The sequence below is a fragment of the Chiloscyllium plagiosum genome, unplaced genomic scaffold, assembly GCF_037043375.1.
Source record: "Chiloscyllium plagiosum isolate Xiang-an unplaced genomic scaffold, Cpla_swu_hap1 HiC_scaffold_3, whole genome shotgun sequence".
Lineage (NCBI taxonomy): Eukaryota > Metazoa > Chordata > Chondrichthyes > Orectolobiformes > Hemiscylliidae > Chiloscyllium > Chiloscyllium plagiosum.
The window spans coordinates 81,140,324-81,212,412 of record NW_028270141.1 but is presented as its reverse complement, the minus strand read 5'-3'; the positions used below and the strand labels follow the sequence as shown (position 1 = coordinate 81,212,412).

General features: G+C 39.9%; 2 protein-coding genes across 3 annotated transcripts in view; one reads left to right on the top strand and one right to left on the bottom strand.

Annotated features, from left to right (window-relative positions):
• Positions 1–32,418, top strand: part of tube1 (tubulin, epsilon 1) — a 40,598-nt gene extending 8,180 nt beyond the window's left edge. For both annotated transcript variants that reach the window (XM_043684590.2, XM_087981115.1), the window contains exons 4-12: positions 239–299; positions 617–732; positions 7,461–7,582; positions 16,676–16,863; positions 20,398–20,570; positions 22,082–22,222; positions 25,097–25,237; positions 28,455–28,629; positions 30,029–32,418. In XM_043684590.2, the coding sequence (XP_043540525.1) occupies positions 239–299; positions 617–732; positions 7,461–7,582; positions 16,676–16,863; positions 20,398–20,570; positions 22,082–22,222; positions 25,097–25,237; positions 28,455–28,629; positions 30,029–30,187 (1,276 nt within the window). In that variant the 3' untranslated portion in view covers positions 30,188–32,418. The remainder of the gene's footprint in view (positions 1–238; positions 300–616; positions 733–7,460; positions 7,583–16,675; positions 16,864–20,397; positions 20,571–22,081; positions 22,223–25,096; positions 25,238–28,454; positions 28,630–30,028) is intronic.
• An 11,666-nt stretch (positions 32,419–44,084) lies between these two features.
• On the bottom strand, positions 44,085–70,446 carry LOC122539917 (cellular communication network factor 6-like). The gene is made up of 4 exons (XM_043675100.2): positions 69,655–70,446; positions 55,358–55,612; positions 49,249–49,442; positions 44,085–45,774 (listed from the first exon to the last, which is right to left on the bottom strand). Exons 1-4 carry the CDS (start codon positions 70,067–70,069, stop codon positions 45,499–45,501), a joined length of 1,140 nt encoding a protein of 379 aa, XP_043531035.2. The 5' UTR covers positions 70,070–70,446; the 3' UTR covers positions 44,085–45,498.
• Between the last annotated feature and the right edge of the window lie 1,643 nt (positions 70,447–72,089).

Sequence of the window (72,089 nt, the reverse complement as noted above, 5' to 3'; positions counted from 1 at the left end):
AATTGAAAATATTGTAAAGACCAGAACATTTTCCTTCCTTGAAAATTGACAATAAATTTGAAATGATGCTGACTGATGGCATAGTAAAAATGATAATTACAAATGTTGCAAATTAAAACTTTTTCAAGTAGTGGAAAGGAATAGATCGGCAGTAATATTTTTCTGATGTAATTTTCTTTGCTTAATTATTTCAAAAACAGTCCCAATTACCTGTTTTTATGAATTCATTATTTCGTAGATCTACTAATGGAGATGATACAAATCTTCATAAAGGAAAAATTCGATCTCTTAAAGCTCGGGTAAAGATCTTTACTTATCGTGTACAATTATAACTTGTCGTTGAAGTAGTAATTGTCTATTGACTGCAAGCATTTCTTGTTGGAAGATTCACTTTATGCAGGAAAATGATGGGATAAATAGACAAATGAACGTTCTGGCAATGATCTGGTTTACTTTTGTTTTATAATTTTAAACTTTACATCATCTATTTGTTATGGTTTCATGTGTTCTAAATTAATTTAATGTATGCAAATCATTGGTTCTGATATTAATGTTAATGATATAAATATTAATGTGAAAGTTGAACTTCTGGTAAGTACATATTTTCATCTTTTAGGCAGTACTTATTGACATGGAAGAAGGTGTCGTTAATGAATTACTTCAGGGTCCATTGAGGGACGTTTTTGACAGTAAACAACTTATAACTGACGTATCTGGTTCCGGTAATAATTGGTAAGAAAACCTAATGAATAGATAAATGATGGCTAAAGACGATTGGACCCTCCATATCCAGTCAATCTATTTTGTAAATCCACCAGCTTAGCATCTAACGACATTTGATACACTCCAAATGTTTTTATCTATATTATTTACATTGTAATTGTTTAAGTTAGTTTTTGTTTTTGGTCGATTGTCAATATTAAGTTTATTTCTTAATTAGCTGAACATATTTGTAGTCTTGGCCTTATCCACCATAAAACAATAATATTCTAGATCAGTATTTACCAAACCTTTTCCCACTGTGACTCCAGTTTGAGGCTTGAAAATTGTTGTATTGTTAACTGTGAGGTGGATGGGAGAGGTGCAAGTCTGTGAGATTGGAATAAGGAGTGTTCTGCGAGCCTGTAGGAATGATTGAACAGCTGCTCCAACTGGTCCTTACCACAACTATGGGAGAACTGTTCTAGTTAATTTTTGTATGTATTATTTAACATATTTAGAGTCATAAAATGTGCAGCACGGAAACAGACCCTTTGATCCAACTCATCTATGCCAACCAAATATCCTAACCTAATCTAGTCCCATTTGCCAGCACCTGGCCCATATCTCTCTCAATCCTTCCTATTCATATACCCATCCAGATGCCTTTTAAATGCTGCAATTGTACTAGCCTCCACCACTTCATCTGGCAGCTCATTCCATACATGTACCACTCTCTGCATGAGCAAGTTGCCCCTTAGGTCCCTTTTATATCTTTTCCCTCTCACCCTAAACCTATGTCCTCTAGTTCTGGACTCCCCAACCTCAGGGAAAAGACTTTGTCTATTTATCCTATTCATTTCTCCCATGATTTTATAAACCTCTAAAAGGTCACCCCTCAGCCTCCGGCGCTCCAGGGAAAACAGCCCCAGCCTATTCAGTCTCTCCCTTTGCTCAAATCCTCCAACCCTGGCAACATCCTTGTAAATCTTTTCAAAACCCTTTCAAGTTTCACAACATCCTTCCGATAGGAAGGAGACCAGAATTGAGTACAATATTCCAAAAGTGGCCTAATCAATATCCTGTACGACTGCACCATGACCTCCCAACTCCTAGACTCAATAATGTGACCAATAAAGGAAAGCATACCAAACACCTTCTTCACTATCTTATCTGCCTTAGACTCCACTTTCAAGGAACTATGAACCTGCACTCCAAGGTCTTTTTGTTCAGCGACACTCCCTAGGACCTTACCATTAAGTGTATAAGTCCTGCTCTGATTTGCTTTTCCAAAATGCAGCATTTATCTAAATTAAACTCCATCTGCCTTTTGGTTCATCTGATCAAGAACCCATTGTACTCTGAGGTAACCTTCTTCTCTGCTTATTATACTTTCAATTTTGATGTCATCTGCAAACTTACTAACTATACCTCCTATGTTCACATCCAAATCATTTATATAAATGATGAAAAGTAATGGACCCAGCACCAATCCTTGGGGCACTCCATTAGTCACAGGCCTCCAGTCTGAAAAGCAACCCCCCAACCACCACTCTGTGTCTTCTATCTTTGAGCCAGTTCGGTGTCCAAATGGCTAGTTCTCCCTGTATACCATGAGGTCTAACCTTACTAACCAGTCTCCCATGAGGAACCTTGTCAAACCCCTTACTGAAGTCCGTATAGATCACGTCCACTGCTCTGCCCTCATCAATCCTCTTTGTTACTTCTTCAAAAAACTCAATCAAGTTTGTAAGACATGATTTCCCATACATAAAGCCATGCTGACTATCCCTAATCAGTCCTTGCCTTTCCAAATACATGTAAATCCTGTCCCTCATGATTTCCTCCAACAATTTGCCCACTATCAGTGTCAGGCATTAGTCCCTTGTTTTTTCTTACCACCTTTCTTAAAATGTATGGTACCACGTTAACCAACCTCCAGTCTTCTGGCACCTCACCTGTGACTATCGATGATCCAAATATCTCAGCAAGGAGCCCAGCAATCACTTCCCTAGCTTCCCACAGAGTTCAAGGGTACACCTAATTAGGTGATTTATCCTCTTTGTGTTTCAAGACATCTAGCACCACCTCCCCTGTAATTTGGCATTTTTCAAGATGTCACCATCTATTTCCCCACATTCTATATCTTCCATGTCCTTGTCCACAGTAAACACTGATGCAAAATACTCGTTTAGTATCTCCCCCAACTCCTGCGGCTCTACCCTGAGGCTGCCTTGCTGATCTTTGAGGGACCCTATTCTCTCCCTAGTTCCCCTTTTACTTAACACAGTTCTCCAGACATTTCTGTCTTGACCAGGGTTGTCCAATGTTCTTGCATGGGGGTGTGCGGCAGGATGGACTGGGTGCACATTTTAGCCTTTATTTCCTCTGCCTTTCAGTGAGAAAATTTTGCAAAAAATGAAATTTGCTACAGCAGTAATCCTGAATCTCAGTGATAGAAAATGCAAAGAATGAGCTCATTAACTTAAACGACAAATGTAAAGCAGCAGAACTAACTCAGGAAAAACGTTATTTTGCATTTTTGGTTAAGTATAATTTGAAAGGCGACGGATTAGGCTGAAGATCTTGATAGCCAGGGAAGTGGAGAGGCCTCTGGTCCCTCACAAACCTTGCATGCTCACATGTTCTGTAGACCTCATGAAGTGTCATGGCATCTGCTCAAACATGAGCAAGGAAACCTGCTGATTACTGTATACTGCCCTTCCTTAGTTGGTGAATTAATATTCCTCTGTATTGAACAGCACTTGGAGGAAGAACTAAGGATGTCAAGGAATATACTCTGGGTGAAGGATTAATGTACTCTGTACAATGTAAAAGATGTACCCTGGATGGGGGATTACAACGTCCGACACGTGGCTTAGCCGCACCGGTACTGACTGAGCTGGTTGGGTCCTAAAGGACATTGCTAGACTAATTGGGTCTCTGGCAGGTGGTGAGGGAAAAACATGACCTTGTCCTCATCAATCTGCCTGTTACAGATGCTTTTATCCATGACAGTATTGGTAAGAGGGACCACCGCATTGTCCTTGCAGAGACAAAGTTCTGTCTTAACGTTGAAAATACATGTCAGTTTGTGTGGCACTATCACTCTGTTAAATGAACAAATTTAACTACTGAAGATTGGACATGGGCTATTAGCAATAAAATCCAATCCATCACAATCTACAACCTTGTGACCCACTGTATTCCCCATTCTACCAGTACCACCAAACCAGGGGATTAGCCTTAGATCAGTGAAACCAGCAGAAAGAAATGCCAAGAACAACATCAGGCATAGCCAAAAATAAGTTGTCAACCGGGTGAAGCTACAAAATAGGACTACTTGCATGCCAAACATCATTAGTAGCAAGTGAGAGACAGAGCTAAACAATTCCACAACTTTTAAGCTCTGCTGCCCTGCCACAACTTGTTGTGAATGATTTTAGACAATTAAATAACTCAGTGGAGGAGGAGGTTCCTTTAACATCCCCATTCTCAATAATAAGAGAGCACGTCAGTACAAAAGATAAAGCTGAAGCATTCACACCAGTCTTTAGTCAGAAGTGCTGAATGCATAATCTATCTGTTCCTCATCCACTGGTCACCAGCACCATACGTATATCTTCAGTCAATTTGATTTACTCCGTGATTTTATGAAATGTTTGGAGCCATTGGATGCTGCAAAGACTTTTGGCACTAACAACATTCTGACAATAGTACTGAAGACTTGAGCTCCAGAACATGCGGCACCCTTAGCCAAGCTCTTCCAATACCAGCTACAACACTCATCTCTATCTGACCATGTAAAAATTGACTATGTATGTTCCCTATACACAAAACATGACAAACCCAACCTAGCCAATTACTGCCCTATCAGTCTACTCTCAATCATCAGTAAAGTGATGGAAGGTGCTATCGATCAGTATCTGCTGAGCAATAACCCGCTCACTGATGCCCAGTTTGGGTTCTGCCATGGTCGCTCAGCTTCTGACCTCTTTACAGCCTTGGTTCAAATATGGACAGAAGAGATGAGGTGAAAGTGACTACGCTTGACATTGAGGCCAATTTGACTGAGTGTGGTATTAGCAAAACTGGAAACAATGTGAATAAGGGTAAAGCTTTCTGCCGATTTGAGTCAGACCTGACAGAAAGGAAGATTGTCGTGGTGATTGGAGGTCAATCATCTCAGCTCTAAGGCATCTCTGTATGTATTCCTTAGTGTACTATCCTTGTCCAAACATCTTCGGCTGCTTCATCACAGTGAGTCAGTCAGCATCCATGGAGAGAGCGAGCACAAGCTAATATTTCAGGTCTAGATGACTCTTCATCAGCGCTATCTATTGTCCTTTGACACCCAATGGTAGGACCATCACCACATCTCCCTACTACCATTGGTTGCCATTGGTGGTTACCATTGAGCAGAAACTGAACTGGATTCATCATATCAGTACTGTGGCTACAAGAACAGGTCAGGGGCTCAGACTCTTGCAGAATATAACTCGCCTCCTGACTGTCAATGTCTATATCTCACAAGGCAGGAACGTGATGAAATGCTCACCACTTGCCTGGATGAATGCAGCTTCAACAGCCCTCAAGAAGTTTGAACCCATCCAGAACAAAGCAATCTACTTGATGGCATCACATCCACAAATTACTATTTCCTCCACCACTGACTCTGTGCTGACAGCCTGTATAATCCACGAGAGGCACTGTGACAATTTACCAAAGATCCTCAGACATGACCACTTCCATCTGAAAGGAAAATGGCAGCAGTTTCATGGGAACACCACCATCTCCAAGTTTCCCTTAAAGTCATACACCATCCTGACTTGGAAATACATCACTCTTCCTTCGGTGTTATAAAGTCATGGAGATGTACAGTATGAAAACATACCCTTTGGTCCAACTCATCCATGCTGACCAGATATCCTAAATTAATCTAGTCCCATTTGCTAGCATTTGATCCATATCCCTCTAAACCCTTCCTGTTTATATACCCATCCAATGCCTTGTAAATGTTGTAATTGTACCAGCCTCCATCACCTCCTGTGCATGCATTACCCTCTGTGTGAAAATGTTGCCCCTTAGGACCCTTTTAACTCTTTCCTCTGAACCTTAAACCTTGGCTGCTAAGTTTTGGACTCTCATATCCTGGGGGGAAGATTTTGGCTATTCACCTTATCCACATCCCTCATGCCTTTATAAACTTAGATAAGGTTGCCCATCTGCCTCTAACATTGAAAAATGTGGTGCTGGAAAAACACAGCAGGCCAGGCAGCATCCGAGGAGCAGGAGAATTGACGTTTCGGGCATAAGCCCTTCTTCAGGAATCCTGAAGAAGGGCTTATGCCCGAAACATCAATTTCCCTGCTCCTCGGATGCTGCCTGGCCTGCTGTGTTTTTCCAGCACCACATTTTTCAACTCTGGTCTCCAGCATCTGCAGTCCTAACTTTTTCCCATCTGCCTCTGACGCTCCAGGGAAAATAGCCTCAGCCTATTCAGCCTCTCCCTATATCTCAAACCCTCCTTGTAAATCTTTTCTGAACCCTTTCAAATTTCAAAACATCTTTCCTAAAGCAGGGAGACCAGAATTGAATGCAATATTCCAAAAGAATGGGACAAAATCCTGGAATTCACTCCTTAAGGGCATTGTGGGTCAACCTACAGCACATGGACTACTGCAGTTCAAGAAGGCAGCTTACCAACACTTTCTCAAGGGCAACTAGAGATGGGGGATGAATGCTGTCTTAGCTAACAACATTCAGATCCCACAAATAAATAACAAAAGTGACTGAAATGCGAAAGGTAAGTGAGTATGCAAGGTGAGTGAGAGACAGTGGGTGAGTGTGCAAGGACAATAGAGTACAGAAAGGTAGTGAGCAATGGGTTGAGAAAGTGAGTGTGGGTCAGGGGGTGAGTGAGTGTGCAATATAAGTGAGAAACAGAGGACAGGTAAGTGTAAGGTGAGTGAATGTGCACAGGTCATGGGTGAGAGGCAGAAGACTCGAGTTTGCCAGGTGTGTGTGTGTATGTGGTGTGTGTGTGTGTGTGTGTTAATCATTCACGAATTGGATGTGGGCACCACACTGGCAACATCCTTGTAAATCTTTTCTGAACCCTTTCAAGTTTCACAACATCTTTCCAATAGGAAGGAGACCAGAATTGCATGCAACATTCCAACAGTGGCCTAACCAATGTCCTGTATAGCAGTAACGTGACCTCCCATCTCCTGTACTCAATACTATCACCAATAAAGGAAAGCATACCAAGTGCGTTCTTCACTATCATATCTACCTGCAACTCCACTTTCCAGGAGCTATGAACCTGCACTCCAAGGACTCTTTGTTCAGCAACACTCCCTAGGACCTTATCATTAAGTGTATAAGTCCTGCTAAGATTTGCTTTCCCAAAAGTTAAAACATTTTAAAAAAAGGTTTGGAATATGAAACTTTGAAGTTAATTATTTTAGTTAATACTTCTGAAAGAACTGGGTAGGAATGGAATCAATAGCTGTTAAGATTTCATTTCCAGTCTCAATAATTATTTGTGTGTTACATTGATTCCTTCATTGCCAGGAGCATGGAAACATCAGCCCTAAAAAGAGTTGGTAAATAATGTACACAGAGTAATGATGTTCATGGAACACTTTCTAAATTAATTTTTGAATTAAAATCTGACAGACTTGGAAAACAATTACGTTTTACTAGTGTATGCAGTTCTGTCACTTCATGTGTACTTTCTGATTAATTTTTTTCCTCAGGGCTGTTGGAAATAGACAATATGGTTGTCAGTACCGTGATCGTATTCTAGACGTAATCCGAAAAACAGCTGAACACTGTGATTGTTTACAGTGCTTTTTTTTAATTCACTCAATGGGTGGAGGTGAGTACTATCTCTGTGCAAAGCCTTCTCAAGACACTGCCAATTCCTATTTTGAATTTGTTAGAAATTAGAGGTAAATTATTAATTTTGAACTATCCAGTTTGCTTAATAAGTCAAGTGGTTAGAGGGAACATTTCCATGTTTGACTATATATAATGAAATAAGTGTTCTCAACCTACTCAACAAAGACAAGATGTTGGAACAAGAGTTGGGTGTTAATCCCTCCATGCTGTTCTACCATTCAGTTAGATCATGGCTGTTCTATACTAATAACTTCATTTAGTTGCCTTTGTTCTGTTTCACCTGATAATCTATACGAAAAAAATGCACATATCTACTTAAGGACGTATCAATTAATACAGCATCTTTGGCCTTTTGGAAGTGCAGATTTCAGGGGCAGGATTTGAAGAGTGAAATAAGCTTACTTAAAATCCAGTTGATCCTGATAATATACCAGAAAGTGTTTGTCATGGGCAGGCAGGTGGGAGTGGAAATCCTATTATTTCCCCTTTCAAAAAGGCATGAATGAAGAGAATATTATTTTTAGAAGGTTCCTTTGCCAATTGGAAGCTACATTGCAAGCCCTCCAATTCAAGAAGACATCACTCCTTCATTCCTACATGCATGTATTATAACCTCACTCCCTCACATCTTAAAATACCCAGACTTCCTTACCCCAGATTTCATTGGATTTCCTTAATGAACCTGCATGTAGTGATCACTGTAGAGCTTTGATGATGCTGGAGCTGCCAACCAATCAGATTAGCTGACAGCTCTAGATGTTTTCAAACAATAAGGCATAGAACTCCCACGCTTTATCACTGTAGCCCACCCACAATGCATTATGACCCAGAGGATAACTTTTCATTGGCTTGATAATTCACCACTGAACTTCCCTTGGGGGCAGGGGGCTGCATTTCACCAGAAATCAGTTTTTTTTTGAGTTTCTTCGAGGATTTCTCTCCATGAGCCCTAACGTGATTTCTCATGCTATTCTTTAAAACTCTTCTTGGTAGCTATGCACCGTGCCCTTATGGCACCTCGTTCATTTTATCTTCTGTCTTGCCAAAGGCAAATGTACTTGCCACTGCTGGGCCTCTTGAGATTCACAGGGCCAGGATAATCTCGAAAATGCAGATGTGCACCAGCTCAAGCACTGTTAGCCCAGAGCTGCCCTGCATGAGTGCTTTGTCATAAAAAATACCCAGAAATGACAGACAGAGGCAAGCTTGGTCTCCAATTTGCCAACAGGGACTTGGAGGTCTTGGTGAATGGATTGTTGCAGGTGAGGATCATCCTTTTCTTTTCGAACCAACTGATAAGATAATGGTTCCAGACCCTGGGAGCCTAATCCACACTTACCACCACAGTCAGTGAGGTGTCAGCAGTGCAGACTAACGTGTAACAATACTACAAAACGGTCAATGAACTTTCCTAGTCCATGAGGGTAAGTCCCACCTCTGCTACCTCTCACTCACTTTATCTCTGTCACTGCACCTACCACCCACTGAAGCTCATGGTCTACCATGGTGACAATAGCATGCAATATCATTGCTCACTCACTCTCTCACCAATCCCAGTCACACCAAGACTACTAACTCTGCATGGTTTTGAGCTGCTGATGCATGCACTCACTCAGGTCACCTCACCACTGTTTCTTTACATGTATCAGCGCTAACAGCAATGCCAGCCCCTTTTGTCTCACTCAATCCTCCCTTTGTCTCTTTTCAGGCCCTCAACAGGGCAGACTGGGCCATGTTGAGTGGTGAGATGCCCTATATTTGCCTCTCCATCTACAAAAAGAGAATCCTTGCACTGCCTGGCTCTGACTATGACAGTTCATGCGTGATGCTAAAGCCTCAATGTCCTGGCAGCCAAATAAGAACTATTATCCATTACAATGCTGCTATCCCACGAGATTACCATCACTGTCAATGTACTCTTAACATGCCCTAAGTTTTGCCACTTTTTTGCAATACCTGCAAATTTGCACAGTACCCACCTGCAAGAGGACAGCCCCACAGGTCATCTCCTCATCACCTCTGATGAAGAAACTACAAATCCTTCAGAGGATGCACCACCAAGCCTGCTGCTTGCACCCTCTACTGCCTCAAATATTTAACCTCTGGTGAATAGTTGAGCTAGGTTAGAGCTGGGAGCACATGCTGGTGAGCACATCACTGCCACATCTCAGCAGCTGATTGAGGAAGAAAAGTCCCAAATTGCTAACTCTCCTATGACTGCCAGATGTCAGACACCTCTTCAGCATTGGGCATAGGGAAGGCAATTAATGACGTTATACATGGGCACAAGCTGAGGCAGGAAAAGCAGATCCGTTTTTCAAAGTCACTAGGCAAACTGGCTCAGGTTCTAAGTCACTGAGACACCTCCGGTGTTGGTACCCTGCTGCCTTTTAGTATGCGAGCACCTTGGTGCTTTCATAGACCTGTTGGCATCTGCTGTGGAGAGCCAGGTACAGCACACTCCGTATCTACTGAATATAAACACAGATCTGCTCTCCATCACTCTAGCCATTGGCACCAACAGCAAGATGATGAGGTACTGTAACTTCACTCCAGATACTGCTTTCCCACAAAGAGACAGGGCGGTGTCTGTTGGCACTGAACTGGAGAAGGAGCACACAGGGCGCCATGGAGTCTCCTCTCAGGACTCTGTTCTTGGCTCTTGAGCTGCAACTATCCCTAGGATCACCTGCCCAAAACTACAAGTGTGACAGGCTCCGCTGTAAGGCAGACTCCATCCACCCAAGCTTCAGAGCTTGAGACTATACAGCGACATAATGGAAGGTAATGGAAGATGAATGTCTTCTCAGGGCATGCTGGTGAAATTTCATTGTAAATACATCCTCATATTTGTAAATCAGAGACAAAACAAAGACGCACTCAACCCAAAACGTTAACTGATTTCTCTCCACAGATACTGCCAGACCTGCTGAGCTTATCCTGCAATTTCTGTTTTTGTCTCTGATTTACAACATCCACAGTTCTTTTGATTTTTACTCACATTTGTAAATATGGATTGACTTTTCATGAGCTGCTTGAGCTCATGTTATTTTAGCTGTAACTACAAGAAAGAAAGCACAGTTTAGCTATCAGATGTTTCATGGTCCAAAGTGTGAAGTGAACGGGCTATGGGACTCTGGATGGTGATTAATATGTTGATAATTAAGGTGAATCTTTCCAGGTTTCAATACATTGCATGTGCATCCCAGCAATCCAGTGGGAGTGATTTATGATGTTGCAGGAATTAGTCAAGAGCTTGGAACCAGGATTTGTACTCCACACAGTAGATCAATGCCTAAGGTTCACACACAGTATTGTGTGAACACCAGCCTTTCACCTATACTATGTGGGCATCTATTTAATGCTATTGATCTTTGAAGGGTTTCACATCTCACAAAAGTGAAGATTGTTGCCTCACAAAATTAAATAATTACCCTGCCCACTCCAGACATGTTGGCAGGCACTTTCATGTCCATTGTACAATTGTTGTCCTATCGACATCCAGAATGCTGTCTTCAATCCCAACAATATAGTTCCCTGGTTTCCACGCCACGCAGTGGCATGTGATAACCCTCCCTTGTTTGACAGTTGCTCATGTCCTTAACTGAGTTGGATAGACAGTTCCAATTGATGACTTTCTGTGCAGCTTCCCTGACTGGTTACCATGGACCTACAGGGCTGACCGTAGCCCATTCGTCAGACTATAATGACACAGATCCCTCACCCTAACTGCCAGAAGCAATCAACTGACTGTTCAAGCCACTGGATTGATGGCAGACATGCCCTTGACTAATTGTTCTAGCATTTCCTGACTAAAGGTTGTCTCATTTGACTGAGGACTACTCCCCTCAAATTTTGAGACATGGTCATTTGGTTGAAGCTTACCAGTTTGTTTGCTGCATGTTTGGCAGACACTGGATGTTGCCATGAGATTGATGTAGCATGATAGTGCCGTATAGTAACATCTCCACCCCATTGATTAATGACTGCTGCCAGGCATGACAAGTTGTCTGCCTTTGTTTGTGCCAGCAAGCAAGGCAAAACATAAGTACTATGAGTTCTGATTGAGGGAGAAAGCGCAAGTAGGGAAGGCAAGGCAGAAATGCTGTAAGCGTGGAAGTCGACACAAAGTTAGCAGGTTCTGAGAGCAGAAAGCTATCGAATTATAGTCATACAGCATGGAAACAGACCCTTCAGTCCAACCAGTTCATGTTGACTATGTTCCCAAACTAAACTAGTCCCACTTGCCTGCAGATGGCCCATATCCCTCCAAATCTTTCCCATCCATGTACTTATCCAAATGTCTTTTAAATTTTAACTGTGCCCCTCATGACTTTATAAATCTCTATAAGGTCACCCCTCTACCTCCTATGTTCCAGTGAAAAAAGTCCCAGCCTATCCAGACTCTCCTTGTAACTCAAACCCTCCATTCCAGGCAACATCCTGGTAAATCTTTTCTGAATCCTCTTTTCTGAAGTTTAACAATATCCTTCCTCAAACAGGGTGACCAGAAATGTACATAGTACTCCAGAGGAGGCCTCACCAATGCCCTTTACGATGTCAACATAACCTCCCAACTCACATACTGAAAGATATGAGCAATGAAAACAAGCATGCTAAACACCTTCTTAAGTACCCTGTTTTAACCTGTGACTCAATTTTCAAAGAATTCTGGACCTGACTCCTAGGTCTCTGTTCTACAACACTAGCCAAGGCCCTACCACTAACTGTATTAGTCCTGCCCTTGTTTGTTTTAATAATATTCAATACCTCAAGTTTATCCAAATTTAACGTCATCTGCTATTCTTCAGCCCATCGACCCAATTGATGAGGATCTCTTCGTAATCTTGGATAACCATCTTCACTGTCCACTATACCACCAACTTTGGTGTCTTCTGCAAATGTACTAATCATGCTTCATATATTCTCTTCCAAATCATTTGTATAAATAACAATCAACAGTGTACCCAGTACCGATCCCTGTGGAACACCGCTGGTCCCAGGCCTCTAGTAAGAAAAAAAAACCTTCCACTCCCACCCTTTGTCCAGTGCCAGCAAGCCAATTTTGTATCCAATTGGCAAGCACACCCTGAATCCCATGTCATAGAGTCATAGAGATGCACAGCATGGAAACAGACCCTTCGGTCCATCTCATCTATGCAGACCAGATATCCCAACCTAATCTAGTCACATTTGCCAGAACTTGGCCCATATCCCTCTCAACCCTTCCTATTCATATACTCATCCAGATACCTTTTAAATGTTGCAATTGTACTGGCCTCCACCACTTCTTCTGACAGCTCATTCCATACACTTATCACTCTCTGGGTGAAAAAGTTGCCCCTTAGGTGTCTTTTATATCTTTCCCCTCTCACCCTAAACCTATGCCGTGTAGTTCTGGACTGCCCACTCCAGGGGAAAGACCTTGTCTATTTATCCTCTCCATGCCCCTCATGATTTTATAAACCTCCATGAGGTTACCCCACAGCCTTTGACACTCCAGGGAAAACAGCCCCAGCCAGTTCAGCCTGGTGTCTTGTGACTTCTAACCTGCTTCCTCAGTATTCAAGTGCCCAAACAAACCTTTCAGGTGAAGCTATGTTTCACCTACACTTCACACAATCTAGTCTATTGCATTTGCTACTCACAATGTGATCTCTTCTACATTGGGCAAATTAAGCATAAACTAGGTGACCACTTTGCTGAACACTTGCACTTCAACAGACCACCTTGTTTCATTGCCAACATCTATGTCTTAGGCTTGCTGCTGTCCTCCAGCAAAGCTCAGCATGAGCTGGAAGAACGGCACCTCATTTTCCACAGGGGGACCCTGTAGCCTTCCAGACCCCATACCGTGTTCAATGACTTTAAGGCTGGAGCTCTCCCATGTCCTTACCCCAGGCCTTGTTATTACATAGTCTGTTATTCCACACAACCCATTGTCAGCCACTAACAATTACCATTAATAGCTATTTGTGTGTTCGATTAGTCTACCAAGTGGAACCTGGCTTTACTAACACCCATTTAAACAACATCTACCAGCTCTACCATCATCAATTTTTTTTTTTAATTACTTGCTCAAAAAAACTCAATCAAGTTTGTGAGACACAACTTCCCTCGCACAAAACCATGCATACTATACCTAATCGATCCTTGCCTCTCCAAATGCATGTAAATCCTATCGTTCAGACTGACCTCCCACAACTTATCCATCACTGATATCGGACTTGTTGGTCTATAGTTCTCAGGCTTTTCTTTACAGCCTTCCTTAAATAAAGGTACAACATTAGCCACCCTCCATTCCTCTGGAATCTCACTCATGGCTGCAGTGATACAAATATCTATGCGAGGGTCCCTACTATTTTTGCCCCCAAATTCCCACGACGTCCTGGGATACACTTGATCAGGTTCTGGAGATTTTATCCACTATGGTGTTTTCTAACATCTCCAGCACTTTCTCTTATGTAATGTGAACTGTGTTCAACATATCAGTATTTATTTCCCCTGAGTTCTCTAGACTCCATTTCTTTCTCCACAGTAAAACTGACATGACATATTCATTTAATATCTCTCCAATTTCCTAACGTTCAAGACAAAGACAACCTCACTGATCTTTAAGGGGCTCTACACTCTCTCGTTGCTCTCGTGCTCTTAATGTACTTGTTAAATCTCTTTGGATTATCCTTAACCTTATCTACCAAGGATATCTTATCTCCTCTTTGCCTTCCTGATTTCATTCCTAAGAATGCCCCTACACTCTCTATACTGTTCAAGCAATTCATTTGATTTCAGCTGTCTATATGTAATATATGACTCATTTTTACTTTTGACTAGAACCTCTATGCTTATTCATCCATTGTTCCCTAATCTTACCAGCATAATCTTTCTAACAGGATCATAATGGCTCTGACCTTTCACACTTTTGAAAGCCTCCCACTTGTCAGTCATTCTTTTACCTTCTAACCCTCTACTCCAATCCACTTCTGCAAGTTCTTGTCTCATATCATTAAAATTTGCCTTACTGCAATTAGAACTTTAGTTTTTATGGAAGGCTTATCCTTTTCTGTTATTATTTTAAAACTAATAGAATTATAATCACTTGTCCCAAAGTGTTCACCTGCTAGCATTTCAATCACTTGCCCCTGCCTTATTTCCCAAGAGAACATCAAGTTTTGCACCTGTTCTACAAGGAACATTTATATATTGATAAAGAAAATTTTCTTGAATACATTTAACAAATTCCTCACCATCCAAACCTTTAACACTATGACACTCCCAGTTAAAGTTCAGAAAATTAAAAGCTCGTATTTATATTTATAAAATTATAACCCTATTATTCTTGCATTAATGAGATCTGTCTGTATATTTGCTCTTCAATTTTCCTCTAACTATTGTGGGGGCCGATAATACAATCCCATCAAGGTGATCATCCCTTACTTAATTCTAATATCATCCCATATATTTTCACTGGATGATCCATCAGTAATATCCTCTCTAATTACGGTAGTAATGTTTTATTTAAACAAAAAATTCACTCCCCCCTCCTCTCAATCCTTCCAGTAGCAGCTAAAACCTGGTTCGTTGAGCTGTCAGTCCTGTCCTTCCCCTGCCAAGTTTCTGTAACAGCTGTGGCATCCTAGTCCCATGTTTTGATACATGCCCTGACTTCATCAGCCTTACTTGTGAGACCCCTTGCATTGAAATAAATGCAGTTTATTTTTTCAGAGTAACCTCGTTCTCTGAATTCCTCTTCTCTGTCTTTTCTAATTAATTTGTGAATTTGAAAAGTCCTTAGGTACACTCTGGTTGAATCCAGATGTAGGATGCCTTCCTTTATATGCAAAGTGTCCTGACATCGCATTGCAATGGGAGATGCCGGTGCTCTCCAAAGTGAAGTACTGTATATTAACTGAGTTAGGGGTTGCTGTGAGGCTGGTTTGTGTCTGATGACTGTGTCTGTAGGTGTGCATTCACCGCTGATGGAGCATGCTCTGAGATGTTGGTAACTGCTGTTCAAAATAGAGCTCTGGGAGAGCAAGTGGCAAGCTGAAGTCACCAGGTTCCCACTTGTTGTTAGGAATGATTGTCAGCTAGTTTCTATTTGGCGGGTGGGATAGTGCATAGCAGCATATCAATTAGGTGAAATTGGGGAATAATTCATGGAAGTAATGCAAATAGGCCCATCACTGCTCATTAGCAACATTATCATCTTGCCATTCAAAGGTTTGTTGCAGAAGCTGACTTTTTTTCTCAGTGTTAAGAATCTAATTTCTGCTGAGCTTGCCTTATTGTCTCAACTGACTTACCAATGTCCTCGTCGTTCAGGGGCTGGAAAGATTCCGTCACAGTCTCGGAATAGGAAATAGGTCAATCAGTGACTCAGATGAAGAGTAACTTCTTTACTCAGATGGTGGTGAATCTTTGGAATTCTGGAGAGGACAGTGGAGGCTTAGTCATTGAGTATATTCAAGGCACAGATTGACAGAGATTTATCTATTAAAGACCATCAGGGAAAATGGCATTGAGGTTGATTGGTATGATCCAATTGAATGACAAAGGAGGCTAGAGGGGCCAAAAGCCTGCTCCTGCCCCTCCTTTCCCATCTTACTTCATAACTCTCAATTTCTCACCATTCGGAAAATATTTAGATTTGTTTTTTTCAGCTTCACAGTGGATGGCCTTTCAATTTCTCACATTGAACTGTAACTGCCTTTTTGGTTTTGCCTGTTCAATAGGGTTGTGTATATATTCTTGCTCCCTCCTGTACACAATTTGTGTGGCTGTTTAGTGTCACATGAAAAATTACATCTGTAACTCTCTTCCTTCATTAAAATTGATGACAGATGTGATGAAAATATGAAGCCCCAGCTTGGATTCCTGGGGAAAATCTCTCGTCACATCTAACCTTCCAGAAAATGTTCCTTTCAACACTATGCTCTGTCCTCTATCTCCCAACCTTTCTGCAAATGTAAATCAAAGTTTACCTAAATTAGATCTACGGATAAATTGTTTTCAGCATATTTTGTAAAATAGTATGAGTTGATGAAGTTTTAACAAAAATTCCTTTTAGGGACTGGTTCTGGTCTGGGTACCTTTTTGCTGAGCCTTCTAGAGGATGAGTTTCCAGAAGTCTACAGATTTGTTACGTCTGTCTACCCTTCTGCTGATGATGATGTGATCACTTCACCTTACAACAGTGTTCTTGCCATGAAAGAACTGACTGAGCATGCAGATTGTGTTTTACCCATTGAAAACCAGGTATGCATGAAAATATTCCAGGATATACCTTTTCAAGACAGAATGTAGTTACAAATAATTTAGATTTATATAGCATGCTTTTAAAAAGAACAACTCACAACAATGCTTCATGGGATTGTATTATAGATACAAATACCAGCGCTGAAGAGAATTCAGATAGAGAAGCAAAAGTATAGTCAAAAGTTTGAAGGAACATCTGAAAGGAGGAGAGTAGTGGACCGGTTTACTGAGAAATCCAAACTGAGGACTTAGCTGAAAGCATAGGCACCAATGGCAGACAAAAGAAATGAGATAAATGTGAAACTAACGTGGAAGAATTGTAGAGTTCGTGAAAATCCGTTGAGTACACAGTTAAGGAAGTTAGAGCTAAGGAGAAACATGGCCATGGAGACCTTGATGAAAAGTTGTTGTGGGCTGTCCAAACATTGGTGGTATAGCAATAACAAAAACTTAGTCTGGATTTTTACAAACTTGTGGAGTACCTCGGGACCTTCTAAAATGGGTTATGCCACTTGGATCCAGAGGTCTCGCCCCCAATAGACAGATTCTATTTTACTGGGGGGGAGATATGGAGGCAGAAACTGGAGTGAGGTGTGACTTCCACATTAGCGAATCACTCACCCAGTAGGGCCCTGAACTCCATGCTGAGTTTTCAGCTGGAACTTAAGTCACTCCCTTGACTGACAGTAAGGTCTGTGTAACTGTGAAATTATTCCAATGTTGTCTTTTTTATGTGGGTTTAAATATTTAATGTTAATGTAAATTAAATGTAGATTTAGTGAAATCTGTAATAGATGTTTGGAATTTTCACCACAATCCTCCAATTTGGAGTCTGTGTGATGGATGGACATGTTCAGATTGAGATGTGACAACTTGCTCTGCTCAGCATGGCTCCTGTGGCTTGTGGACACTGGATGAGTTAGCATCAAAGGTGTGAAAGCAAAGGGTTATGGGTTGATATTAATATGGCATGGGCAGTTGGTGACATGAAGGGCATTCAAAGCCATCGGGGTGTGCAGGGACTTGAATAGTGTGGATGGGATGATTGAGAGTTAAGAGGGCAGCATCTTCAAGAAACCAACTGGGATAAAATCCAAGAGAACCTAATGTTAATTTTAATTATCTTATTTTTGGGAAATGTATTTATTCAATTCTTAGTGATTTTAATTTTTGAGCATTGTGTTTGAAAGTTTTTAACTGTTCCAGAGGCACATTTATCCTGAAAGATGTGTACTTGTATAAACAGTGTTGCAAAATATCTGCTCTTCTTTATATTATTATCGTGGAAACCTTCAGTTATATTTCAGGATGCAAATAATGGAAAACTGACAGTGTTGTTGCAGTTTTTAAGTCAAAACAGCCAGATATAAATCCATATCTCTTGTAGCTATTTCAAAAACAAGATGAGCAACTGAGCTAATATGTCAGAACAAAAAATCGTGGAGAATGAAACAGAGGCAGCATTTCTGACATCAAGTTATCAATCTGCAATGGTAACTCTTTTCCTCTTAAGATGCTTCCTGACGTAGAGTATTTCCAGCATTTTGTGTTTCCAAATTTTCATTTGCACAGATTTTCCTTTTGCAGTAAGCTCACATCACAAAAGGTATAAAAGGAGTAAGTTAGGAATATGCAACCAATGAGTGACCAAGTAAGTGGAAGAGAGGGAGGTAAATAAAAGCACTTTTATATGAAATATTGCAAGGAAAAATAACTTCCTCTTTCATGGAATTCAATACTTTGTGGCTTAATCACATTTGATGTGAACTCTGCATAGCTCCCAAAATCAGACGTTCAACAGAAATGTTAATTCTGTTTCACTCTGCACAGATGCTGTCTGGCATGAATATTTCTAGCATTTCTATTTCTATAAGTAAGCTCAGTTTTTCACATCAGCTCTGAAATAGCTACTAGAGTGATTTAATTCCTGGGATTGTTTGAGCTCAGAAATTGTCACAACGTTGTCAGTTTGCCATTAATTGTGTCTTGAAACAACAGTTTTTAGATTTTTGTAAATAGAGATGGGAATGGTTTTTGAAACCAAATCAACCTATGAATAATATGTTTTGCAATAATCAATACAATTTATAGTCTGGCAGTCTACAGATCATTCAAGCTTTTTGTGAATTCAAGGCCACATAAGGAAGACTCTGTTTTGAAATGGGCCATTTTGGCAGGTAGTAGAATTGCTGATTAATTGAAGTCTCTTGGCAAGACTCCCTGCTGTGGCTCTGCTTCTACCAGCAAGACCAGATTGAATGGCTGTACCCTATACATCAGCTAATCTGTCTGCTCAGTGCAACTGTCTATCATCTGGCTGAAAACACTAGCATCATGGTTGTGTTATTGCACTAATAAATAAGAGGTTTGAACTAATAATCATGACAAGAGTTTAAATGAGCCAAGACCGTTGAAAATTTGAATTCCGTTTTAATAAAATTGAACAATTAGAGCTATTATCAGTGGTCTCGAGGGGGTAGGAGAGAAAGATGTCATAAAACTTTGAAGGAATCTTGTTTTGAAGGAATCCTATTTGTGTGTCTGGCTGTTGTGTGACTACGCACCCAATAGAGGTAGCTCTTAATTATCCATTGAAGAAACCAAAATGGCCACACACAGTTGAGACAAGTAGAGTTGGGCTGTCACTGCTAGTTTTGCCAGTGGAAGACAGATTTTGGATAAGTGGAGCAATTTCAGGCTGACAACCTCTAACTAGTGGAGTGCCACAGGAATTGAAGCTGGGGCCACAATTATTTTCAATATATATTAATTACTTGGATGAGGACAGTGTATCATAGCCAAGTTTACGGATGACACAAAATTAGGTGGGTGGCAGTTGGTGAGAATGACACAGTTGGCATTTGGATATAGACAGGTTAAATGAGTTGGCTAAAACTTGATAGGTGGAATATAATGTGAGGAATTGAAAGATTAGGCATTTTCACAGGAGGTATAGAAGAGCTGAACATTATTTAAACGGAGAAAGACTTTAGAAAGCAACAGAGTTCTTATCCATGAATCAATGGGGAAAAGGCAGGAAAGTGGAGTTGAGGATTATTAGATCAGCTATGATGATATTGAATGGTAGAGTGTACTCAATGGAGTGAATGGCCTAATTCTGATGTGTTTATAGTCACATGAACTCCAATGTCCTGAGAATTAATTAAACAAATAAAACCTTTTGATTTAGCTGATTTCCTCAATTTGTAGCTTCTATGTATCCCAACCTTGCCTCCATGCTCCCCCTTCCTGCTCAACAATAATATCAATCTGAATGGCTCCTAACCAAGAAACAAAAATTTTTTTAATGAATTCCTTCTATCAAACTCAGCAATCCTTTCAGAATACTTTTGTTTTGGCATTTCCTGGCTACTACAGTCCTGCCACGCGTTCTCTGTTTCCCCACAAAATATTAAGGCCTGTATTTGTCTCTAAAATATTTTGTATTATACTAATGTAATATTATGGTTTTATATAGCGCTAAATTTCAAAATGCATATTGCCTGAACTCTATCATTTTTTTTCTTAAAACAGTCCTTGATTGACATAGTGAACAAAATCAATCAGATGGCCAATTCTGGTAAATCAGCATCTGCAATAAAACTGCAAAGTACATTGATTTCTGGTCAGTCTAAAGTCAAACGACAGGAAAAACCATTTGATGCTATGAATAATATTGTAGCTAACTTGCTGCTGAATTTGACCAGGTGAGTGAATGTTTATATAAATAATTGTAGTATTCAACAAGTTGGGATAGCTGTGGGCTGGTTTTGATCATATACAGGGGTCAGAAAGAAATTCTGTAAATTTGTCTGCCACGATTGACCAGTGTTGTTGCAGACACCAGTGAGAAATTTAAAAAGTAGAGAAAGAAAATGAAAAAAGGGATTAGATGGACTAAGGGTGTGCACAGAAACTGAAAATCAAGACAAAGGGAAATAGTAAGGGTTTTGCTTAAAAAAAAAAGAAAATGGTCAAAGAAAGATGGAACCACTTGTAGGTAAGACCACCTTTTATTTCAGTGTGAAGCGATGAGAAAGGTACTTGAATGTTTTGGAATAGATAAGACGAAGTTAGGCAAAATAGAATTTGGGAGTATCCAAGGAGAATTGAGAGAAAGCCAGTATTGTAGTCAAGGGATCGGAGTTTTGCTACTGAGAGTTGGGAAATCTCTTGACTCTGCAGACCTGCCTCAATTTAAAAGCCCCGTTAGGCCTAAAGTTCTCTGAGTGTTAGTAGAGGTTTGAGTCAGCTCCGCAGGCCCAAGGGGGTGGATGCATACTGATGCAAGCTTGTTACGAGACTGGCCGTGGTTCTTTAGAAAGTTAGTCCAGTTGTTTTAGAAGCTGTTAAACCCTTGACCTCATTTGTTTCCCTGCCCATTTTTCATTAATATTATTTATGCATGTAATAAAATAGTCAAAGTTGCATAATTGCTCAAAAAATCTTAATGTCTTCTGTTCTATACTGTGAAATCAAATTGTATTGTTTTGGACTGTTGTCATTTCATTCAATTGCTTCTCAAATGGACATTTTATTGCAAATAACTTTGTATTTTGTAGAATGCTTTAAACCTCTACAGGGAAATTTGGCTCTTTACAGATAGATATTAAATAGTCCTCAAAAATCTTTTCTAAAAGATCTGGTCAGAAGCATTAATCAATTATTTTTGAAATTAAGAATTATGTTAATTGAACAATGCCATGTCCATTGATTTACAAAATCAATATATTTTGAATGTTTGTGGGTTTAAGCACTTTCTGTAAAAATAATTAGCTTCTTGCAAAATGGTACATTGTCATCAGGTATTATGCTAATCAAATACTTGAATTTATTTTTGATTTTTAATAGATTTATCTCTCAACTTTGTTTCGCACTGGTCAAAAATATTTTACTTTTGTTTTTAACAATATGTGTGTAATAGTTTTTAGAAAGCATTTATTTGGTTATACAATGAGCACTCACACAGTATTTACTTATTTGCAGACAAGATTTACTGTCTGCAATTTTAAGTAGTGACAGAGATGATTTTTTTTCCAGATATAACATGAACAGTACACTTGACTAATCAATAATTTGCCCTAGATTTTCTGTGTTGCAGTTTGTTTAATTCTGGAATCTTTTCTGATGAATAAGGTGTCATTAGAACAACATTTTACATAGCTCAAGATTGTGTAAAAGTGTTGATATTAGTTTACTTGTCTTATTTTTGTTGCAGCTCTGCTAGGTTTGAAGGATCTCTCAACATGGATCTTAATGAAATCACCATGAACCTGGTTCCATATCCACGGCTTCATTATCTTGTTTCTAGTCTAACTCCTTTATATTCCTTGGCGGATGTAAACATTCCGACAAGAAGGTAGGGCCTTTGCCAGTGTTTTTGGAAAGAAAGTCATATTGCTCAGTTACTGGTTCTTTGACATTACTACATCACCACTGTTTCTCCACCAACTGAGAGATTAGGATCATACATGTAAAACCTGGATACAAAATGGGGAAAAAAAAGCTGATGGATGAGATTGGGAGATAGGATAAACAGAAAAGAAAAGCATTGTGAAGATTCTTGATAATATGAAAAGAGGCAGTAAGTTAGAAAATATTCCAAAGAACAAGTATGTGGCAGCTGAAGAAACTGCAATCAATGCTGGAGTGTAGAGGACAGAGAACAAGAAACAATGCCTGAGAAATCAAGCTGCAAGAAGGGTCATAGATGACAGTTGAATGTAAAGAAAATGGTTTTGAAATTGATCCAAGGAAGGTGAAGAAGCCAGTGTGCTTGGTGAGGCAGAAGGGCTTAGAAGTGTGGAACCCTTGAGTGAGTGATAAAGTGGTAGAAATATTCTAAATGAATTGTGGCATCCTGGTGAAATTGTAAGACCGGGAGGAAGGGTTGGTGTTGTAAACCTGTAAGATCCACAGTCTGGCAGAAGGTTCCTGCCAAACTTTACATCCAGTCAGTTGGAGGATCACGCAATTGTGTACAAGGATAAGTGCGGGATGAATTGCATCTTAGCTACAATCAACTGGGGACAAGGAACAACCACATCAAATACAGGACAGACAGTTGCTCACCCAGGGAAAATGCCCATCAAGGACATGTGAAATCTGATCCTGCGGTTTTTGAGTATCACAAACCCAACTTGTATCAGCTAATTTAACACAAAATGAGTGTTCAAATCTGATTTATATCAGTTTAGTAAAGCATTTACATGATTAGTCATCAGAGAGGACATCATGGTTCCTTTTTCATTAGATTTTCAGATGGAGGGAATCTCTTAAAAAGAAGCGAAGATTTCTGGAAATACTCCCAGAAGTCTTCTGCAAGGTGTTGTTAAGGACAAATTAACTAATTTGCTTGTGTTGTTTAATAAGGAAAGAGTATTTCTGATGAGGATAATGCAGTTGAAATAGTGATATCAAAAGGCATTTAACATAGTGCTGCACAGCAAATGTGGATGCAAAGTTGGAGATCATGGGAAAAAGGAAGAGTAGCAACATAGAAACAAAAAGTGATTCATTGAAAGAAACAGCAATAGTGGATAGTTTTCAAAACGAAGGGCGGTTTAATGTGACATTTTGCAGGAATTGCTGTTAAGGCACCTGGCTGTTATTAAATAAATGACTTGGACATTGTGCATGTTTCAAACTTTGGGGATGAGGTAAAATTCAGAAGTATTACAGTGAAAGAGATGGGTTGTACCTCAGAAGGTTATGGTCAGATTGATGGAATCAACACAAAAGTGGTAGATGAAATTTAATGCAGAAAATGTGAAGTGACGAATCTTAGTAGATAGAATGGGATAGCAATAGAAACTAACTGATTTATTGCTACAGGTCCCTTTAGAATTCAGTGCATGAATCATTAAAGGCTGCATGACAGGTTGAGAATGTGGCTAATTAAGTATTTGTGATCCCGGGCTTTATGAATAGGGCATTGAATACAAAAGAAGGGCATCCTTTTAAATCTATATATTTAAAAAAAGGATTGGCCTCTGGATTTGGACTAGAGGGAGGTCTCACAGAGCTATTCCTGCCCCCACCTCCCAACTCATTGTACTCTCCCCATGATCCACATTCCATGAATCCCCTCATCCTGCATTTCTTTTCCATGGCCTGGGTCTATGATCTTGGCATTTTGGTGCTTGTCCTTACTGCAGCAGCCACAGTCTTCTCTATGTTACTGCTGAGGACAAGTTGTTGGCCTCTGCTTTGTTAGTAGCTCTTGGTTGGTAAGTCATCTACCAACCCCCACACACATACCCCCCCTCTCCACACACACACACACACACCAATCCACCAGCTGATTGGCAACGGTCCTGGTCTGTCAACCACCGTAGACTCTCCCAACAAGAGGCAGCACTGATCAGACCACTCTCCATAGGTCCAGCTGGCTGGCAAGTATCCTGACTCCTGAACAAGAGTCTGCTCAGTGACCGAGCTATGCTCAATTAGCTGAAACAAGGTGGGTTGGTGATATTCAAAACCACAGGATCAGATTTCACATTTATTCGTGGCATAAAGCTTCACCTTTCCACTGGGGTGTGCAACTGTCTGTCCTGTATTTGATTTTATCCCCAGTTAGAATATTAAATACACAGAATGTGGTGAAAGCAGATTCGATCAAGGCTTTCAAAAGAGAATTCAATCATTTTTAGAAATGTTAAAATTTGCAGAAGTGCAAGGGGGTAGCCACTTGGTGAATTGCTCGTGCAGAGAACCAGAATATATGTCTGCTATGCTATAATGTGGTTCTGGGTTGGTCTATAAAGCTCAACCATTGGCCAACAAAGGGTGCCATCAAGCAGTATGAGCATTTGGAGTTGGGAGGAGATTGCAAGAGAGATTTCTGAATACAAATTCTCAATAAAATGTTTTTAAAAAGAAAAGTCTGTATCTACTTTCTTGCTATTGCACATTAGCTCTATTGAATTAGTTATATTAAAGTTGTATTTTTTTATTCACTCATGGGACATGAGCATCACTGGCTAAGCCCATCCCTAGTTGCCCTTGAGAAGGTGGTGGTGAGCTGCTTTCCTGAACTGCTGCAGTCTATCTACTGTAATTAGACCCACAAAATTGTTGGGGATGAAATTATAGGATTTTGTTATGATTAAAACCTAGTCCTGCAAGTTTAACATTACGATTAATGTGAGGAGTTTGCTTTTATATTTTATATCTCCAACACATCGCAAACTATCCCAGCTGCACACTCTTTGATTCTTTACTCAAACAGGTTGGATCAGATGTTTACCGATGCTTTTAGTAAGGATCACCAATTGATGTATGCTGACCCAAAACGTAACCTGTACCTTGCCTGTGCATTGATGGTCCGAGGAAATGTTCAGATTTCTGATCTTCGAAGAAACATTGAGAGGTTTGAAGGAAGCATGTGCACACATGTGAAACCATTCTTTTTGTGTTATGTTAATTTAATGTAGCTGTTGTTCATTTAGAAGTTTCATACTTGGAAGAGGAAATCATTTTTCATCAAAGCACCTCCAGAATCATCGAATTATCGCACCAAGAATAGGTTATTCGGCCCATTGTACCTGGAACAGCTGTCCGCAGGAGCAATTCACCCTGTACCATTTCCCCACCTTCTCCCCACCACTCTTCACATTCGTCTTTTTCAGATAACTACCCTGTTCCCTTTTGAATGATCAAGCCCCTCTCCAGCACAGAGGAAAGTCTATTATCCAAACGACAAGGGCGGGAAGTATTTTGTTCGGATAATTGAATGTTCAGATTAGCAAATGCCAGATAACCGTTTATCCAAGCATTGGCAACTTGCGGTCTTGTTCGGATAACCCGAAATTCGGATATTCTAGGTTCCTCTGTGTGTGCTCAGACAATGCATTGTAAACTGTAACAATTCACTGTATGGAAAATGTCTGTGCTTTTTATGCCAATTCTTTAATTCTGTGCCTTCTCATTCTTGAATTTTTAATAAGTGAGAACAGTTCTGTCATATTTGCTCTGTTTGGACAATGTGAATACCATTATATAATTAATTAATACAATTTTTATTTTAAATAACTGACAATTATTACAATTTGAGCAGGATTTCCTGTTAGATGGGGAATTATTTTAGTAGAAAGTCAGTTTTTTTTCATATGTTCAAAGGCTGTGTTATATTTTAAATTAAATTCTTTATTTCTATGGAAGTTCATGAGTAGATATAGGTGATAAATAAATTGTACATGTTGTGGTTAGCAAAAATTTATAACTATATTTGTAACTTTTAAAAAAATTAATGCCAGTTTTTAACCATTTTCCAACAGCTTTGACTTGTCACTGGGTTCCATGGTGACTGCACATCCTTTGGTATTTTGCAAAACCTAACCATCATTTACTAAGGGAGGAAAAAGGGAGAGGCTATTGAAATACATTTTTAAAAAGGAAATTCTGTAATAATCAAAAATGCACTTTTTTTCTTGCAAAAGTGCTGAATGCTAGATTAGCATTTAATTCTAGCATTTATAGCCAGGTATAAAGACAAATGGCATAAGTGCTAGTCTTACATTATGTTTACTTTGAGTAAGCATTTCTGGAAAGTACACTAGTGATGAATTTCTCCTTCCCTGCCTTTGAAATTGGCTAATAGAAGATAGACCAGGAATCTAACTTTGTGTCTTCCTGAACTGATGGTTAATTTCTGATGAAAAAGCACATTTACCCAAATAAACATTTAGTTAGGTATTAATAATTTCTCTCAAGGTAGATTTTCATTACAACTGTTAATTTTCCATTCAAAGAATTGAAGCTGTAAATGGCTTTGTTAAAATCAAGCAAATGAAATTTTGTCCCTTGTCTGCTCTGGTTCTGAAGAAGCAGATTGACAGTCTGAAACTGGAGAGTGGTAACTCCCTGGGGAAATTAGTGGTAAGGAGGTCATTTAATCAAATAGGAGCATGGCAAGTGAGGGACCCCTGTGATTTCACACCTCCGCTCTGATTCCACGGTCAGGAGGCCTGTGGACAGCCTTGCCACCCACTGACAGTTTATGGCCCTTATGTAGGCAATTAATGTTGTCAGTAGTATTGATCCAGCTTTACAGGGAGAATTACAAGCCAGTTCACCAGGAATCCTGTGATATAACAGGATCTTTTGCCTCAGATGGGTGTTGTACCAGCAGGAGCCTCTGCGTGCCTGGTAGCAATATCATTTAATGTGCTGCTGGCCTCTAATTCTCTGTGAGAGACTTCCTGGGGAAGACCTGCTGCTCTCTAGTTAAGAGCCTGAACAATCATAGAGGTTTACAGCATGGAAACGGACCCTTTGGTCCAACTTGTCCATGCCGCCCAGTTTACCCAATTAATCCAGTCCCATTTGCCTGCATTTGGTCCATATCCCTCCAAATTTGTTCCATCTATGTACTGTCCAAATGTTACTTAAATGACAAAATTGTACTTACCTCCACTATTACCTCTAAAAGCCTGTTTGAGACGCTCACCACCCTCTATATGAATTGTCCCTCTGGTACCCTTTGTGTCTCTCCCCTTTCACCTTAAATCTGTGCTCTCTCGTTTTAAACTCCCCTACCATGGGAAAAGTTGTTGACTATATACCTTCTCTATGTCTCTCATGATTTTATAGACCTTGTAAGGTTACCCCTCACTCTCCTACACTCCAGGGGAAAAAAGTTCCAGCCTGTCCAGCTCTCCTTATTACTCAAACTTTCCAGTTCAGGTAGCATCCTAGTAAATCATTTCTGTACTCTTTCTAGTTTATAATACCCTTTCTCTTATAGGGCAACCAGAATTGCATGCAGTATTCCAAATGTAGTCTTACCAACGTCTTGTACAGCTGTCCCCAAGACGTGCCAACTCCTATTCTCCATGCTCTGACCGATAAAAGCAAGCATGCTGAAAGCCTTCTTGACCACCTTGTTTACCTGTGACTCCACTTTCAAGGAGTTATGAACTGATATCTGGATCTCTTTGTTCTGTAACACTCTCAGGTCCTACCATTGACTCTATAAGTCTTGCCCTGGATTGACCTATCAAAATGCAACACCTTGCATTTATCTCAACTAAACTGCATCTGCCAATCCTCAGCCCAATGGCCCAGTTCTTCAAGATTTTTGCTATATTCCCAGATAACCTTCTTCACTGTTCACTACACTGCCAATCTTAGTATCATCCACAAACTTACTAACCCATATCTCCTAAATTCTCATCTAAATCAGGTCACAGGCCTCCAATTTGAAAAACAACCCTGTACCCCCCCATCCTCTGTCTTCTACCTTCAAACCAGTTTTGTATTCAACTGGCCAGCTCTCCCTCGATCCCATGAGATTTAACCTTACTCAACAACCAACTATGTGGTATTTTGTCCAAGTCCTTGCAATGTAGACAGCATCTATCGCACTGCCCTCATCTACTTTCTTGGTCACCCATTCAAAACATTGACTTTTATCCCAGAAAATTGAACTTAATAATCAAAAGAAAAATTCTTAAAATTTCTTTCAAATTCACTGCAATGATTACTTAGCTGTTTCTTCATTAACTATTTTGCAGTATTATTCCATTTTAACATCTGTGAAAGCTGCAGTTATCATTCAACGTGATGTACCCTGTGTTTCTATACAGGTTGAAACCTTCTCTCCAGTTTATCCCGTGGAATCAGGAAGGTTGGAAAACAAGTCTCTGTTCAGTACCTCCAGTTGGTCATACTCACTCCTTATTGGCACTAGCTAATAATACTTGTGTTAAGTCTACCTTCACTGATCTAAAGGATCGATTTGTGAAACTTTACAAGAAAAAGGTAAATTCCGAATAATTCATATGTCTTGATGGTATCTAAGAACTTGGGTTAATGGCAGAAAAAAATTTAGCTATTAGTTAAAGGAGCATTAGTTGGATTGGGAAGGAGGGGCAGATGTATCTTGTTGTAGGGGGGTGCATTTATTTTTGTCTTAACAGGCTGCACCACCTTGCACTCATTGGACCAGTTGCACGGGCTTTGGTGAGGTGGTGGCTTGGGCATATTATTTATCATGTCAAGGTGGTGTGTTCCTGCAGAACCACTTATGGCCGCAATTGGCCTCAGGGTGGGAAAACTGTCCATTACCTTTCTTGGCACTGATAAGATTCAATGGTTTGGGAAGACAGCGGGCACATCACCTCTGCACCTTCCCTCACCATTTTAAAGCCCCCTGCTCACATGCCTAAGGGCTACAGAAAATTCCACCTAGGAATTCTGTTTATCAATGTAATTACTTCTATCTGTTTCTTTAAAAATGTAAAATTTAGAACTTGATATTACAAACATGCTTTTCAGTCCAGGTTGATGGCTAAATGACAGAGACAACTGGTGGTGACTTTAAACTTAGGGTCACCATGCCTCAGCAAGGGATAGGATCAAGAAAGTGGGATTTTCATGGTGACTTTAACTCGTGCGGGAATTCAACCCACACTCTTTGTACTGCCCTACAGTGCAAACCAGCTGTCCAGTGCACTGAGCTACCATTGCAATAGGCCCAGGACAAGAATATTAGCATGAGAGCCCGGTGGTTTATTGATAAGACACGTATTACAAAACAGAGGCAGAGAGCTCAATCAAATCAGCCTTCCGAGCTCTATATTCACAACACAATAAAATTAAAAACATCAAAGACCCTCAAAATTGACTCCAATGATTCCTAAACAGACATTTGAATAAACAATTCCAGTTTTTGTGAATAATAAATTTGGACACCAGGTTTGTAGCTTAATGAAAATAGAGCTATTTATTAATAATACAGTAGCTTTACTAGAGCAAAATTAAACAACAAAGTAATCTAATTAATTCTGTGATTTAAACCCAATAACCTTTGTTTTCAGACCCATTGAAACAAAAGACCAACAGACAAACAAGCACAGTTAAGGGATAAATAAAATTTTAAAAACAGCCAGATTAGTTGAGCGTTTCTCATGATTCATTGGTCTGCATTGTATCTAGTGTACAGACTTTTTAAAAAATAATAGATTAAGAGCTTGAGGGAGCTCTCGCTACCACTTAGCAAGCAAAATCAAAGATGTTCATTTATTCTTTCATTAACATTTCTTTTGTATTACTTACCTTTCTAATGCAGTTTGACCACATAATGATAGGATATTGCTAGCAATCACAAGGTTTCAGTGAGTTGTTTGAATAATGAATTGTACTAATTTTGCCATTTCAGGCTCACATTCATCATTACCTCCATGTGGATGGAATGGAACAAAGTTGTTTCACAGAAGCCAAAAATTCTTTGTCATCCCTAATCGAGGAGTACAATCAGTTGGATGCTACTAAAGGACTACCAGTCACCAATATGCCCCGTCTTTCCATTGCAACGTAAAATAGTATATGGTGAAAGGAAGGGTGTTAAACCCATATTACAATTCTAACCTCAGTAATAATTATTTTCAAAAAATTGAAATAATCAACTGCACAGTTATAAGCATTATATCATATACAAGTTGTTGCTCAAATCTAGAAAGGGATTTATACCTGACACTGGCCAAATTATACATAAAATGTGTCCTGGTGTAAGATTTTGAATGTGAATTCTCCTGATCTATTAATGTTTATCTGAATCCACTTACATTGGTGAGTTAGTTGGCCGACAAACTTAAGTACTGTAGATAGACCGACAAAGTTGCTGGAAACCTTGAAATACTGTTCTCACCAAGAAGATGGTTCAAGTATTGTATTCATCAGTAAATTAAGATTAGGAAAAAGTCAGCGTTCTTATTCCTGACAGTTTGGCAAAGATATTGTTGGGTCATTGGAAGTTTCACCCACCTATTGGAGCACCAGTAGTGAATCCCCATCAGTTACGTGAACTAGGCCTGATGCACTTAATTAGCCACCTTCAGGCCTTCCAAGTGGTTGAGTTTCCAAGCAGCAGTAATTCTGCCTTTCAAGAATTGCTGGCCAAATGAAAAGCACTGCATCTTGCCCTTTGTCATCTTCAGACCCCAGGTCACAGAAGGGCTGGTGGGAGGCAAGGATAGGAGTGGCTTTCAATGGCCACGCACTCTTTACTAACATGTTCCTTGATCAGGCAAAGAGTGACTGCCTGCCTCTAGCAAACCTGAGAGGTTCTCCTGAATAGCCTTCCAAGGGTATGAAATACTGTGCAACTTTCATTTAATCCCTGGATCATAAATGAGATTAATTGACATCTCTTCTCAGGCGGGCAGCAATGCTGCGTCAATCCCTTCTATCCTCCAAATTAATTAGGGAGTTTTCCATCTGCTGGGAAGCTGACGTTGTCACATGTACTGAAATACAGTGAAAAGTGTTATACCGGCAGATCTTACCATACGAAGTGCATCAGGGCAGCAGAAAAAATTCCAAATAAAGTGTTACAGCTGCAGAGAAGGTGCAGAGAGAAAGATTGGAATTAACATTTGAGCGGTCTATTCAAAAGTCTGATAACAGTGGGGAAGAAGCTATTCTTGAACCTGATCATACGTGTGTTCAAACTTTTATATCTTCTGTCCAATGGAAGAAGGTTGAAGAGGGTTATTACTGAGATGGGAGGGGTCTTTGATTATGTTGGTTGCTTTCCTGATGCAGCTGGAAGTATAGATGGAGTCCATGGATGGAAGGCTGGTTTGCATGATGGACTGGGCAATTTGGTAGGCTCGTGTTGATCTGAGCCAGGACTAACTTCTCAAAGCATTTCATAATTATTGAGGTCAGAGCCACTAGGCGGTAGTCATTGAGACGTTATGTACACTTACAATTGCACAATGTAAGTACATTTTTCTTTGGCACCAGGATGATGATGAACAGGTCTTCTTGAACAGGTGGGGACTTCAAATCAAAATAAGGATCTCTAGTAAGATCATAGTTAAAGATTTCTATGAATATTCCCACCAGCTGATCCACGAGAGATCAGATTGCACGGCCGGGAGTTCCATTCGGGCCAGTCACTTTCAGTGGGTTCACACTCAAGAAGGCCGATCTAACATTGGTGACTGTGCGTATTGCTGCAGCCATAGTTAAATGGCCCGAATCAGCATGGTTCTTACCGCAATGAGCTGCATAAAATCCAATTCTGTGATCCATGGGGGGAGTTAATAACCTTTTTGATAGAACATTTTGAAATAAATACTACCATAGAGTTATGGTTCACAGATATTTGTTCCATTATCAAAAGGTTAAGATTAGTGAACTGTAAAGCATTAAAATGACACTTCAAAATTTGTTGAATTGTTTGAAATCCCATAGTTAAAACACTTTTCTCAGTTCTGTGAAATTGCAACAGGCAAGAAAACTGTAAAAAATTCTTTTCTGGATTCTACAAGTAATCAATTTAGTTTGCATTCTTGCTTGCACCAGTGACCAAATTTTAATCATTCTTATAAATTATCCATACTAAAACTTTTCTGTAAGTGAAATACCAAAGGTAACCAATGGTTGCATGAGTATTAATATTTAAAAGATGGGTATACAGTATGTATTTTTGCATATGAACTAATGTGAATTTAGCATGCAAGTTCCATGCTATTTATATGCATTTATCGTTTAACGTTTGACTTTTCTCACTGATAATTCTATTAAAATTATTTTGATATATTTACTTCACCATTATTTGGCTCATATATAATATGCACTTACTACTTTGTGCATTTGGAAAAAGTGTGTTACTTGTACAGTGCAAATCCCACCATCCTGTTATGAAACACTATATAAGTAAGTTCAAAGTTTGTGAGAAGATTTGTAGCTCGGGTGTTCGTTGTTGTGGTTCTGTTCGCCGAGCTGGGAATTTGTGTTTCAGACGTTTCGTCCCCTGTCTAGGTGACATCCTCAGTGCTTGGGAGCCTCCTGTGAAGCGCTTCGGTGTTGTTTCTTCCGGCATTTATAGTGGTTTGTCTCTGTAGTAGTGTTGTCCCAGCATGAGCAAAACCAACGTAGTGTACAAAATCCCATGCAAGGACTGCACAAAACACTACATAGGACAAATAGGAAGACAGCTAACGAGCCGTATCCATGAAACCAACTAACCACGAAACGACACGACCAGCTATCCTTAGTAGCCACACACACAGATGACAAGAAACATGAGTTCGACTAGTAGTGGGAAGTTGCGTGTGGAGGCGGAAGAGATTGGGGAGACACTGAATGAATACTTTTCTTCAGTATTTACTCAGGAACAGGGCATTGTCGTCGATGTGAATACTGAGTCACAAATAAGTAGAATGGATGGCTTTGAGGTATGTAGAGAAGAGGTGTTGGAAATCCTGGAAAAGGTGAAAATAGATAAGTCCCCTGGGCCTGATGGCATTTATCCTAGGATTCTCTGGGAAGCAAGGGAGGAGATTGCAGAGCCATTGGCCTTGATTTTTATGTCCTCTTTGTCTACAGGAGTAGTGCCAGAAGACTGGAGGATAGCAAATGTGGTTCCCTTGTTCAAAAAGGGGAGTAGGGATAACCCTAGTAACTATAGGCCGGTGAGTCTCACTTCTGTTGTGGGCAAAGTCTTAGAGAGAATTGTAAGGGATAGGATTTATGCACATCTGGATAGGAATAATGTGATCAAGGATAGTCAGCATGGTTTTGTGAAGGGCAGGTCGTGCCTCACAAACCTTATTGAATTCTTTGAAAAGGTGACGAAGGAGGTTGATGAGGGGAAAGCGGTAGATGTGGTATATATGGATTTTAGTAAGGCGTTTGATAAGGTTCCCCATGGTAGGCTACTGCAGAAAATACGGAGATATGGCATTGAGGGTGAGTTGGAGGTTTGGATTAGGAATTGGCTGGATGGAAGAAGACAGAGGGTAGTAGTTGATGGCAAAGTTTCTTCATGGAGTGCCGTCACTAGCGGTGTTCCGCAAGGATCTGTTTTGGGACCATTGCTGTTTGTCATTTTTATAAATGACCTGGAAGAGGGGTTAGAAGGTTGGGTGAGCAAGTTTGCGGATGATACGAAAGTCGGAGGAGTTGTTGACAGTGAGGAAGGATGTGGCAGGTTACAGCAGGATATAGAGAAGCTGCAGAGCTGGGCAGAAAGGTGGCAAATGGAATTCAATGTAGCTAAGTGTGAGGTGATTCACTTTGGGAGGAATAACAAAAAGATGGGGTACTGGGCTAATGGTCGGATACTTGGTAGTGTGGATGAGCAGAGGGATCTTGGTGTCGATGTACACAGATCTCTGAAAGTTGCCACCCAGGTAAATAGTGCGGTGAGGAAGGCATATGGCGTACTGGCTTTTATTGGTAGAGGACTTGAGTTCCGGAGTCCTGAGGTCATGATGCAGTTGTATAAGACTCTGGTGCGGCCGCATCTGGAATATTGTGTGCAGTTTTGGTCGCCATACTATAGGAAGGATGTGGAGGCACTGGAACGGGTGCAGAGGAGGTTTACCAGGATGTTGCCTGGTATGGAAGGAAGATCGTATGAGGAAAGACTGAGACACTTGGGACTGTTTTCATTAGAGAAAAGAAGGTTTAGGGGTGACTTGATTGAGGTGTACAAGATGATTAGGGGGTTAGATAGGGTTGACAGTGTGAACCTTTTCCCGCGTATGGAGTCGGGTATTACAAGGGGGCATAGCTTTAAATTAAGGAGGGGTAGATATAGGACTGAAGTTAGGGGTAGGTTCTTCACTCAGCGAGTCGTAAGTTCATGGAATGCCCTGCCAGTAGCAGTGGTGGACTCTCCCTCTTTATGGGCATTTAAGCGGGCATTGGATAGGTATATGGAGGATAGTGGGTTAGTATAGGTTAGGTGGGCTTGGATCGGCGCAACATCGAGGGCCAAAGGGCCTGTACTGCGCTGTATTCTTCTATGTTCTATGACTGGGACAACACTACTAATATAGGACAAGCCAAACAGAGAACAGCCAGAGAATTCCTAGAGGCATGGCACTTATCCACAGATTCTATCAACAAACACATCGACCTGGACCCAATATACCGGCCACTGCAGCGGACAGCTGGAACGGACAGCCAGAAGCGGCAGAGACAAACCACTATAAATGCCGGAGGAAACAACATAGAAGCGCTTCACAGGAGGCTCCCAGGCACTGAGGATGTCACCTAGACAGGGGACGAAACGTCTGCAACACAAATTCCCAGCTTGGTGAAGAAAACCACAACAATATAAGTAAGTAGTCGTTAACACCACCAGTGAGTGGTTTTACAGAAAATTTAAAATTTTCATGCATTTTGCGGACATAACATCAAGCTATTGAGTACAAGTTCCAAGTGTATAAAATATCATTGTTTGTTTGATATTTTTCCAATCTGTTCTGAACTGAAATCTGCAACTTTTAGATTAGATTACTTACAGCGTGGCCCAACAAGTCCACACCGACCCTCTGAAGAGCAACCCACCCAGACCCATTCCACCTCTTCACCTAACACTATGGGCAATTTAGCATATCCAATTCACCTAACCTGCACATTTTTTATATGTGGGAGGAAACCAGAACATGGAGGAACTGGAGCACCCGGAGGAAACACACACAGACAAGGGGAGAATGTGCAAACTCCACACAGACATTTGCCTGAGACGGGAATTGAACCTGGGTCTCTGGCACTGTGAAGCAGCAGTGCTAACCACTATGCCACCCCCATTTTAATTCCATTCTCGCTCAACAATGTTGCAACTGAGACATGTAGAATGCACTGTTGCTCACGTTTCTCTACGCTATGGGTCACAACAGAAAATGAAAGTATTTAACCCAAATCCTGACATGGTGTACTGTTACTTTCTCCATAATCAATTTATAATGAAAAGATCTATCCAGGTTTCTTTTATAATAAAATTATAATTTTGTGTTTATTAAACAACACACCTTTCGATAAATAGATAGAATGGGTTAATACATAATTTGTAATATGATTATATCAATGTGTACTGTCCTAAATAGTCCAAAACAAACAAACATACACATCAGCTTAAGGGAAAGAATAGATTTTTCTTTAGGGATTCATGATGGTCAGAAAGTGTTTTTCTTTTTAATGGTGGTTATTCCTGAATGCAGAATCAAAAGATGCAGAATGCTTTGTAATCTATCATTTTGGTGTTTTTGCACATGTGGTTCAGTTACTAGTCATGTGCAATTGTCCAGAGTGCCTTGAAAGATACAGAATGCTCAGAAAATACAATATTGAAGAGTTCTTTCAGTCACTCTTCCAGAAGAACAATTGGGTTCCACCCTGACCTCAGAGCAAAAGTATTTTCGAAACTGGAGTCATAAGTTGAACATGTTGTTCTGTAGCAGGCTTTTCCCAACTGAAATATCAAAACACAACCTCCAAATCTACAAACGATGTTCAAGCAGAATAGCCATAATATTTAGTCTTAAAACAATCGGGTGTGTTCCCTGAATTGAGTGCAAGTAACTAATTCCTTGAATTATTTCCATTTGATTTCTAAGAAGTGGCTTAATTTAAAATAAAATGTTCCAAAGATCTTCACATTTACCTTTTTAGATGCCTAGATTTCTTTATGTCCACAAATGTTATTAAGTAGAAAGTGACTTCATAAATATCATTGTTTTGGCAAAGCTGCAGATCCAGACTCTAAATGGATTCATTAACTGTACACGATGGGGAGAATTGACTTTTATTTAGAAGTTGTGGATTGTTTTCTTTAGAATGTTGCAGATCGCTTTAGTTGCTGTGGTCAGCTTTTGTTATAGTTGTTAAGAATTTTTAGAGCAAGTTGTTGCCCAAGGATTGGCTCCTACATGAAATGAAAGCTTTCAATAAAAGGATATTTTTTTAAATCTCAAAACAGTAATGACAAGCAGTTAAGGAGGGTAAATTGCCTCCATATTTTCAATTATCTTGGTTGGTAGCAACAAAGACTTGTAGGGTGTTTTTTAAAGCATAAGACTACATCTTTGTCCAGTTAAAGCTAGTTAACAATGTTTTATTTTGGCAACAAGGAGCCAATCACATGATATCCTTGATTTTCTTTTGAAAAAGAGAATTTATCAACACTATTCCTGGGGGGATGTATGATAAAGATGTGATGTCAATCATCAGACCTTTTCCTCAACTCTTACATGCACTGACAAAATAAAAGGGAATAATTTCTAATGCAAGAGCATGATCAAGGAGTATATATTTTTTGAGCATTGGACATCTTTGAGATGTAAGGGTTTATAATGTCCTTTAGGGAAGGAAATCTGTTTACTTGGTCTGGCCTACATTTGACTCCAGACCCACTGCAATGGGGATGACTCTTAACTGCATTCTGGGGCAATTAGGAATAAGCAATAAATACTGGCCTGGCCAACGATGCCCATATCCCATGCATGAATATAAAAGAACCTAACACCACATTGATTTTTTGAACCATCTGTTTTAGATAATGTAGTTATCTTTTAAATTCATAGTTTCTTAATGCTCCTTTCCAATTCACTGGGTTATTCTTCCTCGGAGAGAGAGAGTAATCACCTGCCTGTTTCAGTTCTGCAGCCCCTCCCCCCACCCCCCCAAAAAAAGAAAGTGGATCTGAAGTTTTTAATTTTTTAAGGCTTGATCATTGCAAATTATGTTTCCATCTCCAGCGTGAGGATTTTCACAATGTTGCAAATCAGATTGGAGCTGAGAACCTTTTCATACCTTCTGTGGCTATTGATGTCATCTGGTTTCATTGTCTTGTGGGGAAAAAAAAACATAAATTTCAACTGAACTTATCTAATCCATGCCAGTTTCCTGAAACTTGACTAATCTGCATGGCAGGAGATGACTTTTTTAAAAAAAATTGGTGTTTGTGGGGGCCTTATTAAAACTATTTCAGTCTATCGAAGTCCCAGGTATTATAATGGGTGATGGAATTCAAGGTCAGAAGTCCATATTTTACGTAAGTGAGGCATTACAGAGTATCAATCAGGCAGGAATTTTTTTCAAGGAACCACTGCATATAACAAAAAGGAACAGGGGTAAAAACAGAGTGCAATCAATATGATCATAGCTGATCTCAACTCTACTTTCCTGCTTCCATACTATATCTCTTAATTCACTTAGACCAAAATCTGTCTATTCTAACCTTAGACTTATTTGCAATATAGCATTCACAATCTTCTAAAGATACACTATCTTTTGAGTTAACTAATTTATCCTCATCCGCATTCCAAATCATCAGCCCCTTATCCTGTGACTGTACCCTTGTGTTTTAGATTCCTTGACTAGCATAAACAATTTCTTAGCATCTATACTTCAGCCCCTTCAGAATCTTAAGTAAATTTTGGCGATTGTCTCTAATCCTTCTAAACTCCAAAGAATATGGATTCAGTTTGCAAATCCTCTCATCAAGGAGCAACCATCTAAATCAGGGACCAATCTAATGGACCTTCACTGTACTGCCTCCAATGCCATTATATACTTCCTTTAATGTGGAGACCAAAACTGAAAACAATATTCTAGTTTCAAGACCTACTTAACTGGGGTAAGACATTCTTCAATTCCATTTCCCTTGCAATAAAAGCAAATGTGTACCATGCCTGCTGTACTTGCATGTTCATGTTCTACGTGACACAAGTATGCTGTCAATCAATATTTACAAGTTCTACATGTTCAAAACATATTCTGCTTTTCTATTCATACAACAGATGTGAATAATCTCACACTTACCCATATTATATCTGTCATCTTGCCCATTCATTTAAACTATATTTCTCTCTGCAGTCTTTGTGACATCCACACAATTTACTATCCATTTAGATTGTAACATTAATAAGCTTCAATACATAGCATGAAATTTGCTGTAAAGAGTAATGTTGCTACAGCCTTTCATCATGCACTCTAACAATGCTAAATTTCAAACAATCACAACCATTTACAAGAAGGTGAAAATGGTGTTGTTTGATTGGCAATGGGCACTAAAGCCCCCAATCTTCCTGGGTCATTCAACAAGGCTGCAAGGCGTGAACATAGTTCTTTTCTTTGCAGAGAAAAGACAAGGTTTGCAGTGTAAATGGTCCACATTATTAGCTTGACCAATTGTCTTTATTTTGTTTATAATGAACAATTGATAGAACATGCTGTTTAATTCAATCAGCCTTACTACAAAAAAATTATGTACCAATACTAAAAGTCATACATTATGTTGTTCAATTGTTTGGTAGGTAGAATGTCATTTTGGACTGATGGCAAAATCCTATTAGTGGAAAATGACACTTATTTGATCACTGTCGGGACTGTGGCGCTGGAAATCATTACTGATGAAGAGCTTACACCTGAAACGTCAATTCTCCTGCTTCTCGGATGCTGCCTGACCTGCTGTGCTTTTCCAGCACCACACTCTTGACTCTGATCTCCAGGATCTGCAGTCCTCACTTTCTCCTAAGTTATTTGATCACTGCGTGGTAGCAGCAAAAATTGGCTTGATAGGAGGTTAGAGTTTCTCCAACCAAAATACATTTCTCATGGAAACTGACAAACATCTTAATGAGCATAGGACCTAGAGGGAATCCCACGGCCTAAATGTCCTGAATCTGGGAAATTTGGGGGTGAAGTTGTGCAGTTAGTCATTCTCAGAAAAAACAGTGGTCCTGACTGACTGACTGGCTTCGAATGAATTATTAGGAAGCCCTAATAACATAAATGTGGGATGTCTAACTCCTAAAACTGACTGGCTGGTGTAGTTTGTCCTGGAAAAAATAGGTCATCTGAATCTGGAGACACTACATCAGGGACGTGGGCAGGGAGCCATTGAGAACCCTCAAGAGGAGTGCAAGTGTCATGTGGGATTGGTATGTCAGGTGGGAAGATACAAAGGGAGAGTAATTGTAGGGCTGTGCTCCTAACACACAAATGGTACTCCCCCAAAAGAGGTAGACCCCTCCCTTTCTGCCCTTAAATCAATGCTGGTTTAAATAATGGTCTGGCTACTTTAGTCCATCTTTTGCCAATCAACATATTATGATTACAGAGGTGGATTAAAGTCCTTGGGAAGGAACATTAATTGTACACTTAAAGCCCTCAATAGCCTTACAGAGGGTTGGCCCATAGATGCTTTACACAACCTCTGTATTATAGTCAAGATGGCTCCCAGGTAGACATTCACACAGAGTGTGAAGGAGAAGGCCAGAAGCTTTTGGACCTCTGGAATGGGAGGTGCTGCCTTTTATCTCTTGCAAATAATTCCTAAAACCTGAGAAAAGCCCATTTATTTTCCCTCACTAATTGCAGTAAACTGTTGCTTTTAACCAATAAGCCAGAGACTTTATAAGTTGTGAACCAATTGCTCTGTGCCTCCTGCAAGCAAGTAAAAGTACCTGGTAAAGAGAGAGATCAATGAAAAGCAAGACCTGACATGCCAGCTTAGAGAACTTTGTCGACAGTAACCATTACACTACGTTCCTGGCTTTTCCTTCAGCTATAACACCAATGTTTTGTTTTGTGTCTACCTGTACGCATCTGTAGAGAACGTTTTATAGGAGGTTAGAGTTTTAACTAGTTGAGTTTTACAGTTCATAATTGTTTGCCTGCAGCTAAAATTATTTATTTATAATAAATAGTCATTCCTGTTAGGTATAAAAACCTGGCCCTTGCTTTCTGTAATCTGGATGTGAAAAAAAAACAGGTTAATTGGAAAATATTGCATCTCCAGAAATAGCAGGGCTTGACATTTACCCCAGTGAGACACACAGGAGTCTGTAAAGTTCAGCTCTAGTGTAATTAAAACCACCTCAATGGCACAAGTTGCTAAGTTCATGAGTTCAAACAATACAGATGTACAGTCTTTGCAAAAGTGAAAGCATCATTCACAATCTCTGCACAATCGCAATAAATTTCAGTTAACAACAAGGTGGTGGTCTGCACTTTACTGAGCATCCTCCTGATCTTTTGTGATTATATTATCAATTTAATTATGATTTTAAAGTCAGGTGGATGTGATATGTACTGATGGATGTGGTGAGCAATCTTTAAAAACACTTTTTTTTTCTTTTTATTGTGGTTGTGGGTATGTTTGCCGAGTTGGGAAGTTGGTTTGCAGATATTTCGTCCCCTGTCTAGGTAGGGGAGAAATCTTCAGTGCTTTGGAGCCTCCTGTGAAGCGCTGCTGTACTGTGTCTTCTGGAATTTATTTGGTTCCGTTCTTGCTGCTTCCAGTTGCTGGTTCTGGTTGTTTGTTGTCATGGCCAGTATATTGGGTCTAGGTCTATGTGCTAGTCGATAGAATCCATGGATGAGTGCCATGTTGCTAAGAATTCTCTGGTTGTCCTCTGTTTAGCTTGTCCTATGATTGTTGTGTTGTCCTGGTCAAATTTGTGGTCCCTATTATCTGTGTGTAGGGACAGCTGGTCGTGACATTTAGTGGCTAGTTGGTGTTTCTGGATGTGGATTGTTAGCTATCTGCTGTTGCCCTACATAGTGTTTGTGAAGTCTCTGCATGGAATTTTGTAAATTTTGTTAGTCATGATGGGTATTGGGTCTTTTACCTTGGTGAATTGTTGTCTGAGCATACCTGTCAGTTTATGGGCTGTCATGAATCCTAGTGGGCAGAGAAGTCTGGCTGTCAGTTCTGATACTTTTTTTATACAAGGTAGCATGGCTAGTCAGTTAGGTCGTGGTATGTCTGCGTCACATTGTTTGTTAGGTATCTGCGGATGAAGTTGCGGAGATATCTGTTCTTGGTGAAGCCTCTGTAAAGGTCTTCTTCTTCTTCCCTTCGTAGGCCGGAAATGCTGCCGTGTGTTGTAGCCCTTTTGAACAGGGTCCTAATGCAGCTTCTCTTACGTGTGTTTGGATGGTTGCTGTTGTAATTCAGAACCTGGTTGGTGTGTGTGGCTTTCCTGCATATTTTTGTGGTGCATTCACGTCTGTGTTCTTTGTATCATCACATCCAGGAATGGAAGTTGATTGTTGGCTTCCGCCTCTCTCAGAAATCTGATCCCTGTGTGTATGGTGTTGATGATCCATTGGGTGTTCTTGATTTCTGTTCTCTTAATGGTAACAAAAGTGTCATGTAAGTATCTGATCCAGAGTTTGGGTTGGATTTGTGGTAGGGCTGTTTGTTCCAACCTTTACATCACTGCTTCTGCTATGAGCCCAGAGATGGGTGAGCCCATAGGTATTCCATTGATCTGTTCATAAATTTTTGATTGTTGAATGTGAAGTGTATTGTCAAACAAAATTCTAGTTCCCCGTCGTGTTGGCTGTTCTACTTATCCACGAGGTTGGCTATTGTCTCTCTGGCTAGAGTTTTGTCAATTCAAGTGAACAGTGCCATTACATCAAAGGAGACCATTGCTTCATCCTTGTCTATGCTCATATTCTTGATGTTGACTAGGAATTCCTGTGATGATTGTATGGAGTGTTCAGATCTGCTGATAAATTTTTTTTAGATTAGATTAGATTCCCTACAGTATGGAAACAGGCATTTCTGCCCAACAAGTCCACACTGACCCTCCGAACAATAACCCACCCAGACCCATTCCCCTACCCTACATTTACCCCTGACTAATGCACCTAACACTATGGGCAGTTTAGCATGGCAAATTCACCTAACCTGCACATCTTTGGATCATGGGAAGAAACCAGAGCACCAGGAGGAAACCCATGCAGACACGGGAAGAATGTGAAAACTTCACACAGACAGTCACCCGAAGCAGCAGTGCTAACCACTGAGCCACCGTGCCACCCCATGTGGGTGGCACAGTGGTTAGCACTGCTGCCTCACAGCGCCAGAGACCCGGGTTCAATTCCCGCCTCAGGCGACTGACTGTGTGGAGTTTGCACGTTCTCCTGTGTCTGCGTGGGTTTCCTCCGAGTGCTCCGGTTTCTTCCCACAGTCCAAAAACATGCAGGTTAGGTGAATTGGCCATGCTAAATTGCCCATAGTGTTAGGTGAAGGGGTAAATGTAGGGGATTGGGTTTTGGGTGGGTTGCGCTTCGGTGGGTTTGGGTGTGGATTTGTTGGGCCGAAGGGCCTGTTTCCACACTGTAAGTAATCTAATCTAATATTTTTGTTCGATTTTGTTGGTGTTCTTTTGCCAGTTTATGCTATGGTGTTCCTGGCAGTGCCATAATTGATCTGAGTGGTATGTCTGGTTTGTGTACTTTGAACAATCCATAAAATCTTGGAGTGTCGTTGCTTTCTGGTTTCATCTTTGTAGGTCAATTCTGGTTATTGGTCCGTTTTTTTGAAGGTTCCATAGTGTGTTATTTATTCTATTGGTTAGTTGTGGCATGAGTCAAGCTTCCTCTGTGGGTAGATATCAGTATCTGCAAGTAGTTTATCTGCTTTCTGAATATGTTCAGAACAGACAACACAATGGGAAACGTATCATCAAGAAGATATTTACGAGAGAGGAGGAAACCAACAAACAACTCCCATTCCTGGAGGTGATGGTACAAAGAACACAGAAGTGAATGTATTACAAAAGTGTACAAGAAAGCCACACACACCAAACAGGTCCTGAATTACAACAGCAACCACCCAAACACACACAAGAAAAGCTGGATTAGGACCCTGTTCAAAAGGACTACAACAAACTGCAGTGCTGCCGATCTATGAAGGGAAGAAGAACACCTCTCGAGAGTCTTCACCAAGAGCGATATCCCTGCAGATGGCTAACAGACAAACAAGGACATGCAATGACCTAACTCACTAGTCATGCCACCTTGTATAAAAAACATCTCGGAACCGACAGCCAGACTTCTCCACCAACTGGGATTCATGACAGCCCATTAACTGATGTTTAAGGCACGCTCAAACAACAACTCACCAGGATTAAACACCCGATACCTATCATAATTTACAAGATTCCATGCAAAGACCACACAAAGCACAATATAGGGCAAACAGCAGATAACTAACAATTCGCAGCCACGAACACCAACTAGCTACTAAATGCCACAACCAGCCATACACACAGATGATGGACCACAAATTCGACTGGGACAACAAAATGATCACAGGACAAGGCAAACAGAGGACAGCAAGAGAATTTCTAGAAGTGTGCCACTCATCCACAGACTCTATCAACAAGCACATAGACCTGGATCCAATATACTGGCTACTACAATGAACAACTGGCAACCAGAAGCAGCAGGAACGGAACCAAATAAATTCTAGAAAACACAGCACAGCAGCGCTTCACAGGAGGATCCAAAGCTCTGAAGACATCACCTAGACAGGGGATGAAATGTTTGCAATCAACTTCCCAGCTCGGCGAGCAGACCCACAACCATGACAATCGACACCCGAGCTACAGATCGTTACACAAACCTTTTATTTTTATGAATGAGAACTTTAGGTTAGTGACATAAAATGTTTCATGGATAGTGGAATTGCACCAGTCTGTATAAGATATTAACATTTGGTTTGGTTAATACATTGCAAAATATAAAACTTTGAATTACGCAGTTAGACATTTCATCATTTACATTTTTAATATGTTAACAGATTAGAGTTTGAAAATAATGTTTGCAATTTCTGGTTATATAATAGCTGAATGTGTTAAGATATGGTCATGCATTCTAAAATGTTTATAATGAATGCAAAAGAAATGCATGCTTTTATATAGCATTTTTCCTCAGGACAAATGTCAATGAAGACTTTTTTTTTAAAGTACAGTTACTTATGGAATACGGGAAATCTTTCAGCCAATTTATACACAAAATGTTCTCACAAGTACCAATGACATAAATCACCAAATAACCTGATTTATATGTTGTTTGACAAATGAACAATATGTTGGAAGACTGCTTGTCTTCTAATAGTGTCATGTGATCTTTTACGTGCCATTGAGAAACCAGATGGATATTTTGTTGATGCAAAAGCCAATGTAGCACTACTCCATAATGGCATTAAAGTGTCAGGCTGCATTTTGTACTCAGTACACTAGAGTAGAATGTAAATCTATAACTTTTTAACTAAGGCAAGGGTACTACTACTGAGTCAATGTTCACAACTTTTAAATAACATCTATCATCACATTTTGACACTTGAACAATTGATCTATGATTTAGCATGTATAAAATAAATAGTTACTTCAACATAGTGTTCTTAAAAAAAATGTATTCATTCATGGGACGTGGGCATCGCCTGCCCGCTAAGCATTTATTGCCCATCCCTGGCTGCCCTTGAGAAAGTGGTAGTGAGCTGCCTACTTGAGTGATGTAGGTAGACTCACAATACCATTGGGGAGGGAGTTGCAGGATTCTGACTGAGCAAATTTGTAACTTAATTACAGGAATATATATTTTCCTTTCTATGCTGTAGCCATTACATTACTGTTTTGAAGCCTATTTATGAAGATGCTAATTATATGATATCATAAGCATTGACATTTATTGTTGTAACTTCCTTTACTTTTTTGGTATTCATTTTTATAGAAGAAAATTTGTGATGAGCTGCAAAAAGTTCAACAGAAATTAAATTTAAAGAAACTCATGCAAATAATCCAGTTATACAGATAGACAATACAAATGTATCCAATTTTACCAGAGAAAATAGGTCCTTGTGTATTGAAATGAACATTCAGTCTAGTGGAAGATATTGCACTTAGTGCCTATCTCCAGATATTCTGTTAATGTAGAACATTAAGATTTTTCCATATATAAGTTTAGTTACATAAGCAGAGAAATGGTATAAGTGAGTTCACATTCTTTGAAGGACAAGACATTTATATTGTTCCATAGTGACAGTCATGAACCAAACATTCAAGTGGTGAAATACATGATGCACTATAGTAGTCTCAAATCTGAGAAGATGTCCTCTGAGTCAATACAGACCTGTTGACATTTGCAAGATGTGACCCACATCATCTTCCACGTGATCATTTCTCCACCAGTGCAGTTAAATTCTACTTTCACAGTTTTCTCTTTGTTAGGAATACAGCAACGGGAATCTGAGCATGTACCGCAGAATATCGGCCTGTAAGTTCTTCTACTTGCGCAGCCAGAAAGAACAAACCTGTCAGCTTTGGAAGGCCTGAATGTCTGTAGACACTTCTTGCCTTTCTACAGAGAGAAAGAAAACCATGTTTGTGTTCATTAATCAAAATCCATTGAGTCAGTGAAAGATAGAAACCCTTCATCATGCTGTTTTGCAGCAATATCAGATTCACTATAAGGGGCTCATTTCATATTTGAACAATGAAATATGTGGGAGGAAACATATTAAAAGGATCAATAAACTTTTTGTGCTGCACCATTCTATAATTTCATGACAGGAAGAAAGTGGAGACTGCAGATGCTGGAGATCAGTGGAGAGTGTGGTGCTGGAAAAGCACAGCAGGTCAGGCATCCAAGGGTGCCTCATTCCTGGTGAAGGGCTTATGCCCAAAATGTCGATTCTCTTGCTCCTTGGATGCTGCCTGAACTGCTGTGCTTTTCTAGCACTATACTCTTGACTATAACTCCATGACACCTCATAAACATCGCATCCAAAAGGCAATATTTTCAACAGCACTTTGCTGAATTGCTAATCCATATGATGTTCTCAACTCTCTAGAGTGGAGCTTGAACATATATCCTTCTAAATGAGAGGGAAGAGTAAAACAACGTGTGAAGGCTGAAATATTACCACAAGAGATTCCTTTTGATTTATTCCTGTCAATTGAGCACACTGCTAAGCAACATGTGCTTGGAGATTTGATGGGGTGACCATCAGCTCTGCTTGATAAACAATATCTACGCAAGAGTTAAAATGACTTATGACAGCTATCTGGCTTGCTTATTTAGAAAGTTCAAAATATGAAGCTGTAAAATTGAATTGTTTCTGTGACAATTAGAAAGAGTTCAAATTGGAAAAGATCACACTTGGATTTCGAGGGATATTAGCTAATGAGACGCTAAGGAGCCAGAAGATTGAGTTTTTAACAGCCTCCTAGAGATGGATTAAGAGTTGGAAAAGGTCTCAGAATGGAAACACTGAACATCCAGAGGGAAATCCTCTGGCAGGCACCAGGTACAAAATGATAGTAGAACCACCACCAACCAACCAGAGGGAGGTGGATAATTAATCCAAATAAGGAGCAATTAATGGCTACTTGCTGCTTCTTCTGGCATTTCAGTCCTTTCAGGGTGGACCTCACTGTATGAGGAAATTGCTAGGTATGTCTGCACAACATGTGAATTGCTGCCCCATTATCTGGAGGGTCATCCTTTCTCCAAGCCTTCCTCATGGCCCCCTAAGGGATGGCTGGTCACAATGGCTGCCCTACAGCTTTGACACCAGTGGGCTTACTCCTCCAATCATTTTTGAGTTTTCCCTGAATTGGGAAGTACCCTCACCTTCTCACCGCATCCCTAACTGTCACCACCTCTATTAATGGGACTGCGGGGCTGCCTCTGATCGAGTCGGCAGCTATGAGAGGCTGGCAGTCATCAGTTAAATCCCACCAACCACCTACACAGGTTTAGTACTTGCTTTTGGTCTTGGTAGGAGAACTTCCTGCAGTCATGTAAAATTCTGGCCTGCATTTCTGTTAGCATGAACATTCCAATGGTAGCTTGAGTAAGGTAGAATGGCAGAAAAACGATGCAAACTGCAACCCACCGAGAGGGGAAATGATGTGAAGCTGAAGTGAAAAAGTAACTCAAAGTACAATTTTGAAGCTAATCAGAGAGCCAATGAGAATAGTATAATCTTAGCCAGAAACACTCATCTCGCTTTCTCCTGCCAGCCCACACGTGAACAACTCGACTAAGCAGTCATGCATAGCATTCCAAACAAAGTCAGAAACTGTCACTCAGGCAGATTACATCTAAATTCCCCTATTTGCAACAACTGAAGGCCCTCTCAATTATCCACCATAGCATTGATAGAAATTGCAACGAACAGTTTAAGTAATCTTTAATCAGGGAGAGGCTCTGTGTGATTTTACCTTAGGTTTTCTTAAACAGAGTCATTCAGAACACAAGGCACAGCTGGATTCTTGTCAGGCAACCTATGAGGCCATTTGTGGTCTTAAGATACAAAAAATTCCCAAATATAATGATCATTGTCGATTGAGACTCAATCTCTTTTCTCAAGTGGATATAGGAATTCCCATCATTATTTAAAGATAACAATGTGGATGTTGATGAGTTTCTCCTGATGTTGCTCAGTTGTACAAAGTGAGGCTGCAGGACATGGATTTTGCCTGATCTGGATGCCAATTGATGAATTTCCATAATTTAATGAACAGCACTGCTCATAGTCAAGGAGTACAGATCCTACAGAACTATTTGTTACTGGAATGTTTTGCTTATGCAAGTATCACTCAATCCATTAAATGTTTGTAGAGGGAATGATGTAGATATCAAAGAGAATTGATAAATAAGCAGCTCAGAGTCAAGGAGAGAAGAATAAGGCGCTTCAGGATTGACTATGGTGTGTCAGTGTAAGCATGAGGAAATTGCTCTGTATGTTAAGATTTCCAAGGTTTCTTACACCAGCAGAAAGTTGGTATTAGGGTGATTTCAAATGTATCAACTGATGAGTTGCTATGCAATTGTAGTTTCTTGAGTAGCTCAGTGTGTTGGATTAGAAAATTACCCTAATAATACCTGCATTTCTTTTGAAATCTTTAGATATTTTACACCAGCTATTTTAATTTCTGTGTTTCAGAACACTCCTGTGGCGGACTACAGCGTCCCTGTGTAAATGTGTCTACCTTTCCTGATATATTTGTTAAAAATAGATGGGTATTCTTTCTTAGACTACATCAACTGCTCAATGGTTCAGAATCCTCTACTTTTAAAAAAAGTAGAATAATTACAGTAGAAATATTACAGTATAATCTAATTTAATTACTCTCTAATTTAACTAACAATAAAGAGAAATAAGATTTTGATAGTAGCATTTCATATTTTCTAATTAATCAGATTAGGAAATAATAAGTGGTTTGTTATCCTGTAATATGTGTAAGAAATCACTGACTGTTTTCTTTTCATCAACTTCAAGAGTTTTGTTAATCCAAGTTAAAAACTTTGGAGGCCTTACTGAGTTAAGTATATAAGTACCAGAAAAGCAATACAGAGTGAATGTAATTACACTTCTTGGGGTTGATTTTCTTCATAACATTGGGATTAATGGACCTTGCACCAACCTCAAGGGACAATGCTCAGGAAAACAGGATAGCTTCAAGATTGATTGCACACATTTCTGAGATGCTGGATGGCGCAATCAGGAAGAAATTTGTATGGGATTATAAATGAGCATGTAGGTACTTCTACACATTTTGCACCTACCCACATCCTGAAAAATTCAAAATTTCTGCTATCTCCTAATCAGCAGATTTGGGCTTATTCTATTCCATCTGCTAATCACAGCGCTGACTATCGAATTGCTTCATTTTACTCCTGTTATTTTAAGATAGCTCTGTATCACAGTACATTAAGATATACTTCCATGCAATCAAGTTGATTTTTCTCTCTCCCTCTTCATCACCCACCCAGTGCCCCAAACAATTGTTGTCCATGTAACCAATAGATTCTGCTGTGATTTACCTTTAAATTTTTCGGAAGTCTTGTAATGCAAGGTCGAATAAAGCACAATCTATTTTCTCTTTCAAGTTCACATTTCCTGTTGTCATTTGTCACTCGGACTGAAATTCCTAGGCCACAAGATTTTGAACATGAGCTCCATGGAGTTGTTTGAAGAGGGCATTGTTTTCGCCATGTTATTGGCCTTGCCTTATAAGCTAATAATAAAAACAATTATAGTGTTGAGACACAGCAATTCAGGAATAATTTGTCTTCAAGTTCAAGTTTAAGGCATGTAGAGTTAAGGATGAGGAATGACATAGGAAGAGAGGGGGGCTGCTAAATGTTAAAAAGCAGAAAATGATCATGTGATTCTGATGACCTTTGTGCTTTGTAGTTGTAAAACCTGTAGTTTATTCCTGTGTGATATTCCCTTTAACGCCAAAGTGAAATTGGGGAATATACTGAAAGGGGAAATGAACTTCCTAACAGACAGCAAGAAATGCCCATGTGACCTTTTGCTACCATGAGCATGAAAAGCTATTAAAGTGTAAACGATAAAGTGATCATTGCAATGGCATTGGGTTGCAGTCAGTTTTTTTAATGACAGAGAGTTCAGAACACAGACAATTTATGGGTCAGTGGTGGCAAACAAGACTTGCTTCAAACCAGCTACGAGTTTTGAAGCAGGTTTCTGAGATTAGAGCACAGATTATAATATTATGGGTCTTATACAATTGGAAAGGATAGCAAGCTGAAAGAGGAAGAACAGGGAATTGTGGATTGGACAAGACATACTGTTGTTGTTTCAGTGCTACCAGAGCCATTTTAAGCTGAAAGAAACTGGCTATCTGGGGGTTTTGTGCCACCAGGATTCATATACTCACACACTTTTATTGTACAGATGGAGACCATTCAGCCCAATGTGTCCACACCAATCAACAAAGATCTGACTGTACTGATCCCAATTTCCAGTTTTCAACCCAGAGACCTGGAGGCTATGGCTATGCAGGTGAATATCTAGATACTACTTAAATGTCACAAGAGTTTCTGACTCAATCATCCTTTCAGGCAGTGAATTCCAGACTCCCACTTCTGAGTAAAACAAGTTCTCCTCAACTCTCCTCACAAACTTCTATCTCATGGCATACTTCTATCTCCACTAGATAGTGACCCTTCTACCTTTGTATCCATCCCACCTTGTTGTACTTGTCTAGCATGCAAGAAATTCAGCCCCATTATTTCTGGAGTCATACCACTTTAAAAACTAAGCAGAGTTCTCTAATTCACCTATTTTTGCAGACTCAGATTCATAGAAAGCATGGACCATGTTTCTGTACCAAAGAAGAATTACTATTTATTTAAATTAATTAGACTAGCTACAGTTAAATAGTTATAACCTGTTGGCATTAACAGTATAAGTAAGATTCTAATTCCCTGATAAACTGCCCCCGTATACACACACACAGAAACACACAGGGTAAAATAGGTTGTGGGCTGGGTGGAAGTTCTGAAAAGACAGTTCAGTAGTTTTAGATGATCCTTTGATTTTTCTGTTGACCAGTAGATTGCTTCAATCATCTTTCTCCAGATCCAGATTCTGTGGTTGGTAAGAGACACTTATAAAGTACATGGTTTATCACATCTTTCAACTACTGCAAGAAAGGTAAGCTGATTTTCTTCAGATTTATATCATGTGTTGAGAACACAGAGACTGTATCTGCATTGGGGAAGAACTGCCTACCTCCCCTAAACCCAGTCCCCTTCTCTCTTTCTCTCTCTCTTTCACTCATTCTGCATAACTTGTTCCTATCTTCAAACTGTTCAGTTATCTAAGAACCAATTTCATAGTTGTTGCCAAGCAAAAGGTTTCTATCACCAATAATTGGTCACACTTTATCACCCAATTTGTTTCTTGTTGCCAGCCAGGGTTCGATGTGGACACCCCACTCAGCTGCAAATCATCTGCAACTCAAACTTTGATTACTGTTTGTCCAAACGGATGTTTACATGACATCTGACATTGGTGTGTCAAAACGTACAGCTACCCTTTCAAACTATGAATTTTAAAACAGTTCTTTCTCATTTTAGTTAACAGTTTTTAAAGTCACAAAAATAAAAAGACACAATCTTTACGCCCTCAGAATCTTAAACAACTTTGTCGGGTTACCTTTCAACCTTCACTGCTCCAATGAAAACAACCCCAGTCTATCCAATCTTCCTCAGACCCTCCAGTCCAGGCAGCATCCTGATAAATATCCTCTAAAATGACTCAAGTGCAATAACAATCTTTCTGCAATGTGGGGCCCAGAACTACAGGCAGCATACCAGTTGTGGCACATTCAACATTTTATGTAGTTCGTGCATAACCTACTTGTTCTGGTATTCTCTGCCTTAGCTAATAAAGGCCAGTGTCTCATATGCCCGCTTACCCACCTGATCTAGCTACCCTGCTACCTTCAGGGATCTGTAGATATGCACACCAAAGTCATTTAAATTTTCCATGGTCCCACCATTCAGAGCATAATCCTTTGCCTTGCTAGTCCTCTCCAGCTGCATTACCTCACACTTTTCTATTTGCCACGGCTCTTCTCAGCTAACCAGAATGTTGATACCTTCCTGTAGTTTATAGCTATCCCCCTTGCTATTTACCACCCTACTAATTTTCAGGTTATCCATGAACTTTTTGATTGGCCTCCCTACATTTATATCCAAGTCATTAATGTAAACTGCAAACAGCAACAGCACCACCACCAAGCCCTGTGGAACCCCATGGGAAACAGATTTCCAGTCAGAGAAACACCCCACTACTTCATCCTCTTTGTCTGGCCTCTCAGCTGAAGTTGGATCCAAACTACCAATTTGCCTTGGATCTCAAGTTATGCCAGACCTTAACAAAAGGTTTTCTAAAGTCCATGTAGATCACAACAAACTCATTAGTCTCATCAACATTCCCAATACCTCCTCAAAAAACTTCAATTAAATTTGCCAAACATAGTGTCCCCTTAGCAAATCCATGCTGACTATCACATGAAAGCAAAATATATAGATGCTAAAAATCTGAAATTGAAACAGTAAGAAGAGTCACAGTGGACTCATATATTAGATTTTGAAATGTTAACTCTGTTTCACACTCCACAGATACTACCAGATCTGTTGAGTGTCTCCAGCACTTTCTGTTTATCATCTGTGCTGACTATCACTGATTAATCCAAGTCTCATATATTCTGTCCTTCAGAATTCTTTTTAATAACATCTCGACTACAGAGGTTAGATTCACTGGCCTGTAATTTCCTGGTCTGTCTACCCCCTCCTCTCTTTTAAGTAATGGGAAAATGTTAGCAATCCTCCTGTCTTCTGACACCTCACCTCTGACCAGAGAGGATTTGAAAATTACTGCCAGGGCCCCTGATGTTGCCTCCCTTGCCTCCTATAATGGCTAGGGATACATTTCATCTGGGCCCATAGGTTTATCCACTCATAAGGCTGCTAAACCCCCTAGTACTTCCTCTCTCTCTCTATGTTAATTTCTTCTAATATTTCACAGTTCTCCACGCCGGTGTCTATCCCACCATTGTCCTTTTCTATTGTGAAGACTGACACAAAGTATTCATTGAGGACTACACTGACCACAATCTGACTACTTAAAACCTTGTCATGATTTGCATGAGAAATAGCTATTTGATGTGTGCTTTATTGGTATTAACTGTGTCTGGGGATTAGAATACAACTGCTGGTGAATGTGAAACAAAGGCAGAAACATTTGAGTGAGAAGCAAATAATCCCACATAATACAGACTAAATTGGGAATACTGTGAGATTGTGCACTGTGTCACACTTATGCAAGTAGTAAAACAAATGCTTATCAGTGTATCTATATATTTTTGTCAGGTGTATCTTTTGGCATATTGATGGTTTAAAATGAAATGTAGCTTTTTATTCAAAATTTACCTATTAATCATGTTGGTTTTCAGTGGATTATTACAGTAAAGCTTTTAAAAAGAGAAATTGTGACCAACGGATAGCTTTCTGTTGGCTTCATGGAGATTCCTTTTTAAAAGCTTTTGGTCTCTAACACAATCACAATGGAATTTTGAAAATATCACTTGTAATTATGATTGTAACTTCCTGAACTCTATTTCATCAAAGTTTAAAGCAACAGCAAATTACAGAGAAAAGCAAAGAGTGAGGCAAAATGCAGAGGATTAGGTGATGTAGTGAAACTGATGCATCGGCAGAGAGGGTGTTACTGCAGTGAAATAGTTTGCAAAATAGAAAATAGGAAAGTGATCTAAACAGTAACATTCTGAATAGACAACTGGGACAGAAATTCAAGGATGGAGAAGAAAAGATCTTGAAAAGGAAGAGTATGAGAAAACTTTTAAGGGATTAATGTATTTTACTTAAGATAATTCAATATAGAGTCATTTTATTGTGGCAAACCTAAAATATGTTACAAACATTTTCATATCATTTGAAGGACTAAAAGCTTTGTGGCAATCAAGGATCACATGGATCTACCTCCAACCAAACAATTAAGAGAGCCAATGAGACTGTCCAACGTATCCCATATTATGACTTTTTAAAATCAACTATCATGATAAAAAAACATTGTATAAGAAAGCACATTCACGGAATTATTACATGTTCAGCTAAATTCAATATTTACATCTCCAAATGGAATCATTCCAAAGCCTGTTGAAACAAAGGTATCACCTTTTTGTTTTCAAATGGGGACTCATGATTTGAAAGGCAGACATGGAAGAAACAGCTGAGGGGCCTAGATTTTTTGAGGATGAGGGTTTGGAGGAGGTCAATAATCAGGTTTGAGTATTTTAACTTACAAGGCCTCCCTGCAGCCCCTCCATTAACCACTTCTCTGTTTTTGAACCACCACCAAACTGCCAACCTTAAAATTGAGGTGAGACGAAGTAGGCCTCATCCACACCTCATATCCCCAACTGGCCTAGGAGGGAAGGGTGCAGAGGACTTGGGGAGGGGGTGGTGGGGGTGTCCAGAAAACCATGACCATTTATTTGGAAGAAATTGCTGGTAAAGTAAATAAGATGCCCTTCTCATTTTCTATTTATGGGCAAAGTGCAATATTGAAATGTTTATACTGACACAAATATCACTGCTTGGTTCCTTGTAATTCCAAATGCATTTTCAAGTTATATCAGTGTTGCCCTTCTTATTGGTACATATTATAATTTTACTAAACAAAGAAACAGAAATGTGAGTATTGAACTGCTGAATTTTACCACAAAGAAGGAATCATTTGATTAAACATGTTTAGTCTTGCTGCTGCTTCAAATCTCCACAAAATCAAAACTATTCCCTGGACATGGCAAGTCATCCTGATTATGTCATCAAGTAATACTTAAACAAAGTTTTTCAAAGAAAATAAATCTTGGTTTTCTAATTCCAGATTTCCAAAATGTTCCTTGCCTTATAAAAATAATTTAACTTGTAAAAATAAGCTTTCTGTCATTTGACTGTTTAAAGGTCTTTCTTTTCCCCCAATGATGTACTAACTCTCATTTCATAAATAAATGGAAATGCTGAAATTTCACATTCCTTAAATGTTAGAATTAGCATTATAAAATAATTTTATGCCATGGTCTGTACTTCCTGCCAATTTTTATTTTTATTTATTTGGATTTTAATTCCCAGTTCGCCTGCTTGATACTTTTTTTTTCCTTTCATATCCACAGCTTTGCAGATTTCTTCAGTATCAATATAGCTCTGTGATTTTTTTTTCAAAACACAGCTGCCAAAAGGGGCATGCCAAAGATTACAGGCTGGTCTACCTTATGTAGAAACATATAAACATTCAAATAAGGAGCAAAAATAGGCCATTTGGCCCCTCAAGCTTGCTCTACATTTCAATAAGGTCATGACTGATTTGTTTGTATTTTAAATTCCATGATCCTATTTATTCCTAATTTTCTTTGACTCTATAGTTTGTTATCTAGCTCATAACTGATCAAATTAATCACAAGCTTGTCAACCAAACTGAAGTGTTAAATATTGGATTTGTTCACCGTCATCAGTTGTTATTGCTTTGCAACTGAAGCATATCTTATTTTCATCTGCAACCTCAAGATTGTGTGGATTTCTTTAAAGCACTTACCAGACATTACTCTATACATTGCAGCCTGGTGGCTGTTCTCTCCAGTCTTATCACAAATGGACCTTTCACAACAATATTCAGATCTCTTAATGGCCTTGGGATTTCTGCACTGGCCAGCTGCCAGCTTCTTTGTACAGGTGGGCGTACATCCAAACGCACCATTCACACACATGCATTTATAGTGACAGTCTGGTTGGAAGGACTGCCCATGTTTATAATAGTTTCCATTTGATTCACATCCGACTCCAATTGTATCTAGAGAAAGCAAAGAGTAATTTTGAGAAATTAATAAGTAAATACGCAAAATGGATATCAAAATGTCTATTCCAATTTTGAAAACCTGTAAACAGTCAAGCATCTCACTTCTGTTGCCATTTATTGGTTGTGTACAATTCTAAATAACTTATTTCTGATATCAATGATTTTGAAACATACAGTCTTTGGATAGTTTACTATCATGCTGAGAATGGGAAGGACAATATTCTAGATGTTGGCCACATTTCTGCCCATTTTCTACCAGAGAAGTAAATGTGTCAGAACAGGGTTTTGGGCATAACGTTCACTAGCCTGATATGTAAGACTGTGGGAAATAGTTTGTTACTCATCAAAATCCACTAAATAGTTGCAGCTAACTGGAGATTTGGAATTTCTTGTCACTTGTCTGCTGTACTTCAACAGAAGAACAGTGAAGACGAGGTCAATATAGCATAAACAAATACTGTCGTATTGGGTTTCCATCTTTCACCTAAGTGGTGAAAACGGGATGAAATTCAGCCACTTTCTTATTATAACTCTACAGGTTGAAATTTTTTGTGTTGGGTCTGTAACTTCTTGCAGAATTTCTTCCTTCAAATACAATGGAAAATTTGCCATAGATGCCCTTCCTGACAGTGATTTGGAAAACGATGACTTAAAGAGAACGCCACTGATTTGTGGTTTTTGCAATTGAATAGTTAACATCTGACTTAGTCAGTCACTGTAGAACTGTGGTCCTGTCTTTAAGAATTCAGCTATTATTAAGATTTCATGTTTGTAAATGTGACACATTCACAAATTTATATCAAATACAAAACAGTGTTACATGTTGCATCATGTGTATTGCCTCAGCGGCATTCTCTTGATCATTGACAAAGTATTGAAGGATAACATCAATAGTACTATCAAAGCCAACTTCCACAGTAATAAGGTGCTGACTAATGTCAGTTTGAGTTCTGCAAAGACCGCTTGTTTGCTGAATTGATTGCAATCTTAATTCAAAACTGGGTGGAAGAGATGGTGAGGGTACAGTCATTGCATTTGACATCAAGGTAGCATGAGTGTGATATCAGGGAGGCTGGCAAAATAAGTCAGTGGGAATCAATGGGAAAACTCCCCAGTGTTTTAAAGTACCTAACACAAGTGAAGATTGTTTTGTCTGTTTGAGACTCATTCTCTCAGTCCAAGGACATTCTTCAAAATTTCCTCAGGGTAGTGTCCTTGCCCCAATGATCCTTATATATCCTCGTGCCTTTTAACCATAAGACTGGATATGAGGATGTTTGTTCAGATGAGGGTATGACGGAATAATCTCCACTTGCCTCCAACAAAGCTCAAGAAGTTCAATATCACTAGTGCGGCAAAGGCAGATTGGGTGCATTAGTCAGGTGTAAAATGTAGGGGAATGGGTCTGGGTGGGTTACACTTGGAGGATCCGTTGGGCTAAAGGTGGACTTGTTGGGCCAAAGGGCCTGTTTCCATACTGTAGGGATTCTATTATTCTATGATTCAATGTTGATCATCCAAACCAAAGCAGTCCACTTGACCAGCACCCCACACAACAACTTTAACATTTATTTTCTACCACTGACATAGTGCAAAATAAAATAGGCACTGCTGTAACTCTACAAGACTCCTTCAACAGTATTTAACAAACTCATGATCTATATAATCTAGAAGAACAAGGACAATGGATCCATAGGAAAATCATGATGTGCCAGTTCCCCACCAAGCCACAAAAGTGTCCTGATTTAGAACTAATCACTGTTGCTGAGTTAGAATTATGGAACCCTTTTCCAGCAACACTTTGGATGTGCCTGCATCGATGGATTAAATGAACCATTACCGTCTCAAGGGCAATTACTGATGAGCAAAAAGTGCTGGTCCTGCCAGAAAGCTCATAACACATGAAAATATAAAACAAAATCATTAATTGTCCTTCATAAATTGGCTATGAGTAACCTTCTTGATTTGCTGCAGTCTGTGTGTTACGATGCAGGGACTCTCGAGATTTAGACCCAGCAATGTTAAAGGGATGGAGATAGATTTCTAAATCAGGACATTGTCTGACTCGGAGGAGATAATGTTCTCATGTTTCCACAGTTCGTACAAATAATCACATCAGGAGTGGGAGAAAGTCATTCTGTCCCTCGAGCCTGCCCCCCTATTTAATAATATCATGGCAAATCTGATTGCAACCTCGAATATACATTCTTGCATACCCCAATGCCTTTCAACCCCTTGCTAAGCAAAGATCTATCAATGTCTGCCTTAAAAATATGCAAGGACACGGCATTCACCACCTTGTCAAATAGAGAATTCGAAAGAATCTCACAGAAGTAAACAACTTGTCAAATCTCTGTTTCAAAATTGGTAATCCCTGATTTTTAACAAGTGAACCCAATTCTAGATTCTCCCATAAACATGCTTACCACATCAACCCTGTCAAGACCCTCAGATTTTATGCATTTTAAGTCAACTGCTGAACTCAGCTAAACCTAATTTACCCAACCTCAGCTCAAATGACAATCCCAACCATTCCAGGCATTTGTCTAGTAAACCTTCTCTGAATTGTCTCCACACATTTACATTCGTCTTTAAATAAATTGACCAATACCATGAGAAGGTCTCAGTATAATTTAAAGACGTGAAGCATAACCTCCCGACTTGTGTCGTAAATTCCCCGCGTGATAATTAATAACACTATGTTTCTAATTACTTACTGTCCCTCTATACTTACCTCTTGTAATTTATGCACTGTTAAAATAAAAAGATGGTCTGTGAGAGACAGTTTAAGATTGGGGGAGGGAAGACTTTATTTTAAAGAAAGACAGGCCAAAATAGACTGGGATTAGCTACTTCTGGGTTAATCTACAACAGAACCTGTGGGAAGCTTTCAAAGTGGAATTGGTGGAAGTACGGAGCCAATATGTTCCATTTAGAGTCATAGAGTCATACAGTCATAGAGTCATAGAGATGTACAGCATGGAAACAGACTCTTCGGTTCAACCCATCCACGCTGACCAGATGTCCCAACCAATCTACTCCCACCTGCCAGCACCCGGCCCATATCCCTCCAAACCCTTCCTATTCATATACCCATCCAAATGCCTCTTAAAGGTTGCAATTGTACCAGCCTCCACCACATCCTCTGGCAGCTCATTCCATACACGTACCAACCTCTGCATGAAAAAGTTGCTCCTTAGGTCTCTTTTATATCTTTCCCCTCTCACCCTAAACCTATGCCCTCTAGTTCTGGACTCCCCGACCTCAGGAAAAAGACTTTGTCTATTTATCCTATCCAAGCCCCTCATAATTTTGTAAAACCTCTATAAGGTCACCCCCTCAGCCTCTGACGCTCCAGGGAAAACAGCCCCAGCCTGTTCAGCCTCTCCCTGTAGCTGAGATCCTCAAACCCTGGCAACATCCTTGTAAATCTTTTCTGAACCCTTTCAAGTTTCACAACATCTTTCCAATAGGAAGGAGACCAGAATTGCACGCAATATTCCAACAGTGGCCTAACCAATGTCCTGTACAGCCGCAACATGACCTCCCAACTCCAATACTCAATACTCTGACCAATAAAGGAAAGCATACCAAACACCTTCTTCACTATCGTATCTATCTCTGACTCCACTTTCAAGGAGTTATGAACCTGCACTCCAATGTTTCTTTGTTCAGTAACACTCCCGAGGACCTTACCATTAAGTGTATAAGGCCTGCTAAGATTTGCTTTCCCAAATCTTATTTACCTGAATTAAACTCCAACTGCCACTTCTCAGCCCATTGGCCCATCTGGTCCAGATCCTGTTGTAATCTGAGGTAACCCTCTTCGCTGTCCACTACACCTCCAATTTTGGTGTCATCTGCAAACTTACTAACTGTACCTCTTATGCTCGCATCCAAATCATTTATGTAAAAGACAAAATGTAGAGGGCCCAGCACTGATCCTTGTGGCACTCCACTGGTCACAGGTCTCCAGTCTGAAAAACAACCCTCCACCACCACCCTCTGTCTTCTAGCTTTGAGCCAGTTCTGTATCCAAATGGCTAGTTCTCCCTGTATTCCATGAGATCTAACCTTGTTAATCAGTCTCCCATGGGGAACCTTGTCGAACGCCTTACTGAAGTCCATATAGATCATATCTACTGCTCTGCCCTCATCAACCTTCTTTGTCACTTCTTCAAAAAACTCAATCAAGTTTGTGAGACATGACTTCCCATGCACAAAGCCATGTTGACTATTCCGAATTAGTCCTTGCCTTTCCAAATACATGTGCATCCTGTCCCTCATGATTCCCTCCAACAACTTTCCCACCACCGAGGTCAGGCTCACTGGTCTATAGTTCCCTGACTTGTCTTTACTGCCCTTCTTAAACAGTGGAACCACGTTTGCCAACCTCCAGTCTTCCGGTACCTCACCTGTGACAATCGATGATACAAATATCTCAGCAAAAGGCCCAGCAATCACTTCTCGAGCTTCCCACAGAGTTCTCAGATACATCTGATCAGGTCCTGGGGATTTATCCATATTTAACCGTTTCAAGACATCCAGCACTTCCTCCTCTGTAATCTGGACATGTTGCAAGATGTCACCATCTATTTCCCTGCCGTCTATATCTTCCATATCCTTTTCCACAGTAAATACTGATGAAAAATATTCATTTAGTATCTCCCCCATTTTCTGTGGCTCCACACAAAGGCTGCCTTGCTGATCTTTGAGGGGCCCTTTCTCTCCCTAGTTACCCTTTTGTCCTTAATATATTTGTAAAAACCTTTTGGATTCTCCTTAATTCTATTTGTCAAAGTTATCTCATGTCCCTGTTTTGCCCTCCTGATTTCCCTCTTAAGTATACTCCTACTTTCTTTATACTCTTCTAAGGATTCACTCAATCTATCCTGTCTATACCTGACATATGCTTCCTTCTTTTTCTTAACCAAACCCTCAATTTCTTTAGTCATCCAGCATTCCCTATACCTACCAGCCTTCCCTTTCACCCTGACAGGAATATACTTTCTCTGGATTCTTGTTATCTCATTTCTGAAGGCTTCCCATTTTCCAGCTGTCCCTTTACCTGCGAACATCTGCCTCCAATCAGCTTTCGAAAGTTCTTGCCTAATACCTCAAAATTGGCCTTTCTCCAATATAGAACTTCAACTTTTAGATCTGGTCTATCCTTTTCCATCACTATTCTAAAATGAATAGAATTATGGTCGCTGGCCCCAAAGTGCTCCCCCACTGACACCTCAGTCATCTGCCCTGCCTTATTTCCCAAGAGTAGGTCAAGATTTGCACCTTCTCTGCTAGGTACATCCACATACTGAATCAAAAAATTGTCTTGTACACACTTAAGAAATTCCTCTCCATCTGAACCTTTAACACTATGGCAGTCCCAGTCTATGTTTGGAAAGTTAAAATCCCCTACCATAACTACCCTATTATTCTTACAGATAGCTGAGATCTCCTTCCAAGTTTGTTTCTAAATTTCTCCTGACTATTGGGGGGTCTATAATACAATCCCAATAAGGTGATCATCCCTTTCTTATTTCTCAGTTCCACCCAAATAACTTCCCTGGATGTATTTCTGGGAATATCCTCCCTCAGCACAGCTGTAATGCTAACCTTTATTAAAAATGCCACTCCCCCTCCTCTCTTGCCTCCCTTTCTATCCTTCTTGTAGCATTTGTATCCTGGAACATTAAGCTGCCAGTCCTGCCCATCCCTGAGCCATGTTTCTGTAATTGCTATGATATCCCAGTCCCATGATACTAACCATGCCCTAAGTTCATCTGCCTTCCCTGTTAGGCCCCTTGCATTGAAATAAATGCAGTTTAATTTATTAGTCCTATCTTGTCCCTGCCTGCCCTGACTGACTCACTTCTGTTCTCAGCTGTACACGGAAAGAGATCGATCTCTTTCCTCACTATCTCCCTGGGTCCCACCCACCCCCACTTTACTAATTTAAATCCTCCCAAGCAGTTCTAGCAAATTTCCCTGCCAGTATATTAGTCCCCTTCCAATTTAGGTGCAATCGGTCCTTCTTATGCACGTCACTTCTACCCCAAAAGAGATTCCAATGATCCAAAAATGTGAATCCTTCTCCCATACACCAGCTCCTCAACCATGCATTCATCTGCTCTATCCTCCTATTCCTGCCCTCAATAGCTCGTAGCACTGGGAGTAATCCAAATATTACTACCCTTGAGGACCTCCTTTTTAAATTTCTACCTAACTCTCTGTAATCTCCCTTCAGAATCTCAATCTTTCCCTTCCAATGAATTTGGTTCCAATGTGGACAATGATCTCCTGCTGGCCCCTCTCCCCCGTGAGAACATTCTGCACCCTCTCTGAGACATCCTTGATCCTGGCACCAGGGAAACAACACACCATTCTGCTTTTTCTCTGCTGGCCACAGAAATGTCTGTCTGTACCTCTGACTACAGAATCGCTAACACAATTGATCTCTTGGAAACCGATGTACCCCTTGTTGCATTAGAGCCAGTCTCAATACCAGAAACTTGGCTGTTTGTGCTACATTCCCCTGAGAATCCATCACCCCCTCCATTTTCCAAAACAGCATACCTGTTTGAAATGGGTATATCCACAAAAGACTCCTGCACTAGCTGCCTAACTCTCTTACCCTTCCTGGAGTTAACCCATCTATGTGACTGTATCTGAGACTTTCCCCCCTTCCTATAACTGCCATTCATCACATACTGTTGCTGTTGCAAATTCCTCATCGCTTCTATCTGTCTCTCCAACAGATCCACTCGATCTGATAAGGTTCACATCCAACAGCATTTATGGCAGATATAATCTGCAGTAACCCTTAAACTCTCTTTAAACTCTCACATCTGACAAGAAGTACATATCACTGCAAAGTCCATTTTTGCTCCTTACAATCTACAGACCCAGAAAATAACACTGTCTTATTCCTCTACAAAACATTGCACCAGGTTAAATTAATAGTTATGGCTTATAATTTAAGTCTAATCAAGAGACTTATCTCCAAAAGAACATATGATCAAGAAAGAATCCACTATACTCACTACTGCAGCCTTTCTCTTGGACAGACTTAAAATAACAATTAACTTATCTGATTCAGTGCTGTGAACTTCGCCCAACAGTTCCTCCAAGATTAGTTGTGAATTTCACTGTTTATTAATTTTCCCAGATGCACTCCGAGTCCAGCGATACACGAATTCAAACAGCAAAGGCAGTAACTGTGCAGGTTTCTCTCTCTCTCTCTCTCTCCTGCACTGTCCTCACCATGTGCTTCCTTTGTCTGCTCTTCTCCCTTTTAAACTGCTGTTGTTTTGACTTTTTTTTTCCCAAAGTTCCAAAACAATGCAACAGCATATAAAACAGTAATTGCTGCTCCTGGAATTCGAGGAAATCACCTCCAACACCTAAAATACCTTAAAAAAAGGAGCAGCTCTTACAGCCAGAAATTTTTCCCATCCTCCATCTTGAATTACCCAGATTAGGGTGAAATGTAGGAGCAACAACTTCTGAGAACCCTGGATGTGTAGGAATATTCAGGACTTGATAAGAAGGAAAAGGGAGGCTTTTGATAGATACAAAAATACAACTCAACGGGATCCTGAGTAAACTACAGACAGGAGCTTATGACAGCAATTACAGCAAAGTGGGGGGGGGGGGTGAAAATAATGTGGTAGATTTATTAGGAAGAATTCAAAGATGTTCTATAAGTATGTCCAGTGGAAAAGGATAACCAGGGAAATAGGCCCATATGTGTGTGGAGCAGAGGACAATAGTAAGGTGTCAAATGTGTGTTTCATACCTGTATTTAGTTGGGAGAACATCAGTGCAAAACTCAGGAAGAAAGACTATCAGGTTCTTCAGTAGATTGACATCTATTATGAGGGGATAATGGAGATTTTGGCAGGTTTATAAATAAGTTATGTTGGAGCTGTACAGAACTTTGGTTAGGCCACAGCTGGAGTACTGTGTACAGTTCTGGTCACTGCACTATAGGAGGGGTGTGATTGCACTGGCGAGGGTACAAAAGAGATTGTCTGGGATGGAATACTTTAGCTATAAAGAGAGGCTAGATAAGCTCAAGTTCTTTTATTTAGAGCAGAGAAGGCTGAAAGTGGACTGAGGTGTTTTTGAATATGAGGTGCTTAGATAGGATAGAAAACAGACGTTTCCCTTAGTTGAAGGGTCAATAACACAGGAGGCATAATTTTAAGGTGAAGGTTTAAAGGAAGGAGGTTGTAAGAGGATTTGGGACAATTCTTTTCACCCAAAGATTGGTGGGAATCTTAGGTGGAATAAATCCAAGTACTCTCATTAAACAAATGAAAGTAACTATAGGCAGGATTTGTTAGACATGATAGAAAACAGATGTTTCCCAGAAGGGTCAATAACACAGGGGCATAATTTTAAGATAAAAGGCAGGAGGTTTAATGACCATTTGGGAAAAAAGTTTTTCACCCAAAGGCTGAGTTGAGGCAGGAAACCTCACAATCTTTAAAGAGTAGTTGGATGAGCACTTGAAATGTCATAGCATTCAAGGTGATGGGCCAATTGCTGGAAAGTGGGAATGGTGTAGAGTCACAGTAGTGTTTTGTCAGTGTACACTCAATGAACTGGAGAGTCTCTACTGTATTGTATGATTCTATGATACTTAGAGCCCTCTGCTGTCACATGAGTGGAATGCATAAGTATTCTTGAGGACACAGTGTGTTTAGTATGTCTCAGCTATCTCATAAGGTTAATAACTAAGGATTACAGATGCATTCCAAATTGGAATAAACCCAAGTACTGTCAATAAATGAATGAATGTATCTATAAGCAGGGTTTGTTAGGACTAATTTCACTGAAGTTTAGAAGAATGAGACGGGTTCTCATAGAAATAGGAAAAATTCTAAGAGGACTAAACAAGGTAAATGCAGGAAGGAAGACTGGGGAGTCAAGAACCAAAGGTCATGGTTGAAGGATACAGGGTAGGCCAATTTGGACCATGACATGGAGAAATCTCTTCACCAAGAGAGTAGTGAACCTGTGGACCTCTCTACCACAGAAAGCTGTTGATGCCAAAATATTGAATCCTTTCAAGAGGTGTTAGATTATAGTGTTTAAGACTAAAAGGGATCAAAGGGGGAAAGCGAGTATAGTGTACTGAGTTAAATGATCAGCTATATCCATATTGAATGGTGGAGCATGCTGAAAGGACTGAATGGCCTACTCCTGGTCCTATGCTCTATGTTTTTACAGATGCATTTGTCCATTTCTTGTTCTGATGGTCATGAAATATCTTTCTCTTAAAATGTCTAGAGCTAGAACTAATATTGGTCGCCGTAGAGAATGACTGCTTAACACTCCTCCGTTTACTTTTGGCTGCTGCTAAATGCATTTATTTTAAGTAGGTTAATGTCTCTGATAGAAAATATTTAATGTAATTGCTTTGACTACCATAATTTTCAAAGTAAATCCTTCCTTTAGCCATGCAAGCTTCAGTTCTTATCTGTGATAGCAGTATATACAGTACTAATAGGTCAATGTTTTTGCCACCAATAATTTTTAACAATTCAAGTTTCAAGGGATAGACCTAGGAATCTAATCAGAAGAGTCAGGCAAAAGATGTTTGATTTGTCTAATAAAAAATTGAAACAAGCTATATCTATTCCACATTTTTCACCAGTGCATTTCATGTTGGCATTATTTTCTCCGCACAGTTTCACATAATTGTTCCAATACAGAAGGAGGTCCTTTGGCTCATTGCACTGGCTGTCCAAATTCCCTTAGTGCCAATCTCTATCCTTCTCTCCATAACCCGACAACCGACAACAGCCTCTGTCGAACCTGCCTGTACTATACTCTTGGGAAGTGCATTCTGGAACTTAATAAGTTGCTGCATGAACAATTCTTTTCCTCTAAGTTGCCTTTCCTCTTGTTGCTAGTTATTTTAAATCAGTGTGCTGTCATTCTTGGTCCTTTCACAAGTGGGAACAGGTTCTCCCTATTTACTGGGCGGCACGGTGACTCAGTGGTTAGCACTGCTGCCTCACAGCGCCAGGGACCCGGGTTCAATTGCCACCTCGGGCAACTGTCTGTGTGGAGTTTGCATATTCTCCCCGTGTCTGCGTGGGTTTCCTCCGGGTGCGCCAGTTTCCTCCCACAGTCCAAAGATGTGCAAGTCAGGCAAATTGACCATGCTAAATTGCCCGTTGTGTTAGGTGGATTAGTCAGGGGTAAATATAGGGGGGTGGGTTTCTCTATGGAGGGTCGGTGTGGACTTGTTGGACTGAAGGGCCTGTTTCCACACTGTGGGTAACCTAATCTACTCTGACCAGACCCCTCACAATTTTCAATAACTATCAAATCTCCTCTCAGCTTACTCTTCTCGAAAGAAAGCAACTCCAGCTTCTCCAGTATTCCTTCATAACCAAGCTCGTCTTCCCTGGCATCATTCTTGTGTATTGTTTCTGTACTGTCTCCAACATCTTCACATCCATCCCAAACTGCAGTCCCCAGAATGGACTCAATACTTAACAGAGGCTGAACTTCTGTCTTTTATAAGTTCCACATAACCTCCTTGTTCTTGTACACTATGTCCTCCATAACAAAGCGTAAAATGTTGTATGTGAAATAATTTCACACAGGCCGATATTCTGTCACCAAGTCACCCTTTATTTACATGTGGACAGTCCTTGACACTGATCCAGCTCCCTCAGAGCCAGTTCTCAGACTGAGCAAGATGTGTAATTGTTCAGTTCTTATCAGTCAGCCCGGACTCCCCAATTGGACCTGATTAACAGCCCCAATCAGGGAACTCATATTCAATGAGGTTCATCAGGTTGACCTCGTGATAATCGCTTTATTAATTTGCAACAAACATATAATTTGATATCATAGATTTTCAGGGAATAAATATGCTCAGTGAAGATTCTGCTTTAAAAATCTATACGTTTGAAATTATTTTTTGGATAAAGTATCTTCAAGATGCAGACCACTGGAGACCTTATCTGTTACAGCGGAATGTTTCAAAATCTATAGAAATGTGTCTCAGTCTTGAGTCACCAAGGTGAGACATTTTGAATCTACGCATTACTGCACAACAAAATGGGTCCTTCTAAGATGCTAAGCAGTGTTTTTTTCCCTCAACAGACATGAAACTGAGAGCTGCTTGAGTTGATTATTATGGCATTTGAAAAGCCAATTTCCTCAGCTCAAAGACAATACAATGGTCTAGATCCAAGCTGTGGACTAATAATTCTTAACATAGTTGGAAAGGACATGCAACATGTAAGAATGGAAACTATATAATATCTGCACAGAATCTGAGGATGTAGAACAGGAAGAAGCAGGCATTGGAGCAAACTCTCTCAGGAAAGACTTTTGATCAAGTAGAGAATAGAGGGAAAAGGTAAGCAAAGTGAGGCAAAATAAACTGAAGCTGGAGCACTTCAGATGAAGAAGGAACTTCTCTCACCATCCTAGAAGGTGCTGTTAATGAGGAGCTACATGGAAAGAAAATAGCATCTATTCAATATCAATGCCATCAGAGCTGCTGTGTCTGACTTCGTGTTGACTTCTTTGTTGCAGCAACAAGGAACTCTAGCAATGATATACCATCGATATGTGAACTACAAACGGAAACGGTTACTGCTTTAAACCAACGAGTCTATGGAAGAAAAGTCTGCAGTTTTAAAACAAGTTACTGAACTTACAGTGAGTTGTAGTTCCATTGTTGCTTGATTCAATTAGTGCGAGAGGATTGCTTGGCTCACCAGCATCATAGAGTTATAGGGATGTACTGCTTCGGTCCAACTTGTCCATGCCGACCAGATATCCGAACCTAATTTAGTCCCATTTGCCAGCACTTGGCCCATATCCGTCTAAACCCTTCCTATTCATATATCCATTCGGATGCCTTTTAAATGTTGTAATTGTACCAGCCTCCACCACCTCCTCTGGCAGCTCATTCGACACATGCACTACCCTCTGCAAGAAGGTCCTTTGGTCCCTTTTAGACTTTTCCCCTCTCACCATAAACCTATGCCCTCTAGTTCTGTGCTCCCCGATTCCAGGGAAAAGACCTAGTCTACTTACCCTATCCATGCCCCTCATGATTTTATAAACCTCAATAAGGTCACTCTTCAGCCTCCAACACTCCAGGGAAAACAGCCCCAGCCTATTCAGCCTTTTCCAGTAGCACAAACCCTCCTACCCTGGCAACATCCTTGTACATCTTTTCTGAACACTTTCAAGTTTCACAACATCATTCTGATAGGAAGGAGACCAGAACTGCGCGCAATATTCCAATAGTAGCCTAACCAATGTCCTGGGCAACCGCAACATGACCTCCCAACTCCTGTACTCAATACTCTGACCAATAAATGAAAGCATACCAAACACACTGTCCTATCTACCTGCAAATCCACTTTCAAGGAAATATGAGCCTGCATTCCAAGGTCTCTTTGTTCAACAACGCTTCCCAAGACTTTACCATTAAGTGTATAAGTCCTACTATGATTTGCTTTTCCAAAATGCGGCACTTTGTATTTATCTAAATTAAACTTCATCTGCCATTCCTCAGCCCATTGGCCCATCTGATCAAGATCCAATTTTACTCTCAGGTAACCTTCTTTGCTGTCCACTATACCTCCAATTTTGTTGTTATCTACAAACTTACTAACTATACCTCCTATATTCACGTCCAAATCATTTATCTAAATGACAAAAAGCAATGGACCCAGCACCGATCCTTGTGGAACACCACTGCTCACAGGCCTCCAGTCTGAAATGCAACCCTCCACCACCACCTTCAAGTCAGTTCTGTATCCAAATGGCTAGTTCTCCCTGTATTCCATGAGATCTAACCTTGCCAACCAGTCTACCATGAGAAACCTTATCGAACGCTTTACTGAAGTCCATATAGATCATGTCCACTGATCTGCCCTCATCAATCGCCTTCGTTATTTCTTCACAAGACTCAATCAAGTTTGTGAGACATGATTTCCCATGCACAAAGCCATGTTGACTATCCCTAGTGAGTCCTTGCCTTTCCAAATGCATATAAATCCTATCACTCAGGATTCCCTCCAACAACTTGCCAACCATTGATGTCAGGGTCACTGGTCTATAGTTCCCTGGCTTTTCCTTACCACCTTTCTTAAATAGTGTCACCACCTTAGCCAACTTCCAGTCTTCTGTCACCTCATCTGTAACTATCGATGATATAAATACCTCAGTAAGGGGACCAGCAATCACTTCTCTAGCTTCCCACAGAGCTCTAGTGTACATCTGATCAGGTCCTGGGGATTTATCCAGTTGTATGCATTTTAAGACATCCAGCACCTCCTCCTCTGTAATATGGACATTATTCAAGATATCACCATATATTTCCCCACATTCTTTATCGTCCATGTCCTTCTCCATAGTAAACTCTGATGTAAAAATTTGCATTCTAGGCAGTTACTCAGAGATAGGCTGTTGGCTGTTTTTTTAAAAATCAGGACTAGTTGGCTGCCTTCTAGGGTGCACAGGCAGAGCAGATTAAGTCATCACCCTCTCTTTATTCTTACATTGGCTAATATCAGCTGCTCATATATGTAGAACTCTTAGATTTTGTAATAGTTCAGGCATTAGAAGAATCATGCTTCCAAGATCATCAAGTATATGATTGCAAATTTCACATATGACATTTTCTTTCAACATTTACTACTTTTGTTGTGAACAGTAGTTTTCTATACCGTGTAGGTAAGCTCGAACATGTGAGACAAGAAGCTTCTAATTTCAAATGTGGACAGTAAAAATTTTGTATTTTTGCAGGACATGTTAATACTACAATGTAAACACTTAAATAAGTGTGGCACATTTGAAATAGAAATATGCCATTCTTAATAGTCTAAGTGTGTCTTAAGTCCCCAAGCTTCTTTTTTTCTTTTTACAACAGTGATAACATTGACATAACCATTGCAGTGAATTATAATCATGGAGTGTATTAAAAGATTCGAGTTCATTACTTTCATAGGACTTGAACTGTGAAGTACCTTTAAAATTGAACTTACATGCACATACGCCAAATTCATATTTAGGTTTATCACCAGAATAGTCACAGTACAGGTTCTTGTGAGGGTCACAGGTGTCAGCTTCAGTGCAGAGCTCCCCAAATTGTTTTGCACAGGTTTTGCAACATCCACAGCCATCAGTAACCAGACTCACTCCAGGTAAACATAAAGGTTTGCGTGGACATTTGCACGGCCATTTGCAAAATTGTCTGCGTTCAGGAACGTCTTCAATTTCTGCTGTCTTCCTTCCAGTTTTCACTAGTGCTTGCTGCACATTACTCTGTGGTATCCTGCATAAGAACTTAGATATAGTTAAAACATCTGAGGAATCTTGTCTCAAGGATGCTCTATCCCTGTTCTGCTGTCTTGTAAAAAATGAGTTAAAAGTTTTGTGAATGGAAATGTTTGCAAACATGTTGCAAAAAGTTCACATTTAACCTAGTGTCTTTGGGAGAGCTTCCACTTGCTACGGCTGATAATATTAGTGCAAACCTGGCAGAATCAGTCATTCCAGTGCATAACATAGGGCACTTCAACCTGGGTTGAGGTTAAATTCACCTGCATCACATCCTGCTCACAAAACAGATCTTACCTTACCGTAAATCAAAATTGCAAGATGCCATCCACTATTGTGATACGCAGAGAAGGCTCATCAATGTGCACTGAGTTTCTTGGACACACAGACACTGATTGGCACATTTTAAACTGAAGTCTTTTTAAAAATAATAATGGGTACTAATCAAAGAATGATTCAGTAAAATTTTTAGTTATTTTCAATGATTCTAAATAGGGTTATCTCAGGAGGATGAACTCATCTTTGATCATAGTGTGATAGAATCACAAAGTCATACAGCATGGAAACAGACCCTTCGGTCCAACCAGTCCATGCTGAACCTAATCCCAAACTAAATTAATCCACCTTCTTGCTCCTGGCCAATATCTTTCTTATTCATGTACTTCTCCAAGTACTTATCCAAATGTCTTTGAAATGTTGTAATTGTACCCATATCCAGTTTCCTCAGGATATTCATTCCACACATGAAGCACCTTTTGGACAAAACATTTGCCAATCATATCCTTTTTAAAGTTCTCTTCTCTCACTATAAAAATGTGCCCCCTAGTCTTGAACTCTCCCATCCTAGGGAAAAGACAACTACCATTAACCCAATCTATACCCCTCATTTTTTTATAAACATCCATCCTGAAACACCAGATTGACAGCATTAAATTAACAAAAAATTATATTCTATTATGCCATGCTATTTCACTGTTACATTGAAGATTGTATATTTAAAATTATGCCAGTTAATAGATATTTATTAAATCAAAGGATTGATGACATAGTGTGGGGGTCTTGACATAAGTGAATCCATGTTTGGGTGGACTCTGACCACCTGAGAGTGTAATAATATTTCTTTTCAGTTTTGGCTTTCCGTTCTGGTGCTGAAGTAAATAAAGTTCAGAGTTATTCTTCTTCATGAAGGCTGGTAAATAAACACATCTGTTTTTTTAAGAATATATTTAGATCCAAAAGATCTTAGCTGATCTCGTCAGAGTAACAGACAGAGCACTTCATCTTAGTCTTGAACATACTTAGCAACAAATATATAAAAGATCCTGTACGTAAAAACCTAAAAATAAAACTATGGATGCTGAAAGTCAGAAACAACTAGATTGGGTTGAGATATCTGGTCGGCATGGACGGGTTGGACCGAAGGGTCTGTTTCCTTGCTGTACATCTCTATGACTCTATGATTATGCTGGAAAAGCTCAGCAAGTCTGACAGCATCTGTGGAGAGAAATCAAAGTTAACATTTTGTTAATGTTTCCAGTGATCCTTCTTCAGAAGATGCCCAGAAATTTCTGATTTTGTTTATAAAAGATCCTCTGGTGGAGAAACGGTTCCGAGATGAATCAACGTCAGGATCAGAATCAACATCAAAATCCTCAGCCAAAGAACTACCACTACCAAACTGTGCAAATAGTGTACTTTGGGAGAGTTCTTCAGTGAAAGAACTGAAGCCAACATGCCCATTCTAAACGATGAGAGACTTAGCAAACAACCCAGGTCTTTTTCAATATATAATTTCAGTTACATCTCACTGTAAACTTTTACTATAAATTCTGTGTCCTATACTCAGTAAGAAGGAGTCTGCAGCTTCATACTTTATAATGCAGTATATTGCATTATGTTCAGTGTTTTAAGATATCACCGGGGCATGACGGCATTTTGCGTGCAAAACATGAAAAAAACACTTCTCACTGTACCTTCTTATACTCCACAACCACCTGAAGAAGGAGCAGTACTTCAAAAACTAATGCTTCCAAATAAACCTGTTGGGCTATAACCTGGTGTTGTGTGATAAATTTTAACTCTGTTAGCAATGTTCCTTCTTCTGAACAATGTACTAACTTTTCACCACCGGGGGGACCCA

Excerpts from the sequence above, each read along its gene's own strand:
- LOC122539917 (XM_043675100.2), bottom strand. The coding sequence starts at position 70,069 with ATGTTTGCAAACATTTCCATTCACAAAACTTTTAACTCATTTTTTACA. Across the intron at positions 55,613-69,654 it reads TGAATTTGGCGTATGTGCAT|ATACAATTGGAGTCGGATGT; the intron begins GTAAGTTCAATT and ends TGCTTTCTCTAG. Across the intron at positions 49,443-55,357 it reads AATGTATAGAGTAATGTCTG|CTTATAAGGCAAGGCCAATA; the intron begins GTAAGTGCTTTA and ends TTTTATTATTAG.